Source organism: Saccostrea echinata, unplaced genomic scaffold, assembly GCF_033153115.1.
Source record: "Saccostrea echinata isolate AGI-Se365-2 ecotype Australia unplaced genomic scaffold, CSIRO_AGI_Sech_v1 ptg000054l, whole genome shotgun sequence".
Taxonomy (NCBI): domain Eukaryota; kingdom Metazoa; phylum Mollusca; class Bivalvia; order Ostreida; family Ostreidae; genus Saccostrea; species Saccostrea echinata.
The window spans coordinates 26,525,678-26,597,766 of record NW_026889803.1 but is presented as its reverse complement, the minus strand read 5'-3'; the positions used below and the strand labels follow the sequence as shown (position 1 = coordinate 26,597,766).

Here is a 72,089-nt window from a genome sequence, read left to right as displayed (position 1 = left end):
ATTCTTTTTTTATGAATGATAATAGCTGCCAGACGCCTGGCAGATTAATTGTGCAAAGTCAAATCTGAACTTTATTGTGTATGGAAAACTATTACTTGCTTTACATTCATCTGTAAAAGATAGAGTTTTCTTTCTCGAGCAGTCTCCAAAAGAATAACTAAATAAGAATTCTCAAAATATATAACGTAGCCATGACAGTTTGGCTATTCTCTGTAATGTATAAGCCGAGAATCTGGGCAGAAGATTAAAATAATAATAAGATAAAATCTGTGATTTTATACAGCACGTTATGAAAGAAAGTTTCTTCACCATGTTCACCATATATAATTTAGCATTAAAAGATTTTTCTGTAATTAGTTTTTTTTTTTACCTTAACAAATTAATCAAAATATTCTCGAATGGACTCACACTATTAATCAAAATCCTAAGATACAGCAGCTGTGTTACTTATGAATTTAGTATGATCTTCGTGTTTTTAAGTTTTAAAACTAAATAAGGCTAGGTTTCAACAGTTTTTGTGTTCTACTCGTGCATGTGTCCCTTTCATCTGAGGTGGATCCAGATCGGTGAAATAAGACCTGTGATTATACATATGTTGCTGGCAGGATAACATATTGTGGAGAGAATAATGAGCATATGATGAAATCATTACACAACCAGAGATATTTATCGTCTTAAAAAATTGCCTCGATGAATCTTCTTCCCCAACAAGTTTCTCGGGAAAATAAGCGCGTTCCTCGGCGGAATAGAGCGATGCTGTGAGCTAGCGACTTGGGGATCAGTGAATATCGTTAACGAATTCAAGAGAGGAAGGCCCTTTGTGTTCCGGTCACCGTGGAATGCTTTCATTGAGAAGTGGATGCCCAGTGTAAATACAAGCGATAAACACAAGATATCGACCCATTGAATAGTATTGACCAGTATAAACATTGCGGCTGATGTCTTTATCATAGAAGTTTTTAAATTTTTCCAATTAATAGTTCAACGGATTGCTTCTTAATTCACAATAATGACCTAATCATCAAAGACCATTCTGTGCGATACATCTTGTATTGACCAAGTGTAATGTGATATGGAGTCCATTAAATAAAGCTATGAAGATCTATGTGACGTTGAGAAATGGAGGGGACACGCATTTATAAGAACTTTCATCAGTGGTTGCTGCCCCCTCGGGCTGTAGTGGGGATACTAGGGCTCGCCTCCGTCTTCGTGTTTGTGGGTATTGTGCTGCTGGCTATTGGAAGGTAATGAAATGGACAATCTCATCTTTTTTTTTTGGTGAAATCCATAAGCTGATTAATATGCATGTTATCTCAATAACTTGTACATTTTCTGTAAGGGTTTAAGATGTATATTGATTCTATTTGTCTTCGATCGCTACAGCGCCATCATTGGAATTCGCATCGTCTTTTATTACCTTAGAAAACGTTATAAACCTTATCGTCATCCAAAATACACGTACTTATGTTTTATTTCTACGACTCTACTCCAATTGCAAAAGAAATTTCATATACAGTAACGCAGTAGAGAAAAAGGACGAAGAACATGCGTGTTTATATTTGTACGTCCGCTCAGATGTACAAAATTAGTCGGTAATTACTTTAATTACTAGTGTAAACCACATTCGATGCACAAATCTGGGCGGAACGGTGAAACCAAATTATAAATATGTCAATTATTCGTGGTCAATCTATCTGCACATCTGCCAAGTCTTTAATGGGGATCAGAGGTCAAAACTCTGGCACCTTGAATAAAAGGAAATCAAGAAATTTTTATGTGCGTATTTGCGAAATTTATGTCTCAACTGATACTCTCTCTCTCTCTCTCTCTTACACACACACACATAAGAAACATAAGATCGAATTTGATGTTTTCCAGATACGACTTTACGAGAAGTCCCTCACACAAAAGTTCAGTAATTAGGAATTTGTCTTCTACCTTATCAAAACAACGCGCAAAATTTATTTCCGCAATAAACTGGCCATTCTTTGCATTCTGTGATGTTTTGCCAGTACATCCTTTAAAACGAATACCAATCTATTACACCAGCAGGTAGTTTAGTTTATTTTTTTTACGTGATAGAATATTTTTATAACTATGATTTCCACATTAGAGGATAATCCATACGTCTTGTACGAGAATCTGCGGACATTCAATGCGATAATACTTCATATTAATTTTATCGTTTAACGTTCTCTTTTCCATTAACAGCTATCGTCGGATAACATTCGATGAGCACTGCATGCCAATTTACTTGATCTATTTCCAGATGTTATATATCACTAGCAATTCGTGTAAGCTTTCTGTGGGGTTAGAAGTTTTTCTTAGGATAACTAATTGCGTTTTGTAATTTTCTCGCTTGTTGTGTATAATAAGTTTTAAGTAAAATAATTGTTCCATTGACTTTCTTTGCTCTACAGGGCAAACGCTATTCTAAAAGTAAGAAACAAGATGACTCCTTTCGATCGTTATGCTATGCGGGATATTGCGTTGTGTTAATCTTTGCTTAGGAATCCAATTTTGTTGATTTAAGTAAGCGCTATTGAAAAGAAAATCACATTTGGATATGCGCGGACGTATTAGAAGACAACGTTACGAAAATAGCGGACGCAGTAGAAGTCGTCCTTCGCCGAAGAAGCTGATTGCACGTCGTCATTCTCACTGCAGTTTGTCTCGCCACAAAAATATTTGTTATCATGCCAGTTAACATGTGTTGTTTGTTACCAAGTCACTAGCGATCCCGTCGTACATTTCTCCACAAATAAATATAGTGGTGCAGCGTAAAGATGTTGTAATGCATTATTATTTGTCGTGTCATTACAGAATAGGAAAGCAAACATGCCCGGATTATACCGAATTTGTGCAACCGTCAGTACCAAATTTTGTAGCTGCCTCGGGCTGATCGAAGATGTTTTGTTGAAGATGAAACGAGTTACCGTGATTTACTTGAAGTTTCTAATCTATAGATGATTTTTTTTAAACATAAAATGATCCTTATTAATCTTATATATCTCGCACCTGTTAATGCTGAATTTTTTTACCATACATTCCTTAAAATCTTTATCAGTGAATAAAATATAATTTCGATATAAGATATACTACTAGGTCTAGACTTCTATTTAGCTCAAAGGCTACTAATCTTAAATCATATATCAATTCCTTTCTAAAACTGTTGATACCATTGAAATGAAGAGGATGAGGAACTATAAGAATATATATATATATATATATATATATATATATATATATATATATATATATATACATATATATATATATATACATATATATATATATATATATATATATATATATATATATATATATATATATATATATATATATATATATATATATATATATATATATATATATATATATATACATATATATATATATATACATATATATATATATACATATATATATATATATATATATATATATATATATATATATATATATATATATATATATATATATATATATATATATATATATATATATATATATATATATATATATATATATGTATGTATGTATATATATATATATATATATATATATATATATATATATATATATATATATATATATATATATATATATATATATATATATATATATATATGTATGTATGTATATATATATATATATATATATATATATATATATATATATATATATATATATATATATATATATATATATATATATATATATATATATATATATATATATATATATATATCCAATTTCAGCTTCATTCTCAGATTCAAGTGCCTTAGTTTTGCGCACTCGTTTGTTGCGTTATGAGACATTATCATGAAAGGCGACATAAAATCTCTAATATCAGAAAAAAGAATGTTTGCTGAACTAAGCACTGATTACTCAAAGAGTAAAACACACGTGTGAGCAATTTATGCATGGAGTTCCTGAAGGAATCATTTGAGTTTTTGTTCTATTCTTCATTCCATGGAGAATTTGGCATCTGCTGGAAAATTGTTTATCGTATCATATACAGGATGTTGACTTCAAAATAAGCTAAATGCTGCTTGAAGTTTCATCTGTTATATTCGTCGAATCATTTGGCCAAATGATACACATATAAATCTTATTTTAAAATCCTTTCTCGAGAAATCTCAGTTTTTATTGAATTTCTCACGGCAGTGTGGTTTGTTTTTTGTGTGTGTACACATATTGATCTAACCAGGAACGAAAGCACTTGAATTTTAATTAAATATATACGCCCACTGAATTTGATGAGATGATTATACTTTCAAAAAAAAAGTTTTCATCAAACGAGATATTTGTCCGATTCGCGAATAAATTGCTTGATTCTATAGACAAGACTATTAGAAAAATCAAATTAAATCACAGGCAATTAATGTAATTTCCGTTCCCTACGAAGAAAACTATAATTATTGATCATGTTAAGATATGATATATTATGGTTGCCCATTTATTTTATTAGAGATTATGAAATAGCGCATATTTTTTATTTATCGATAATTCGAAGATTAGATTTGGAATGGGGATCTCTTCAAAAATGTTTCGCACTGACTAGGAAAACGGAAAATCGATTAGTTTTAGAGATTTTTTTCGTTGAAATTCCATAGATTTCAGAATATTTAGGACCATCCAATCAGAATAAAATTCCCGATCCGAAATCAGACATAGCTGAAAGAGGCGCGGATGGACGATCTAACTTCAGCTAGATTATTGTCCTTTCTGTCATATTTTATTTCTTAAATAAAATCTGAAACATGACACAAAGTCATCATGTTGCAGATTTTATTTAAGAAATAAAAAAATTCTCTAATAAATCCCGACCTTTAAACTCGATAAAGTAGTTCAACAACCAATATTTCTTTAGTGTAATATTAAAAATATGAAGTGAAATACAAAGGGAAGTTTCGGTACATTGTATGATAAGTCAATGACCATCTCACATGTAATATCTGTTTAAGGTGGCTCTGTCTTTTTCAGCCCCGGATTAACGGTTGGAGGAGCGATATTTTTCGGTATTGGCCTGATCCTGGTTTTGATCTGTCTGCTGTTGTGCCTGCACGCCTGTTTTGTGCTGTACGTTAAAGACGAAGGCACGCAAACCCAAGCTGTAAGTTTTGTAAGTCTCTTCAAAGCAAACCAAATTGCTTTTTAAGCATGCTTAGGAAAGTTTAAAAGGTAACGGCAACTGCTGTGCTGTGTTAGTTTGTAGATAACCCATTCATGTAAAAAACACAAATACTTGCCTTTATCATGCTATTTTTATCTAGACTTTTTAATTAAGTATTAGCTTTAAGGACACATGCTATAAACAAAAAATTGGATGCATGGATTGGTATATGTTGTTGGATTATTTTGGTTGTAATTGATACACATATCAGATCTTTAATATTTTGACTTTCGATGATGTTCAAATTTATTCCTCTTTGCCACCGCCCTGATAAATCTGTACAATTTTCTATAACTTTATGGGGCATTTTTGAGAAACTGAATGAAAAATGAAAACTTTATGCGACAAAACTTATTCATTTTACACTCTTTATATAGACTTAGCTGTTATTTTCATGATGTTTGGGAAAAAAAGTTTCTTTGTAGCATCTGTTCTTAGACCCTTGAATTTTGGTTAATTTGTATCAAAATGCGATTATCGTGAAACATCTTAATTTTGAGTTAAGAAATGATGCAAACAATTTAAATGTTTTAATTCTTGGGTGCATCACTGCTTCCTCCGTCTATAAATAAATCGCAATCATATCATGAAATGTTCTCTTCTCTACTGTTAATAAATGTTCAACTCGCGGATAAGATTTATCAAAATAATTTTCTTTAACACACACACTGGCATGTATATTCAATAGATTTTTTTTGGTTACATGGTAGTCCAAATTTGGATTGGATATTGAAATAAAAATTGTAACAGCTTTAAATGTTATATTTCACAAAGTAAATGTAAATATATATATATATATATATATATATATATATATATATATATATATATATATATATATATATATATATATATATATATATATATATATATATATAGAAATAACAAAACAAACAAACAAACGCATCTAACCAAAACAAACAAACACATACACACACACACCAAAAACAAAAAACAAAAAAAAAACCCCGAATGCAATTATTTTGACTAGAATAACCATGTCCTGCCCGGATATCCCTGGATGTTGTAAATTTCGCTCTTACCTTGATCTACTGAATTCAAAGTTTACAATATGATGTCATGAACATCAAAGTTTAAATTCATTCCTTTTCAAGGTCAACTGCATGGTCACGCGATTTCAATATACATGTATATCTTATTGCACAGTGTCCTTGACCTTTTATATACACTGTAGGACATTATTTCAATATCATAATTAACCTGTAGTTCATAAGTAATAGCATGAAATAGATTTAGTTTCAGTCAATAGATACTTTAAAGACCAGACTGTGTTTTTCAGTGACCTTGATCTTTGAGATATTACCTTTATTTAAATTCTAAAAAAGTGTTTAAGTATACTAAAGAAGTGAAGGACTCGAAATTAATATAAAGCACAGACACAATTTTGAGACAGACAGCTATACATGCACGGACAGACAGACAGGCAGACAAGTGTCTCCAAGCCGTAAAGAGAATCAGAAAGTGAACCTTTCCTCTATAGGAATCAAAACTTGAACTTTTTTCTCTCAATTTTCTTTCCCTTTTTATTTTTGACATACATAAAAATTGGTAAAATTTTAATTTTTACCTATTTTTTACATACATTTTTGAAATGAAAAACATTGAGTAAGGCCTTCAAAAACAACAATACAAGTTCTCCTCAACTTAATTAGGTCATTCTTTGTACCCAACGAGTAAGAAGTTTGCGTTGATTATATACTGAACTTTATGCATCTCAAAATTTTAACTTTTCAGAATGACACCACATCCTCAGACAACAAAAGAGCTTCAGACTTTATACCAACATATGCCGTCATTGACAAAAAGCCGCCACCTTCCCCATCCAGTGTCCGTAATGGTCGAATCGGAGGGGGAGCGGGAACATCGAAAAAGTTTGTGACTCTCGGTGGTAATCCCCCACATAGTGCGACAGTGACCTATCAAGACAGGGGAAACTCGGTGCCATATCAAACTTCGCTGACATATCCTCCAGCAATTGAAGGAGGTAATCTTAAATACTCAACATACAATGCGGGGCAACCCTCGTATGAGTATCAGCAACAACCGCAGCAACAATACTATCAGCAACAACAACGAATCGCACGACAGCTATTTCCGGTCAATTCCTCGCAGCCGACTCCATATAGTACCTTAAGTTCAAGACAACAACAAAGTTCTAATTACGCTGTACAGGTCTATCCCGGATTTAGCTCGCGTTATGATGAGGATTACGATAATCCCGGAGATTCCACGCCAATGTTAAATCAGCAACAGTCTCCTCGGTGGGCAACTAACTCTTCTTTAGCAGACGACATCCCAGAACCTACTCCTTTGGTGCATCCGTCTGCTAAACGACCTATGACGTTTGATCAGGTTTCATCTTCAAAGATGAGCATTTATGACAATGTACAATTCGGTTTAAATAAGCTTGATGAGGAAGAATGATTGATTTTGTACATGATGTACCCAAGAACTGTTGTTATATTCGTTGTGTGTACCGTAGCATTGTGTTTTGCATTATATTTTTATTATGTTGTGTTATAATATTACATGTGTATGATAAGAAAATGAATCCAAATATATATATACATAAAAATTTGAGCATGAAACGTCTAGCTTGAGACTGAAATTAAACGTTCTGAGTGCAAAGAATTAGTTTTATAATGTATTATATTTATACACAGATCTGAATACGTTTGTTTTGGCTCGGACTAGAATGATGCTGTCATTGGATAAAGGAAGTCACATGCTTACCATCAACATTTCTTTGGACGGGGAGTAGCAAAATTTGGACGGCAACATAGCGGATAAAACGTCGTTATCATGTCATCCAAATCTACAAAAAAGTATTCCTTTTAAAAGAAATGATCGGCAAGTGTTTACCTCTCACCTCTTTCTAGCAATTTCAGTTGGGGGTGGGGGGACTACCAAAATTTTTTCAGTTTGGGGAGGGGAGGGGCACTACCAAGCAAAAAATCATGACCGAATTAATATTTTCCGTGACCAGGGACATAAATAACATTGTTATTAATGTCTTTGTTGTAACATTTGTATGGTTTTTAGCTCACCTCGACGAAGTCGAGATGAGCTTATGCTATACCCCCGGCGTCGGCGTCCCGGTTAAAGTTTTAGGAGCAAGTCCCATTCCCAAGTAACTATAAGCCCTACCTGGACCAAACTTGCACGGATGATGCATCTAGGAATGGACACTATCATACTTGCTTCGGATGCTGGATCTGACCTACATTTTCCGGATGAGTGACCAGGTTAAAGTTTTTGGAGCAGGTCCATTCCCCAAGTAACTATTGGTCCTACCTTGACCAAACTTGCATGTATGATGCATCTAGGGATGGAAACTACCATACTTGCTTCGGATGCTGGATTTGATCTAGATTTTCCAGTTGAGTAACCAGGTTAAAGTTTTGTGGAGCAGGTTCATTCCCAAGTAACTATAAGCCCTACCTGGACCAAACTTGTATGATGCATCTAGGGATGGACACTACCACACTTGCTTCGGATGCTGGATCTGACCTAGATTTTCCGGATGAATGACCAGGTTAAAGTTTTTGGAGCAGGTCCATTCCCAAGTAACTATTAGCCCTACCTGGACCAAACTTGCATGGATGATGCATCTAGGGATGGACATTACCATGCTTGCTTCGGATGCTGGATCTGAATTAGATTTTTCAGATGAGTGACTAGGTTAAAGTTTTGTGGAGCAGGTCCATTCCCAGGTAACTATAAGCCCTACTTGGACCAAACTTGCATGGATGATGCATCCAGGGATGGACATTACCACACTTGCTTCGGATGTTGGATCTGTCCTACATTTTCCGGATGAGTGACCAGGTTAAAGTTTTTGGAGCAGTTCCATTCCCAAGTAACTATAAGCCCTACCTGGACCAAACTTACATGTATGATGCTTCTAGGGATGGACACTACCACACTTGCTTCGGATGCTGGATCTGACCTAGATTTTCCACATGAGTGAATTTTTGCTATATTTTAACCAAATTAGCATGGATGATGTATCTAGGGATGGACACTTCCAGACTTGCTTTTGATTCTGAATCTGACCTACATTTTCCAGATGAGTGACCAGGGTAATTTTTTGGAGAAGGTTTATAATATTATGGCCTGTTATGATTAAACTTGCATAGATGGTGCATCTAAGGATGAAAACTTCCAGACTTGCTTTGGATGTTGGAACTCAGCACAATTTTCTTGATTACTAAATAACTTAAAAGTTTTTGGAGCAGGTCTATTTTCAAGTAACTATAAGTCCTACTTAAACCAAACTTGCATGGATATTGATCTTGGGATGTATCCTAACTAGAAAAAAAAATATGTGAAATTTGCCTTAATTATAGATAACATTCGTCGAGGTGAGCTTCGTAATCTTTGATTACCTTTGTTTATTCCTCTCGAAACAATTGTTATCAAGTTAATTTTGTACAAATCGCTAGAACTGGTCCTATGGTCTTGATCCCTGAGACACTGTCGTTGGTTTTTCCCTTGTCAACCAATGTCAGGGAACCAATCGACAAAAAAAAAATCAAATTCTTGTCCACATTTTGTTTCGTTCAGCTTGAAATATAAATTGCAAAGAAAATGTTCGAAAAAATCTCTCTAGTGATTTTAAGCATTTTCGATGGTATGAAAGAATTTATTTACAGAAACTACTGTTGTCTTTCGCGTTATGTGTACGCAAACATTGCCATATGCTTCATATGGAATCAATTGTGATCGGCCTCGGCCGATCACAAAAATTATGGCAGCCGGCAGCGTTATTTTCGCTTTTTAAAGATTTTGATATGCTTTGATTAAATTTAGAGTAGCACTCCTTTTCACTGACGTAATCAGAAAACAAGATGACGAAACAAGGAGATACGCACACACGAGAAACCCTTTAATTATAATTGATATCCTGTAGGCACTGGTACTTGACGTATTAAATATCTCTCTTTATTGATAAGGAAATTTTTTATCAATAAAGAGAAATACTAAAACAACCGAAAATCAAAACACTTTTGGATTTGTTTCTGTCAACAAAAATTTTGGGTTGTTCAAGTCCGTAAAAGACTCGGCTTCGCCTCGTATTCTGTGGATTTGACAACCCAACATATTTCTGTGACAGTCAGCAACAAACCTAATTCTGTAAACGTACTCAGACTTAAAACGTACTTATTTTAGTGTTAATCACATTTCAGTTCCTTTTGCACTGTTTCCTATCCGCTATTTTAAGTACATGTACACGCTTATAAGTACATGTAGTTGTAATTAAGAGCGATTAACTATTCAACACTGGTATTAAAAACATCAGTCCGTTACTAATGAACTCTACTATGCATTCAAACAAGTTTTCATAGCCTAACTGCCATTAATATTGAAATAAATATATGTACAATGTAGGCGTGCGTAGTTCTTTATGATAATGCTAATCAGCTGATGGGGATAATTCCACTAAAATTTGAGTGTGTTGATTAACTATATGTAGTTTAATAACAGTAATAATGTAAACGAAACCAAGAAATGAGAATTCATAGTCTTTATTAAAAGGCTATGAATGAATAAAAATAAGTTCAAGAAATTCCCTTGATACCTCTTGAGCAGACATTTCATCACGTTGTCACAAGGACAATAATGTAGACAAATTATCAAAGAATAACTTGATATAAGCATCCAATTCTACAACAGGGAGTAAAACACGATTGCTCTGACAACAGGAAGATGACAGAAATCTAGCAAATTTAGTGTTACATAAACCAAGGCCATAATACAGGTAGGTTTGAATTAAGCCGCGTGTGTATCACAGTTATCCAGTGGGCAATACTGCTATTTGCTTCTTTTTTTTTTAATTAAAACAAGATGTGTTTGAAACACTGATGCCCCCGTATGGCAGCTTATGGCGAAGGTTAAAGTTTCTCAAATGCAATTCAATTCCAAGGTCAAGCTCAAGAGATAAAAAAAAAATGTCACCCAAAGAAGGACCTGTGTCAAGGGATATACCTGGTAAATATGAAAGCCCAAGCACCAACCATTTAAAAGTTATGGTCAAGGTTAATATTTTCTAAAAGTGGGTCAAACTCCAAGGTCAAGAGGTCAAAATTAATGGTATGCAGGTGAAGACCTTGTCATAAGAAATACACATTCAATATATAAATACCCAGCACCAACTGTTCAAAAGTTATGGCGAAAGTTAGCGTTTTTTAAGAGTGGGTCAATATCCAAGGTCAATGTCAAAAGGTAAATATTATTGGTATCCCAAGGAAGGTCTTGTCACAAGGAAAACACCTGTGAAATTTGAAAGTCCTAGTTCTAACTGTTCAAAAGTTATGGCCAAAGTTATAGTTTTTTTTAAAAGTGGGTCAAACTCTAAGGTCAAGGTCAAAAATATTTACACCCATGGAAAGGTCTTGTCACAATGAATACATATGTGAAATATGAGAGCCCTAGCACCAACTGTTCAAAAGTTATGGCCAAGGTTAAAGTTAGGTAATTTTTTGCAAAAGTGGGTCGAACTCCAAGGTCAAGGTCAAGAGATCAAATATGTTGGTACCCAAAGGAAGGTCTAGTCACAAGAAATACACTTGTGAAATATGAAAGCCATAGCTCCAATCAATCAAACGTTATGGGCAAAATCAAATTTTTGCGGACAGACAAAAAGACAGACGGACATGGCAAAAACTATATACCCCCGAATCTTCGATTACGGGGGCATAAAAAGATATGAATTCATTTTTTATTTTAGTTTTGAAAGTTCATAAGAATAAGACACTTCTCAAACAGGCTTGTTTGTATTTCATGAACCACATAACACGACTGAGTTGCATGTACATTCTCACAGATTTCATTCAAATGTCAAGGATTCTTTCCTCATAAATATTTGTATTGTTTGACTAAAATTGCTCCTCAACAATGGAAGTTAATGCGGAAATGACCTTATGTACTGAAAGACATCTTACAATGTTTTTCCTCGAAAAGACGATGAAAATGACCATGCCTCTCCGCCAATTATCAAAATCAGTCAATATAAATGAAAGCCACAAAAAACAAACAAACAAACAAAAAAAAACAAAAACAATATTGTAGAATTTTTTTAAGGAGTAAAACATATGTAAAACAAACTTTCTTGCAAATAATCTCTGGTTAAAAGATTTGGTTGGGACAAAATGTTGAAATTTATAGTCTCTTATAAGTACCGGTAGTCCCTAGGATATTTTCAATATTCAGAAATCGGCATCTCTTCTGCTGCTTCTAATTCACACAGGAAGTTATAGATAATGGGTTCTTTCTTGAACTTTGGGTCATTACACGTTGCTATGCAAAATTTCTTAACAGAATTCGAATCCATGGACAGATTGAGCGTGATTATTAAAGGACATATACGCATGTTTTATTGAGTCCTGATAAATCACGCCTAAGCTGAGAAAAATAATAGATACATATAATTCCTCGAAATGGAAGCTCTATAGAATTAATTTGATGGATATAGTTCCGACATTTTCTTGTCCTCCACGAGAAAAAAAATGAATCCAACAAAAATATTGTCGTATACGTTATAAGAGGAGAATTATTCTTATTTCAATGATAAAATAAACATGTAATATACTGAAATTGCTTACAAAGACTGATGTCAAGAGAAAATTCTGCGCTAGGCATTCACAAGAAACACATATATTTAATACTATCATTTCGTGATGCACAAAAAGCGATGACTTGGTATGAAAATTTTGACAGCATTTCGTCAAAGGACTATTTCTCAGTTGAGAATCAAGGATTGGAGATTTCTAAGGGAGATAATTTAGGGTTTATCATTCCTCTGATAAGAGAAATAACTCTCACTGTGATTGATGACTATTATTCGGGATTTATTCCTTTATAAAATTGTCAAGTTAAAAGGCCATTTCTGTTAAAATTTGCCTCGCAATGTATACTATAATTATGTGTATTTTAATATTTGTAAAAATCATAAGCATTAAAGTAAAAGTTATCAAAAATTTTACAAAAAGTGAACAGAGGGGTGTTGAACCTTAGGCAGAAATTCTTTGGTTTTAATGTTGTCCGCCTCTTTCACGATTAATTCACATTTTGAAGGTGAAAATAATGCTGCCTCTGTGAATTAATTTTTGAACAGTTGTTGACATTAAGATTTTGTGGAGGTTTCTATAAGCTCCCCCTTTTTTCAATCATTACAGACTTCATCCGGCTATAGGGCTATAGGTTGTGACCCCTGCCACAGGACCGACACTTCATTTAAATGGCTATGAACTTAAAAACATTAATAAAATAGATGGTCCTCCCTTTTGTCAGAATGGGCTCTCACGGCGTTTATTAATTAAAATAAATCATTCAACTCCTTTACCTGTACGAAGCACTGAAGAATTACGCACACCCTCCACCTTTAAGGGGGGGGGGGGCTTTATAAAATAATTGCCTTCGTGGTTAATATGTATCATAGTAACATGAGAATGGGGGAAAATGTGTGAAAAACATGAAAGACTGTGCACATGCATTGCTAATTAATATTTTTTTTTAAAAAAGCTACAAGTTAAAAGGTGCTCAATCATTTCCTGTTACCACGGTAATGAACTCTAGAAATCCGTATAAATGCATGTACATGTACATGTAAATTCGTTGCTATAACAATATTTGAACAATTGTTTAAATTGACAGGATACTTGCGTCTACGAGGTAGAAAAGAGAGAGAACAGTAGTAGTATTGAAAAATGAACTTACAAGAAGACAAAGCTAAGGGCAAGGAGAAATCGTATATGCATAATATATATATTATTGTTATTTTGTATATAGACATAATAATCTTTATGCTGACATACTTTTCTCTCTTTAAATTTCTTTTATCTTGCATGTAAGGGGCAGAAAAATGCCAACTTAATATTTCCCCTTTATGGTGGCATATTCCCCTCCATGTATATGCAAGTTATTTTTCTGTAGATTATGTCAAAAGCTACATAGTTATGTCGAAATACAACAAAACACATGTCAACATGCAATATAAATAATAACTATGTTGATATGCGAGAAAAACGTGAACGGATAAGAATTAGGAAAATTTTCATTAAATATCAAATACCTCCCCCCCCCCCCCCCCAATGTATGACATTTCACATGCGAGATGCATGCAGCTTATTAAATAATGTCGATCCATAATCTTTGTTGAAAGTTATTTATGTTGACATGCTGTTGACCTAAAAATTACCACACTGACTTAAAACATACGCATTTTCCTTCAATATGAATTGTTACAAATAAAGACTAGGTATGGTGGTATATCTTTTTCCCATATTCGAATTATTATTTCAAAGATAAAATATTATATTATATTATATAGTATTTTATCTTCTTTTTTTATATATTAATTCATATTGTGTATTGTGTCTTGGTGTTTCCACGTAATATTTAAAGCACCTCCTTTTACATGATAGATTCTATTGCTGTAAGTTATATCAACCTAGCTAAATATTGGTTTAAAAATATTGATCTAAGTTTACAATTTAGTAAATTTGACGTGCAACAATAATATATGTATACGTATATTAGTTACGTCGCTACTTAACATATGTGACTTCCAGCATGGGAGATGAAAGTATATCGATTTACAAGTTATTTATGCACGTCAACATAAATAATAACTTTTGGGTAAATTTTACGAAGCGCCAAATTAACATAGAAGAAGACAGGCCCGTAGGAAGCAATTTCACTTTGAGGGGGCACAACCATACATTTTCAGTTGGGGGGCACTATCAACTACCAAAATTCCTTGACAAGCAAGAAAAAAGAGGTCGCCAGACGTTATTATTGAGGGGGCACAAACATATAGTAGGTGTTTTCTACAGTATTCTATATATGCCCCCCCCCCCGTGCCCCCGGTTCCTACGGCCATGCAAGAACATTTGATAGGAGTATCAATTCAATTGAATAATTTCGCGATGTATTTGAACTTTTGCTCTCTTCAGTTTGATATCTGATATTAATTCAATCAATGCGCACGTCAATTCTATGAGGAGAGCATTATTAATTTAATAGTCTCTACTATTCAACATTTCCAAAATGTTCGCACTGATTGCATTTATGCGCACATAAAATCAATTACCGTCCTCCTGAACTCAACGGATGCATGCATCAGTTCAATTGACATGATAGCAATATTAATAATTGAAATAATATCTTTAAATAATTAATGACACCTTCATTTCTTTCTTTCTTTTTTTTTTTTTTTTTTTTGGTTGATTTAACGATAATATGGCGTTCCATAAAAAATTTAATAGATCAAAAAAAAAAAAAAAACAAAACAAAACAAAAAAAAAACAAAAAAAAAAAACAAAAAAAAAAATGTGAAGATAACGAACAGTGATAACTCTCAAAAGTCCATTTAAACAATACAAATTATGAGCAGAGCCAACACGTCGAAAAATAGAAGTTGGGTCAGGTGCCATGGAGGAGTAAGCATCCCCTGCCTGCCGGTCATACATGTACCTGTATGCTCGTTTGTTAAAAATCCGTAGACAACAAATAATTTTTATCGCGCTCTGCATGAATTAATTTTTGCGAGCAATAATTTCATAACATCGTTGACCTCAACAGTCTTTCGTTGCCTCGCATGAAATGAATTGATTCATTGATTTGATGCGAATTGATAATATTTGATGCACATCTACTGAATTTAATGATATCTACAAATATATGTAGTTAAAGATTTCTCGAAATGTTTATATTTAACATGTATGAAAATTTTCTTAATTCTTTTCCGAAATCATTTTTTGCGCATCAACATCATTATATTGCATGTTAATAAATATAATTATTTAGGTTGCATTAGTATCACCATAGAAATTTGTATCAAAAACAGTAATATTTTAAAGTCGTTGATCTAAATGTAGAATTATAGTAAAACCTTGTTCCAAAGGTAACCTATACTCCCTCTCTCTCTCTCTCTCTCTCTCTCTCTCTCTCTCTCTCTCTCTCTCTGTGGTGGAAGTGGGAAAACGGGGTGGGGTGGGGATGGGGGATTTCAAAACTTTTTTCATGGAAGTTTTCAAGTTTCAAGTTTTTATTAAAGACAAAGACCCCAACTGGGGTATATGAATACAAATGATACAACAAAATAACATACAAGCATGAAATGAGTGGCACTAATGTTAATTACTATATACATGTATAGTTCAAAACATCAAAGTATAGAAGGACTCTCTGCTAGTATTAAATAAATCTATATGTATTACAACATATGTTAAACAGTTGTTTTGTTATTATTAATTTATTACTGACAATAAAATTTTGCAAAATTTGGCAAGTCCAAAAATGACTTTAGCATCCTTACAATTTAACAGGTCATAAAATTTAATAACATTAGGGTTAGCATAAAAAATATTTGGAACAAGTTTTTTTCGTTCTCTTTTGAAAAAAGCACATTCTAAAAGATAGTGGAATTCATCTCCTAAATTATTATAGAGGAACAAAGATCACAAATCTCTGTCAACACCCCAAAAGCGACCTTTCTCTATTGGAAATCTGTGATTCATACATCTAAACATAAAGCTTTTCTCAAATCTTTTGGAAGATAAATCAAATATTTTTCAAAACTATGTTCTAATTTAAATAACCTATAATTAAGGGTTTTTGGCATATCAAAAATACTGGCATACCAATTCTGCTTAAATTGATCAATTAATCTAGTTTTTACCAATTTTGACACCAACATTTTCTTTGGAGAATACTGTTTTAACCATAACTCAGACATTCCACAGTCATTTAGTGTTTTTTCAACATAATTAATCCACTTAGACTGCATTAAGTCATGTTCTCTAAGTTTTAATAACAATTTATATAAGAGAAAAGATATTTTGTCTTGTTTACCACAAATAAGTCTATGCCAAAACCCAATAACTCTGGACTTAATAAATATTTCTACTGGATATCTACCCAGTTCGCCATATAAAACATGATTAGGGAATGAGGAAGTGGAGATTGTGAGACATAGAGTTATCTCTCTTTGATAACAAACACCCGGAAGTTGAACTGTTTGTAAATATGGCGTCTGCAAGTTTACCTGCTCGAAGTAATAGGGATGATTCCATTAAAAGAACAAAGCGACAGACTGCCCTGGACACCCTAGTGTCAATGGGGTTTCCCAGGAATAGAGCGTAAGTACTAAATATGAGAGATATGTGTGTCGGTCGCTATCAAACACGACCAACAGGTGCGCTTATCGCCTGATCGCGGTCCAGCACTATCACTTATTATTTAGCTATTAGACTTAAATTACATCTAGCTATATAGCTTTCACCTGTTCACTGGCTATTCAAAAGAGCTTCTATTTATTTATTTTTAGCATCAACTTTTCTTAAATATGCAATTTTTTTAACGCACATAAAGACTAAGATATGAGATTGTTGACAATATTATTTCTCTCTGTCTATGTAGTGTACAGTAAATGAGTTGTCTCCTTCAGCTGTTCAGAACACATATCTGGATATAAAAGTCATAATTTTGAAAAAAAAAAAAAAAAACCCTGCAGTTATATTGCTAAATCAACCCATTTTGAAAAGCTTAAAGTTATTAAATTTATCTAGCTTTATTTAAGATATTTCTTTTATAATATAGTATATATAAAATTAATTGTATATATATATATATATATATATATATATATATATATATATATATATATATATATATATATATATATGCTGTAACTGGAGATTCAAAATGAGTAAAACTCCAGGGAAGATGAATCCTTCTTTCATAGTATACGTATTTACATGTACTTTGATACTGATTAATAAAGCACTATGGGAGGTGAGGAAAGTGTGTCTTAGCTGCAGAACTGTAGCGTTATGGTTTTATATTTTAGTCTTTGACCATATAAATGCTACAGATTCTGCAATACAAATATTGCGAATTTACGTCACAAGATTTTCTGCTCACTTTGTGGATGTATTTCGCCACTTTTTAGCATTGGTCAATCAACTACATTGTACCTTTAATTCCCTAATTCTAGACATATTCTTTAACCAACCTGTATTTTTTATCCACCTCCTAAACATTTATATTCATCTCTACAGACTGATAAAGTCGCTTGTCATGAATGTGTTGTTGGATGGCATAAAATTCACAACAAGTGAGTTTATTGGTCTGTAGAGACAAATATAAATGGTTAGGAGGTGGATAAAATATACAGAGAGCCCCGTAGCCCCTGCAGGAAAAGGAAATCCTCTCCTGCACCCATGCAACGATCGATCCCTCTGATCGCTTTGTGACTCAGCCAGCAACCAAAGGCTGCTGGACAACAGCGCAAGTAGGAATTCAAAGTCACTAGCCCTGTGGGTTGTCATGCTTTAAAGGTTAGTGTCTACCCCTGCATTAGATGCAGCTGAGTGTAAATTTCATTTTTGTCATGAAATTTCTTCGATAAGATGTTCTATTGTTGAAATGATTTTGACTCATGTACCCACTATGAGGGCCTGACCCCAGACTCTTATTATTCTATCTATATATTTCTGTGAACAAATTATTTTTGCTAAATGTAGAAAATTGCACTGGAGTGCTTTTTTAAGTGAACATTAACAAGAACTTGCACTTACTGTAGTGTTCAAACAAGCAAAACTTTTAAAATTATCTTCTAAATATTAAGGAAATAGTTATATTCCATGCATGAATTTGATTTTCCATTGATGGAAAGAAAGAAAAGTGTTTATGATAGCTCACTTATTCTTTTTCTTATATATTACATTGGTTTGACCATTATCAATTATTATGTTCAAAATATTTTAAGAAAAACTCTGTTGTAGAGAAAAAGCAATTGCCGCAACAGGAGATCGCGGAATTCAGCTGGCCTCTGACTGGTGAGTTATGTAATATACACTGCTTAATGAGTTTAAAACTGTTGATATAGATCTATAAATTAAAAGTCTGTTAAATCTGATTTAAGGACATTGGCAAGTCAAGGTTTTCCGGAGAAAAAAGGTTTAATACATGGGTTTTTTCACTTATGAAATAGTGATTGAGAGTGATCTCCCGTGTAGAATTCTCTAAGCGGTGAAAACAAATAAAGCGTATGTTTACAGAGGTAAATAAAAGCACGTGTACTTCCTTCAATGGGTAGAATCATCTATACAGCACGAAAGAAAAGTAATAATGGCTTTGTAGTAAATTGTATTCAGGGGACAAAGGAAGCCAACAGGTCGTCATTTACCCTAGTTATGCTCAGTATGCTGGGAAGGGCAAAGATGTGACATATGCTGAAAGGTAGACCGACTGAGATCAGTTCTCAGGTTGTAGGAAGGAAGCAGCATTTAGTAACTACGAATAAAATTTGAAATAAATCCATGCCAATATTTTTATGACAGTGTGTTTCAATCAATTCAGTCAATTACATGATAGAATCACTCAACCAGTCTGACTCTCTTGACCATTATGAATAATTACGTAAATATAGCTGTGAAGGGAAGTAACTCAAAAATAAAGATTGTGCTGGTATGTCCTTGTCTTGTTTCTATATATACATTTTCAGCCAAAACATCTAGAAGCCATAGGAAATGAAGATACAATAATGTATATAATACAAAAACTATATAAAATAAGTGGGTTTTGGAGAAATATTATGGTGAAAAATTATGTAGGTCCCTTTTATCAACATTTTACATAGGAAATGCATTGAGAATTGCAAAAACACTGATTTGACAGAATCTAAAAAAGAAGTCTGGCTTGGTAGGTCAAACATTCCAGAATATAGCCTGTTTAGTACATTTAAACCTACTCAAGAGTTCTTGAAAAATTCTATACTATAACCAGGAACCTTGCCAATGTCCTTAACTGTTTAAATCTTTTTCCTAAAAAGAATGATTTAATTTAAAATACTCTAATGCACTGGCAAATATGTATTAAATATTATACCGGTATTTAGAAAAAACATATATATATATATATATATATATATATATATATATATATATATATATATATATATATATATATATATATATATATATATATATAGACATCAATATTAATTCATTACAGCTACAACACTGAGTGGAACACTTCCATAGAAGTGACATTATCCCCAAAGAAGCTGTTTAAGAACACAATATGTCTCAAAAATGTTTTACAGAAAGTGTTTTCACACTAGTCCATTCCATTTCCTTCTGTCCTGTGTATAGACAACTATTTAGTAGTCTTTTTTAGGTGCCTTTTGACTCTCCTCTCTACATTTGCTGTGATGGTGGTCCACCTCACTGCTACTCTTGAGATGGAATCTGAGTTTATCTGGTCCAGTTTTCAACTCCAATGTCTTTGCTTTGTTTTTTTTATGTGGTAGAGGGATATGATGCTTTGTCCTATATTGTTCTATTTCTCATTTAATATGGTCCATAGATACATTTTGTACACTCTTTTAAGATTCTGCACCACATAGGATGTAAATATGGTGCTCTCTTGCCTTTCGAAATTTTGACCCCAGCTCAAATTTAAAAGGGTTCCCTTGTTCATTCTACATATCTAGAAATTAAAAGACTTCCAAAACTATAGTGCACAGGACCAATATTTTAAGTAAAAAATTATGGTAGATCACCACAAACAAATACAGAATGTCCCCATATTCAACATATCATGAAACAGTCACATACAAATGATACAATTTAAAATTATTGGAGACACCTGTTAAACTTTATCATTACATGAGTGTTTAGCAACCAAAGTTGACTGTCATAAAATATTATGATCTGTCAGATATACAGTACAACAAATGTTATAATATTATTGTTACAAAACAGTGGAATGAACATTATTGTACATATAGAAATACACTGTACATGCATGTGTTCAGAGACTCTGACCTGATCCTTGATGGTGTACTACATACTGGTACATGTACATATAAATAGCAAAAGAGTGTGTCCAGGAAAGAGGTGACTGGTACTTCTTGATTAGTAATCTTATGTAGAAATTATAAATATAATCTATTGCTGTGTTTAATCTGCAATTCTTCCTGAAAATAAGGAATTGATGGATGTGAAAAGTGAACTGAATTTCAGTATCATTCAGATTGGGTTCAGAATTTAGACCTTTATGTCCATACAAAGATTGCTGCATATATCAAAGTGTGTGCATTGAAATTCATTGTCATGTTTTTCTCATACTTAGCTTTAGCTTAATTTCAGTAGGGATAATGCATTGTCATTAATAAACGGAGATCTTGGTGTACTTTTGACACTGATTCAGCAATGCAAAGACATTCAAACTAGACCATGAGTAATATAACAGGAAGAATGCTCTTAAGCTACTGCTCAACACAGATTTCAATGGCTCTTCTTATAAAACCATAGAGATTTTGTAAGAGAATGTTATTTCAAATCAAAGTAGCCATATATGTTCTTTACTTATGTGCTCTCAAATAAATCATTATAAAGTGTTGTTGAGAGATACCGATTTATAATTTTCTTTATATGTTTACATGTTTAACGTATATTTCTGTTTGTCTCTGTCTGAAGCTGTCCTGATATCTACGTGACACATCAGACTGACACACTTCAGTTTCAAGATCACATCTCCTCTTAAACACTAGTAATAAGACGACATACACAATCAAGTTGTCTTTAATAGCAGTGAACTGGACTTCTCTCTTATATGTGACCTAAAAAAAAGTGCACCCATAATCTTCTTAACCTGCATTTATTAACTTTAATTTATGCAATTTCAGGTAATGGTTGTAGTGTTCCTTAGTATGTCATAAAACCTGTTACAGTCTACTTACATGTATGTTATTATAGATGCATGTATATGGTAATTCATGGAATAAGTATATTATTTTAAGGACAAAGTTACTATAGCAATCAAAGCAATTTCCAGGTGATATCTTTATGAATTGGAGTCTTAATAATTAGAATCTATGATTTGGGGGATTAGAGGAAAATTGGTACATGTATTGATGATCAAGGTCATTTTTTTAGCATCATCTATAATGTTGCAAACTTTTTTTCATTTTTCATTGATTTATTTGGGTACCTTGTCATTACTGTTAGAAGAAGTTTGAAGTGAAGGGATTTATATATAAATGCAAAATAACTTAGCATCAAAAATTGCATTTCTTAAGAATTCTTCAGCTGCATCCATATGTAGCCATTTGGCCTTGAACAGGTACATGTAATTAAACAAATCAATTGATTTTAAGAAATCTGAAGTGTCTTGAAGTTTAAAAATCAGAGAATATTAAACTTTATGGTAACAAAGATTTTAAACCTGTCTGCTTTCTCTCAACAGCTGCATGATGCATACAATGTGTAGAGTAAAATATGCTTAATAGCAAACACATTTATATAATGAATTCACACTTACAGCCAATTGATTTTAATTTCCCATGGTTTTAAAACATATTGTGAACTTCAAGGTTATAACAAATTATGTTTATAACAAGCAAAATTTTCCATCCCTGGCACTTTGTTATAAGTGTGTTTTACTGTATTATATAAATAAAATCTTTTCAGATTTTTTAGATTATCATAGAAACAAATTATGATTACTCTCTTTTTGTCCATCCAGTTTACATTTGGATATTTTTAGCTTCTTCTTAGGAACCGCTAAACCAATGACATGTACAACCAAATTTTGTATAATATATTAAATATAGGCAAAGGAAGACAAAAATTGTAAACTTCATGTTCCTTCCCCCCCCCCCCCCCCAGGCCTGAGGGGAGGGCTAAAACCATCAAAATTAATGTAATCTTAAAAAATCATCCTCTTTACTCCTGGACATCAAGCAGTCAAGCTGTTAGCATGATTATAATGAGCACAAACTATCTACCAAAATTATGGGGTCAGGGGTTCTGGTGCTAGGGTGGGAGTCTATTGATCATATACCGGTAATGAAAATGCATTAATTCTTTGAAAATGTTCTTTACTGCTCCTGACAAACTAAATACATGGTTATAATGATCAAGAGTGCCTCTACTTAAATTATGAAATTCATGGCCCCAGGATCACAGTTCTGGTGTTAGGGTTGAAATGCATTAATTCTTTTAAAAAATCTTCTCTGCTCCTGAGTATTTAGTTAACAAACTACTAGCAAGTATGTGGGTGATTATGATGAGCAAGAATGCCTCTACCTTAATTGTGAAATTCTTGGCCCCCGTGAACAGAGGTTCTCCTGTTATTACAGGGCGCTATTGATCACATAGTGAAAATGCATTGTTTTTTTTTGCAAATCTCCTTCTCTGCTCTTGGGCATCTATAGCAGAAAATCAAGTACATAGTTGTAATACGTTCTATTTCCAATATTGAAGAGTTATACTTTTTAGTGCGCTCTTTTGTGAAAAAGTCGGAGAATGAACAAATCTCTCGGGATTTCTGGGACAAACGTAACATAAACATGTAAACAATATGTTGAATGTCGATGAACAAATCCTGACAAAATGCAGATGAAATATTTTATTGTTGTGGACTTTATATACATTAAGAGTAGAAATGACAACGATATCAATTTATATCTATTGTTGATCGTATGTATCTATTTGTCGTATGGTACATTTAAAAATACAATACATATGCCTCGGAAATGTCGTACCTATATTTTTTTATTAATGGATGATAAATTTAGGGTTCTCGCTCTCTTACATATGTCTTTTAGTTCGTCTATTCTTTAATTGGAATGACAAATACATTTAACATTTAAAAGTGGATTGAGGTTGGCATGTTTTGTATTATCCACAACGCCATGCTGCATGCTGTCCCAGCCAGACGACCAAATGCACCTTTAACTTTGAAGAGTTCACTAATGGAAATCAAATGTATTAGCAAAGGTGTTTTTACCAGATTTGTGAAATGCATACCCACTGGATTAGTGGTTCTCTGGTTATAGTGTTAGGGCAAGGCTCTTTTGAACACCCAAGGAAAGATTTACTCTCCTTTAGAGAAGTTACTTCCCTTGGCTATTCACCTATGATAATTAAGAGGATTGTATTATTCTCTGGTGACCATTAAGACCCTTGGGCCTCTTGTTTCAAGAGAAAAAAAACTAATTATAAAACATACAAGTATCTTCTTGTGGTGGAATAATTTCAAGAATTTCTTATTCATTAGGCCTTGAGAGGACTGCGCTGTTCCCTGGTGTAGGAGTAAGACAACTTGGCTAGCATTGGTCCCTTGAATAAATGTATACTAATTGTCTATATATTTGACCAATGGAAATAATAATTATATCATAACAAGTTTAACAGCTCTCAAAAACATATATATATCTTACAATGTTGGTTTAATACTTCCTTGTTCTGTGTCTAGTATTCTAATAGAGATATAATACCCCTATAAAGATGTCACCTGTGTAAATTATAAGATTTATATACATATTACATAATTCAATGTAGATTTAATATAGTGTACAGAGATAGCTAGATGGTGATATCTATCTTGTATGGAGGAAACACTAGAGATTTAAGAATCATTCATATTTCAATGGTACGGCATTACTTGGCAATTTGAAATTAACTGTATTATGTAGTCCATATTATTTTCCTGCCAGCCAAGAGAAAAGGTGGGAGCATATAGCTTTTTCCCTTTGCTTGTCCATTTATCAGTCACACATTTACATTGTAGGTATTTTTAGTGCCCTACTAGACTGATGAGATTTCAGTTAAAAAAAACTATGAAGAAAGGGAGGTCATCATGTAAAGACATGCATCAAAGAGATTGTCTGATGTTTTTATTAAAAGAGCTTATGATTTTTAGAATTCTTATAAAGACAAAGTTCATTATAATACACCCCTTTCTATGGTTGATGGAATTTCACTTAAACTTTACCTAAAGTATAATCTTTGTGCATAAATTAGTGTGACCCAGGAAGGAGGTACTCCTTTGGACAATCTGTCTGTCTGTCTGTTCATAATTAGCCTTAGCCATAACATTTGACCAAAAGTCACATGTCGAGCTATCTCCCCATTTAAAATGCTATTTGAAAGATATTTTTGAATTGAGAGAATGCAGGTATTGCAATGCACTCAAAGATTATAATTAATATAAAGAGTTTCAATTATGCAGGATACATGTAATTGCTGAATGAATGAATACATTAAATTACTTTAAATATTCTCCAGGAAGTAAAATTCTTTTTATTATATGTTTATTTTTTTTTGATTTTGTCATCTCGTGGCCCTATTCAAAAGAATTATATGTTTAATGAAAGTGATTCCAAACTTAATTTTTCCCATTTTACACATGAATCAATCATCAGAATATATATGGAGAAAAGGAAGTGCTTTTTACAAAGTGTTTTAAGTTTTCAATGATGATGAATAAACGAGGGTGCATTTGATTGGCATTCAGCAGGAATCTTGGCACACTTGAAAAGTGAAAATTTTATTGACCTGTCACATGATATTTTAGCATTCTCAAATTAGGGCTGTGTTTTGAGCAAAAAATTTTGATACGATTTGATATTCTATAAAGCAATTTGTGATATATTGGATTCTTTAACAATTCTATCTAATGCATAAATTTTACAAGAACTGAGTGTTTTATAACCCATTTTGTAGTTCTTGTCTCACTTTCATTACAATGTACACTTCAAATTCATACTTGTAACATCTGTAAATCAAACGTGATAAAGTACAGTTGTCTATAAGTTATGCATAATTATTAGGGATATGTGCTATCTCCTTCATGTTTATTTTATTATTGATCAGTTTTAATTCAAAACAGTTAAATATCATCTTTGGTGATTGAATTCTCAACTTTTTCACAGAGTTACAAGAAAAATTACCTAAACAATATGTATTGGAAGATAATTTTTTGATACAATACATTTTTAAATAAAGATACGTATCAATATATTGATATATTGATCTTAGCTGTCCTTCTTTTGATGTAGCGGGTTCCTGTGAAATAGGAAAGGGAACTTTTTTCCCAATATTCTCTTTTGATTTGGTAAAAAATAAAACATTAAATATGTATAGGTGTGTCATTTGGTACAAAATGTTACATTTTTAGCTCTCCTGAGCCGAAGGTTCAAGTGAGCTTTTCTGATCACATTTTTTCCAGTGTAGGTTCATCTATAGCTGTCTGTTCGTCTGTAATCTTTTCATATTTTCAACCTCTTCTCAAGAACTACTGAGCCGATTTCAACCAAACTTGCCACAAAGTATCCTTTGGTAAAGGGGATTCAAATTGTTTCAAATGAAGGGCCAAGCCTTTATCTAAGGGGAGGTAATAACAAATTAGTGAAAAATTTAGGGCATCTTTTAAAAAACCTTGTTCTAAAAAACACTGTGCCAAAAAATATGAAACTTATGTGGAAGTATCTTCGGGTAGTGTAAATAACATATCCATCTTCTTTGCTTTTTAAAGGTCAAATTAATTAGCTGTAAGAATCATTATGCAGCTTACTAATTACAAAAGATTATGACATCACATTGTAAAACCTGAAAATAAATATATTTATTATCTGGGTATACAAGGAAGATCCTGATTTTTTTTTTAAATGAGGAATAATATAACATGGTATGAAATTACCAGTGATTTCCAGTGGCACAGTAGAAGATTGACTAATTATGCAGAGGACATTGTTAAAGACAATTATTGTTAAAAGAAAAAAATATTTTTTCCCCACATCAAATTTCATTGTACAAACCTTACATTTATTATTGAGATTAGTATGAAATGTGATTTTATTGAACAAATCAATTTACCATATTTGCATTATTTAAACATTGACCTTATATTTGCTTATATTGTTGATAAACATGATAATGCAACATAATTATATTATCTATAGTGAACATACAGTAAAAGTGAACACACAATTATAAGTACTTTCAAGTTTTGTCTTGAACATAAGATACTTCCTTATAGATACAACATGTATAACATGTATGTAGAAGTTCTTGAATGGATTTAATGAGTCTTGATTATAAGAATGTTAGGAAAAGTATCAGAAGAAATTCTCTGTAAGCTTTTTACTTATATTTACAATACCTGAATTGAACTTTTGAAAATTGGTAAAATTGATATTGTTTTTTTTTTCTTCTGAATATCAGATTACTTGCGTATTGTGACATGTTAGTAAATCAAATTGTAGCAAAATGCTTTGAAATTTTATTAAATTATTAAAAAGATGTTATTAAAAATTATTAAAAATTGGACAAAAAAGATTTTATTCAACACCTCTGTGGTAAGTTTGAGAAATAGACCAGTATAATTTGCAACTGAATTAAGTAACATACAGACCAATAGAAACTGTTGGCCATTACAGACAGTGTCATTTTCATACATTTCTTAACTACGTCATGTACATTATAATTGTGCCTCTCTTATTTTCTCACTTCTATCATTATACAGATGTATATGTCTGTGCTCTCACTCCAGGCAAGTATTCTGATATTCGTGTTCTACTTAATTATGAGGGAACACTTTCTTTGCTGAAAAATCCTAAATGCATTTGGTCTACATTATTCTTGTGCTGTGATGTTTTTGCATCAGGAAGATGCTAAATTTTGATGATGTTTACACTTGTATAATATTATGATGTGATTAAGACTGTTCCAGGAGGTTCTTTAGTTATATTTGGTTTGCATTGGTAAGCCATGAAGAAATGATAAGTGCTGTAAATATGCAACATTTTTAATTCACAAATTACAATGGAAAACCGGTATGTGATATATTATGATAGCTAGTATTCATGGCCAAGCTTACATGAGTTAAAAACTGTTTGCAATGATAAATATATAGAAGTTTGAGTTGCTTGTGAATCTAGCAGGCATATAGATGTTGGTTTACCACACATTGGTCACTTAATTGGCACGTAAGTGCTAAACAGCATTATATAAAAGTAGATTTTTTTTACAGGCTTCTGTCACATGTAGATGATCCTACCCTAGATGATGGCACGTCCAGGGAATATGTCCTATATCTGTGTCCTAATGGTAAAATGCAGGATGAACTCAACAAATTTTGGGAGAAGAGCCTTACCCAGTGTGGATGGAATGGGGCTCACTCCTACTTCCCCCACATCACCATGTGTCCATTCTTCACAGTGAGCTCAGTCTATTACACTTTTAAGGCTAATGATTTAAAGAATGACAGAAAAACATTTACAAAACAGACAGAATGCTTTGGAGGCAAATTTGGCTTTTAGGGGTCAAATATTGTCAGTGGTCTTGAAAAAGATACATTTGCTGTGTTTGAGTCATAGTACAGAGAATTTCTGTATATAAGATGTCTTTAAAATGATTCAATGAAATCATCCCTATGTTCACACAATCAATTTATATTTTGATATGTGTGTGAACCAATATTGAAGTATTTATTTTATAGGCTGATGACAAAGATGTTGGTTTTTTGAGCGAGAGCTTTCTAAAGCTAGAAAACAAACTCAGGCGGGCCCCTGACACTTTGAAGTTGGATTTCTTTAGCCAGATGAATTTCATTGGATTATTTGTGAAGGATACCATGTATGAATTCCTGCAAGAATGTGTCTCAATGTTCAGCAAAGAATTAGCCAAAGGAGGTAATATAGTGTATTAAACATGGCTAATCATAAATACAGTCAAACCTGTCATAGCCACCACCTATATTAAGCAACTTCCTGTCATATGCAACTGTTAAATTCCCTTCCAAGATTTTTTCATTATAAGTGACTCCCTGCCTTACACGATATGCGACCATAATTTTCTGTCATCAGGCAGATCAAAAACCTGATTTTAATGACTTACTGCCCTGCTTTTGACAACAAAAGTAAAATGCTCAGTGTTTACCCATGTAATATGATTCCCTGTTTTAAAACACTATCTGTCATATATGACCATTTTAGAACCTCCATTGACAGATTGCTTAAAACAGGTTTGACTGTGTATGTCTGCTTAAGAGTCCAGTTTGTAATTAATGATCCACTTAAAGTATTTCTGTTTATAACTGAAATATAGCTTAAATATTGGCACAAACAAGCAGGAACACCACATTATATGCATTAAATGCATTTAAGATGATTTAAGTGGATATAATAGTTACTGTAATATTTGTGTAAAGGTTCATGTATATAGACCCTGGTACCAGAATCACATTGGAAAAACTTATGATTAAAAAAATAAAACATTCGAATTAGGACTTAGTTTTCCTAAGTCCTAATTTGAATGTTTTATTTTTTTAAGAAAATGACATGTTGAACTTTGATAATTTTTATGTTCATATTAATATGTGAAAAGTTGGTAGAAATTGCTTTGACAAGAAGAGATTTATCTGTTTCAAATAACTGAAGATTAAAACAAGGACACCACAAGGCAGAGCTTCCCTCACAAAGAACACAAATTATTGCTGTGTTGTGTAACTTCTATTATGCATGCACTTACCCACCCACCCACAAGCATGTTACTATACCCCCTCCAACTTCGTCGAGAGAGGATAAAAAGCTGCTTCCATGAATAATTACAATTAAAAGTGGTGCAGCAGAAATTTGATAAAAATTATTTAGAGCTGGTAAAGACAGATGTTTTCCTTGTTGATAATCATAACTTGGTTGAGGAGAGTAATTATAATTTAAGGAATCTTTGATGTACTAAAATTAGGCACAGTAAATGCTGTAAGACTCTTAGATATTGACTGATGAAAAAAAAATGTATGAAAATTGGTTAAACAAACAAAGAAAGTGAGCTCAGTTGGAAAGATACACATTCTGAAGGATGACTATCTTTTAAATGAAATAATACAGAGATAACCAATGCTTAGTAATGTCAATAGGAAGCATGTTTTTTAAAGAGACATTGTATAGCAGCATGTTTATACTGAATTACAAATGTGTACTGTTATAAATCAAGCTCAGCATTTTACCAGACTTACATTATAATTATATCATTCAGAGTTTTGATTATTTCATCATACTTTTTGCCTTAAGAAGCTGTTGAAAGTGTCTCAATAATTTTCAAACATATTTGTTATTGGGAACAAAATTGAAAACATAACTTGGAACGGAAGATTTAAAAAAAAAAACTTTTTTAAAGTCATTGAAATAAATAAATTCATTTAAGAAATAACTGTCTAATTTTTTGGTTTCACGATGTGATCAAGCTGTTGGCTTGTGTGATAATTTGCATAAAAACCAAAGGCTTTTATGCATAAAATTATCGTGCAAGCCAATGGCTTGATCATTGTCAGGAAACCAAAAAATCTGACATTTATTCCTTATATTTTTATGCTCTTGATTCTATAATTCATGTGCTACATGCCCCACCTATTTCTGTCTCTATAATCCCGCCCCACACATGATTATTTTTAACCACCCCTATAGATGAACCAGTAGCTTTATGCAGAAATCAAGGATTTTTACTGTTTGTAGTTTTATCTTGAACAAAGAAATTTAAAAATGTTAATATTTCCTAACAAGGAGTTAAAGTTGAGCCACACAAGAAACAGCTCCACCTGACTCTGGCCTACCAGTACCCATCAGAACAACACGATAAGCTCCTGAAATACGCCAAAGAAATAGATCTCGGTGTTGATGTAAGATGGGACCTCCGTTTGTATTCTAGAGATCCAAGGGCTGGCAGAAGTGAGGTATATATATTCTGCATGATGCGGTTTTGAACTCCTTTGGATGTCAGTATGCATGGGTAGAATAGACCCTTTAGTTATGCCTTGTGTTTAAAGTAACCTTACCAAGAATGAAGTCTTAGGCCATGTTTGGGTCATAATACAGAGGGCACCAGGTCATTGATGCATTATAAACATAATTTCTTATATAAAAAAAAGTTTGTTGTCTTTTTAAAACTATAGAAAATATATATATAAAATATAGGGAATAAAAAACAACCTCACTCTAAGCATAAATTAATTGTAAGCATGTTCACTGTAATCATGTTTCATTGTAGTTTAGTATATTTGTATATTTCTGCATGTTCCCTTACAAGCAGGGGTTTTGTATACTTTTGTCTCTGCTTTATTGATTGTTCTATTACAAAAATTCATTGAAGTGATGTTTACAGATCCGTCGAGTGGTGAAGGCCTACACACCGCAAGTTGGGGATGAGTTGGAACTTATTGATGGAGATTTCATTTTCTTGGATCCAAAAGAACTTACTAAAACCAAAGATGGCTGGTATCCCGGGATCTCATGGCTGACTGGGATTCTGGGAATGTTCCCGGGAGTCTACACACAGAAAACAGCCGAAACATGGACCTGGATGCTTCACAGGTCAGCACTGGGAACATTGGGGGGGGGGGGGTAAAAATGTGCAGTGCTCAGAAACTATTATGTACCAAGGGCTATTTTCTGTCAATTGAAGAAAAAGGGGAAAAAAAATTCAAACTCAAAAGGATGAAGACATTTATAGCATGTATTGATATTGTTAAATAATTTTCAGGGATGTGTAGCATGTTTTCAATTTTATAACAAAGTATTTTTGGTTATTTTCTATAGATCTCTACCACTGCAAGTAAGACCCAAGTCTGTAGCTGTGACCAATGGAATCATTGTAGAGGAAGATTATGATGCAATCTGGCATGATGACAAGGATTATGCCAAGGTAAAATACAGTCAGTTTCATGTCTCTCTTTTTTTTAAATTTAAAAGAAAAACCAAAAACAAGTCATAATTATACAACAATATGTATATTGTATTTATGAATTTAGGTCAACAAAAACTTCATTAAAGAAAAAAAGCAACGAATGCCTTCTGTGGAAAAGCGAGAACAGAGGAGATTGATTGTATGTCGCCATGGCGAGAGGACAGACTTTGCCATGGGTAAAGGGTGGTACGATATGTGCTTTGATGATGATGGTAAGACATCCTTGATGATTTTCTTCTCTTGATACTTTCCCTTTCTTCATTATGTAAAGTTTATAATAATTGGATTTTTTTTTAATACCACCTGCTTTTTTTTTTTGATAAGTTCAAGATTACTGGAATCAAAAGTGCCAAAGTTTTGGTTTGGGTCATTAATTATGTGTAGACTGTAGAAGCTGATACTCAATACAAAGTCAGTAGAAATAATGTTCATAATTGCTCTCTAGGAATTGCGTTGTCCTTCCGTCTATCTGTCAACCCTTTTATTGTGACTCAATAACTCAAACAGTTTTTAACAAAATGTTTTCAAATTTTGTACACAAGTACTTCACTATAGGAGCAAGAAAGACACCTGTAGATTTTATACCATATCAGATTTCAGTCATAATATTTGTCTGTCTGTAATTATGCCTTTGTTGTATGCAAAGACTCAAACAGTTTTCGACATAACATTTTGAATTTTTATACAGACATACTTTGAAATACTATGGAATCACTTATTTTCATCGGGGTTTAATTTTGGTTGCTTTTGTGGTATGAAGAGACCACAAATTCAAATCCCCCACGAAATGTTGAAATTTCATACTTAGTCTACTCCTTTAACTACGAATTCAAATCTCCTCAAACCAGTATTTTTTTTCCTTAAACCATGAAAATTTGACCCTCGAAAATAAGTGATTTTACAGGAAGAAGAAAACTCCAATAAAACAGATTATGATATTCCGAGATCATTGATAGATACTAGATAAGAATTTACCCTTTTGTTCCGTTTTGCTGATCTTATAATATTCAAATCTCATTCAGTATACGTGTACTCATGATATTCTGAGTTAGTTATTTGTAGATTGGAAAATAAACATAGTGGTTTTAATTTCACCATGTTCACAATATATCATTTTTCCACAAAAATTAAAATCCATAATGAATAAGTTTATCTTAATTACCACGCAATAAATTACATGTATAGATCAGAGGGCACATGCTCAAAGCTTGAAATTAAAACCATTGCAGTAGGTACCCTTATAACAAATTGTGAAAGTTTAGCACCATGGAATTAAAATGACAGTAGATGTGGGTACAAGAATCTCTGAGGATTTCAGACATTAATAAAATTCTTCTAATTTTGTAGGTAGATATTCCAGGATTAACTTGAATTTGCCAAAGAAGATGTTGACAAGGTCGAATAACCTTGAGTACATAAATGACCCACCTCTGACAGAAGTAGGAAAGTTACAAGCACAGCTAACAGGTAAATTTAAAAACAGCTAAAAAGCTGGACAAATCCAGCTTCTCCCATTACCCCTATGTTTCATCTCTTCCAAAGAGTGATTCATTTTTAGGTTCTCAAACATGTTGGAGAACCCCTAGCAAGCATTTGATTGGTTACGATGATCAGTGAAGCATTTGATTGTTTTCTGTAATCCGCAAAGTAATAATGTACACAAACTTAGTAGAAATTCAGTTTTTGCAGTGGGAGAAAAAGGGTTCATAATACATGCTTTTTAGTTACAGATTTTCTCCTACTCTTGATCTTATTTTTTTTTTTATTGTCAAAAGACACTCAGCAAGCCTCGGGCCTTTTTAAACATTGAATTCATATTTTTGGATGTCGTCGGTTGGATAGCAGCACCTGGTCATGCCGTCAAATTGAAAACCTTGTGTTAGCGCAGTATGATAAATTGTTGGCATGGACAATAGAAATTTAATAATTCTGCCTTTTTAACCAGATTTGTGAAATTTTGGACCACTGGGTCAAGTGTTCTGGTGCTGGGCAGGGCTCTATTGATATTGTAGAGAAAGTACTCTACTGAGAGAAGTTATTACCCTTTGCATTCATCTATGATATTGATATAACTGTAAATACATGTAATGTAATTGATAGTTCAAATTGAATAAAAGACTTTAACAAGAACTTTTTAAAGGTATAATACAAAAAGTACTGACATGAATATGGCCAGGGCATATAGTGTTTGTCATGTCTGTCTTTCATCCTTCTGTCCTTCCTTCCTTCCTACACTTTGCATTTAGCTCAGTTTCAAAGAAACTATTCAAGATATTTTTATCAAACTTCATATGCTGATACATATTGATGAGAGCTTGTCAACTGCATCAACATTTTTTGACATTGATGTTTCGCTTGATCTTGACCTCATTTTTCTTAAAATAGTACTAAGCTCAGTTTCAAAGAAACTATTTAAGATATTTTTATCAAAACTAATGTGTTAATACATATTGGTGAGAGCTATTCAAATCCATCAACATTTTGACCTTGACCTTTCCTTTGACTTCAAATTTTTGTAGAGATAAATTTTAAAGACACTATTCAAGATATTTTTTTTTATCAAACTTTATATATTTATACGTATTGATGAGAGCTATACACTGGCATCAACTTTTTGACCTTGACATTAATTCAAAATTGTGTTTAGCTAAATTTCAAAGAAACTATTCAAAATATATTTTTACAAACATCATATGATTATACTTTATATTCATGAGAACTATTCAAGTGCATCAACATTTTTTACCTTAACCTTCCTTTTACCCCATCGTCACAAACCATGGCTAAAATGTATGATCCTCTCCCATTCTGGCCGTGGTTAAATGAGAAGAAAATATTTCGTAGCTCATTAAAATATTGACCAATGCGAGTAAAGCATAGTCGGATAATGTACTTTGATGCGACCTTTCAATACCCAATCGCAGAATACAAAATATTTCTTGTATACTGTTGATGTCAATTGTTGATTTCAATTGTGATGGAAAGAAATATTCTCTTGGATGAACATGATGTTACAATATAGAGGCATAAATATTCAAGATTACGACACTTTTTATGGGTAGGAGAGAGCTATATGCAGACTCCGACCGTGGCTTGAGACGATGCTTTTACCCTGACTTTTCTTTAATATGTGTTTAGCAAAGTTTCAAAGAAACAAATCAAGATATTTTATCAAATTTGAAGAGAGCTATTCAACTTCATCATAATTTTTTGACTTTGACCTCTCCTTTGTCCTTGACTTCCATTTCTCAAATTTGTGTATAGCTCAGTTTCAAAAAAACTATTCATGATAATTTTTTGCCCCACCATGAATATGGCCAGGGCATATAGTGTTTTTCATGTCCCTCTTCCATCCTTCCCTCCTTTTGTCCTTCTGTCCATCCCTCTGTTATTCCATCACACTTTACGTTTAGCTCAGTTTTAAAGAAACTAGTCAAGATATTTTTATCAAACTTCATATGCTGATACATATTGATGAAAGCTATTCAACATTTTTTGACCTTGACCTTCCCTTTGACCTTAACTTTACTTTTACTAAAAATGGTTTATGGTAGTTCAGTTTCAAAGAAACTATTAAAGATATTTTTATCAAACCATACTGATGTGAACTATTCAATTTCATCAACATTTTGTACCTTTCCTTTGACCTTGACTTCACTTTTCTCAAATTTGTGTATTGCTAAGTTTAAAAGATATTATTCAAGATATTTTAATCAAACTTTATATGCTAATACATATTGATGAGAACTATTCAACTGCATCAACATTTTTGATCTTTCCTTTGACCTTACTTTCTTAAATTAGTGATAATCTCAATTTCAAAGAAACTTAAGACTATATATGCTTATACATATTGATAAGAGCTGTTCAACTGCATCAACATTTTTTGAACTCGACCTTTATTGTGACCTTGACCTCATTTTTCTTTAAATAGTGTTAACTTCTTGATTGCATCAACATTTTTTGACCTTGAGCTTTCCCTTGATCTCACTTTTCTCAAATTTATGTTTAGCTTAGTTCCAAAGAGACAAATCAAGATATTTTTTTTCAAACTTTTTATGCTGATACATAATGAGGTGAGCTTTTCAACTTTATCACATTTATTGACCTTGACCTTTCCTTTGACCTTGACCTCATTTTCCAAATGGCTAATCAGAATAGCAAATACAGTCAAACCTCTTTGTCTTGAACTCAATGGGACTGAGAAAAAAACTTCGAGATATCTGAGGATTCTAGATATCAAGGTTAGAATACTTAAAGAATATGTGGATGGGACTTTCAAATCACTTCAACATGTCGATGGTATTTGAGATATCGGTATTCGAGACTCGGAAGTTCAACTGTATGTGTAATTAAGAAAAAAATTACATAGGGAAAGTGAATATAAAAATACATAAATGGAAATAGAGTTATACATCAATATTATTTTTTCTAAACAATGTGGCAGCATTCAAAAAAATTGTCCAAATTTAAAAGATCTTTAACATTATTGGTACTAGCAATTTGATTAATTTAAAAACACTAAATATTCTTTCGTAGGCATTATACAAAGGACATTTTAACATGAATTGAAATCCCCTTTATCATGAAGGTTACACCTATTCAACATACACTTTAGATTACCTAAATTTTGTTAGAATATAATCATTTTTATTTTTAGGTCAATAGGTTTTGTTAAATATAATTGTAAGCAGAATTTGTCAATTAAATGTCATTATAAATAACCCTTTGAAGAGAGTTTGATATACTCTCTATATTTATTATATTTTGCTTTGAAACATATCTAAAAGTTGTTTTGAAGTGCTACATGTATGAGGGTTGTCCCAGAAAAACACGAATTTTTTAAATGTTTCATAAACTACCTGACCAAAATTATTCATTTTTGGCACCATGTTGGGAAATGATATTTTCGTCATTTTGGCTAAATAATATATTAGGTTGTAATGTTATATGCATTAAGAAACAAAATTTAAAGGGTGTTATAAAAAAAATATTGATGGTCGGCAGACTGCATTTTCTTGACTTTCAAAAATTGCATTGACAGCTATGTTTTCTTTATTATCAGGCTATATGGAAATATAATGCAAAATTACAACAATAGAAACTGTATGATCTAGAGTACTCGTGTGTAAAATATAAATACTCTGACTTTATGAATAATAAAAATATGTTATATGCACAAACACTATTATTTAGATAATGTCAAAAACAGCAACGTTGGGCAATAATGCGGCACACCAAATTATCACTCAGTTCTGTATGGAGTGGGGTATGACCCCTGTTCATATGGGAAAAGAGCTGGGGATGAGGGAATGACACAAATACATGTATCAAACACTGGTTTATACATCAGTAGAAGAGGTTCATAGATGGATGGATTAGTTATCCCATGGAAGAATCGTTTAGAAGACATAGAAAAATAATAACTAAAAAGTCTAGAGCTGGATGTCGTACATGGAGATCGACAGTCGTTAACTATTCGAGCAGTTAGATTTATGATTGGGAAATTGTCTATTAAAAGAATTAATTTCTTGATTTATTTTTAACTGTAGCATGTGTAAAATGGATGCAAAACCTGAACTTTGCATCAGTCAGTATATCAGAGAAATGTATCCCTTCTAATATCCTATTATTAAGAACACTTGTAAATAATTTACCCAAACAACTTACAATAGATATACCAAGATAGTTATTTTTGTCCCCCAATTTAAACATGATAGCCAATTTCACGTCCAGGAACATTTTCATACAATGTTATATTTCATTACAGTCCTGTGTTCAATTTCCCTGGAAATAATTGATTTTCTTTATGTCTTTATTTCTCCATTGGGCAACAAACAAATTGTCATTTGTATCTATACACAATCCCCAGGGATTGCTCAGTCCACAGTCTATGTAATGGAGGAGCTGCCCATCCTTATCTAGAATGTGGACACAATGACTGTGCATATCAGCTACAAGGATGTGACTCTGACTGTCTGTTGTGATTCCTCTAGGATCAAATTTGTTCCTTGGGGTAGGAGTATGTCCAGTGTACCTGAACCTCAGTCTCCCAGCGTGATTGACCACCACTACTGCTTTAGCTCCTTCATCAGCCACACAGATATCCTGATTCTTGTTCTCAATGATACATTTAGTAGTGGTAACATGTGAATAGAGAGGATGACCCTTATCATCAGACTGAATGATTTGTTTCTTTGTGGAGCCAGAGTAACGGACAACCCTTGACTGCTTGTCAACCTTTGAATGTTTGTTATCATCACTGTTCATGACAACCAGGAGGTCACCTGTAGAGGTACTGCAGATATTGCAGGGTCTCCATTTCTTTAATGTGATCAAAATCTTAATCCCTTCATTCTTCATAATGTTCACAGTTTTGTCACTAGGATCAGTATAAACAAGATGGCCATCTTTTGTTACTGCTATGTCAGTGGAGATGCTCCCTGATTTTGTTGTAATTGACTTCAGTTGTGATCCCCGACTGATACTGTGGAGGGTCATGGTGCTTTCATATCCGCATGTCCAGATTTCATCATCACTCAGACAAGTCACATTATATAGGCATATTCTATGCTCAGTGTTTATAGTATTGGTGATATTTGCAAGCAGCTGCCTGTCTTGAGGAAAGGATCTAGCTTCTGATTGGTTACCGCATATTTCACAATGTTCTCTTTCATGAAAGGTACATCGATGGTAAAGTAGAATTGATTTTCGAAATATATATCGCACAATTTCATGTATTTTCTTGGATTCATCAGATGCTATGTGTTCACCAATACAGGCATTGCACAGTTTGATATGACATGTATCACAGTAAACCTGTACCATTTTAGCCTTACACAGGTCACATAGTATCAACTCCTGGGCCCGAATATGGGGGTCCTTGTGGCCACAATTATGTCTGTCCATGATGGGAATTTGGGGCTCTGAAATAAAGAGAAAATTAGAATTTTGCTTATTAATAAACAGAAATGAAGAAATACATTTTAGAATACGAATCCATTAAAATAACAGAGAGATTATTTACTGTACAAAGCAAGACTTTGAAGTGGGAAATGCCTAGAAAATGTTAATTACCAATATCAGTAGATTTGCTTGTGGATAATTTGGATAAAAGCTACATTTTGCAACAGAAATTTTCTTTTTTACCTATTGGTAGTCTTTGAATTTTGTCTCTAGATATACAAAAAAAATATTGCAGGGCCTAGTATATAAACAAAGATTTTACAATAATATAATCTTTTCGCAATCTTTCATGAAACAAATACATGTAGATTAAAACATAAATCTAAAAATATCAAATTTTCAAAGGTTTTTGAACGATATACTAATTGATATTTACCTGACTCTAGCTAGACTGCTATGGTGACTGTTTTACCAACCAGAATTGAAGTGTTATTTGTGTGCTCTGGTCATGAACGTGACAACATACCTGTATTAGCATTTGTCAGGTTTTTTCTTTTTACTGGTCTAGAAGGGTATTTAAGTAGAACATGTGTCTTCAGTTGGTGACTGTTGGTGCATAACAAAGATATATGAATTTAAAAACTCCTGCAATAGAATACAAAGTAATCTTGAAAAGGCTTGTGCTAAATAAAAAAAAAATCATAAATAATTTGCATTTGTAATGGTATGGAATTTGTGTCTCTTGTAGATAAATAAATGTCATTGAAATGTAGTGCATTTTTATATACTTTGTCATCTTTATGTAGATTATTTCCAGTCTTAAAAGTCTTAAGGGTGGGGTTAGTAATAAATAAAATATCGGTAATTATGACATTTTTCTTCCAATTTTTAGCTAACCTGTGCTTAATGCTCACTTCATTTTTTTGAAGTTTGTTAACTTTTTGTTGTTCTGATTATTATATCAAATAATAGTAATTTTTAGGGATAATCTAATTTTGGCATTTCATTTACAAATATTAATGTCATAGAAAAATACTAATTTTGGCATTTCATTTACAAATATTGTCATAGAAAATACTACACAATTAGGGTTTCTTTTGATAGAGAATATTTGATATTCACCAGAAAAATGTCAATATTGATATTTTTCAGGTGAATTTCAATTACCATATTCACCACGAAAAGAGTTCATAATTGTTTTATGAAATAGCGTAAATGCATATTTTAAGGAATAACTGTTTAGTTTTCAGGGGTTTCAATTTCCCCTTAACATTCACTGGTCCAAGGACTACTAAGCTTATGAAATTCACTAGTCTAGTGCATAACATTAATTCACTAGTCCATTGGCTAATTAAAAAATAAAATGAAACTGAAATAAAATTTTTGCAGACTCATAACATCTCACATATGTATCAACCTTATGCTATCAAACTGAAGTTTTAAACTTTTTTCATATTTTATTAACACTCAAACGTTATGGTCATGTGACATGTACTCTATAGTAAACTGGTGCTCAAAGTGCACTTTTTGAACCAGATTTTAAGAAGAAATGAAAGTACATGCTTTTGATTTTCTTTTAAATTTTTATACTTTTCAAACATTTTTTTTTTCTACTTGATACTACTGATGCGACAGACTGTTAGAGGCTAGTCCGCCCCATAAACTTTAGGTCCCAGACTTCGGACCACTGTATTAATAAACCCCAGAGTTTTTTTTTTGGGGGGGGGGGGTTATGATGTGATCAATAAGTTAGGTCGCATGATATTTTGCATAAATGCCATAGGCGTTTATATATACATAAAATTATCACATGAGCAAACTGTTTGATCATCATCTCAAAACCAAAAAACACAGGGTTTTAAAAATATTCCTATTTTTACATTTTTATCTGATCCTTTATTCAATTTTGAAAAGAGAGATATATTTTTTGTATTTTTATTTAAATAATTAGAAATCTAGGTCTGCAAGTCCTGCCTAGTGTATTATAATTAGCCACACACAGCAAACAGGCAGTTCTGTCAAGTAATGAGCAAATGACTTTATGAAGATATAAAGCTACATGTTTTTCTTTATTTGTATTTTTATCTCAGACAAAGACATTGGAAAATGTAAAAACCTTGAAGGAGTTTGTAGATATTATCCTGGCTGATTTACTTTGCGTACTGATTTACTTTACATAATAGTTATACATGTGTATTTATAAGTTTGTTTCTAACCAATGTTTTGATTATTTTACAGCCGACACGCTGACAGAAAATAGAATAACAATATCAGCAGTGTATTCATCTCCTTCTTTACGATGTGTTCAAACAGCAACTGAAATTTATCAAGGTTGGTAATGATATTGTTTTGATAGTCACAATTTTCCCAATACTATCCAACATAAGATATTTAAAGGCAGCTAGTGTTAATTATACCCTCAATTGAAAAGGGGGGGTTGGGGGTTGGTATATAGTGATGGGGTGACTGTCTGTCTGCCCATTACAATGAATTAATAATAAATTTAAAACTTTAATGAAACTTTCACAGAAACTTAATTACATACATGTACCAGTAGTGCCATTGTGCAACTTCTGTTTTACATTTCAATTGAAATGTATTTCAAGGTATTTGGTGTTTCCTATAGCAAAACATGGGCACTGCCATTCTTTCTATGATACTGGGGGTACCCATCTCTTATCCGCATCTCCTTTTACATCACTGAATGCAATTGAATGAAACTTTCACAGAATCTTTTTTACACAGTGTCATTGTGCACCTACTATTTTGCATTTCAATCAGAAAGATATTTGGGCTTTCCCATAGAAAAACATGGCTTTGCCATAATACTCATTTAGCAACAGGGGTATCATTTTGTGAGTTCAGTTCTCACAGTACCTCTAGTTTTTATTTACATTTACTTAGGAACACATTTATATGCACAATATATATTGTCAGTGTGCTGTGCATTTTAACAATGTTTTTTAAAATTCTGGCACTTACATTTTACAGTACTAAAACTCCAAAACAAAATAAAGATAGAACCAGGTTTGTTTGAGTGGACAGGTCACACAAATGTTGTACCCAGGTGGATTTCTCCTGAGGATTTGGCCAAGCAGGGTTACCCTATTGAAACCTCGTACCTCCCCCAGGTACCCAGGGACAAGCTGGAAGATGGGGAATCGATCAGTAATCTGTATGCTCGATCCACAGAAACCTCCAGGCAAATACTTAAACTGTATGAAAGCAAAGGTAAAGAAACCTTGTACTCAAACTGAAAGATTAAATACAGGACATCTTTGCTTCTGCTACATGTACACCCCTCACAAACTATTTGTGAGGAGAGTAGTGGATCAGAAACTCTTGGCTAGCAAAGACAAATACAGGTAGACACTGATATGTAATGATTTGTAGTTCTTTTTTCTTTGGCTGGCAAATTTTTTTTTTAAATTAAAAATGTTAGAGTTTCAAAACAGTGAAAATAGAATCTTCTTCAGATGTGATAGATAAAATGTGTGCTGAAACCAATCATATTTTGAAAGAAAGAATGTAATCATTTTAAAGAACAAAAGAAGATTGCATTTGAATTATAAAACATTTCTTTTCTATGCAAATTTAGGAGGCAATATTTTGTTCATCGGTCATTCTGGTACTTTGGATTTATGCACACGAGTCATCACTGGGCAGACTCCACGGACCACCATGTCATACAGAGAGTTCCTCCCGAAGGTGCCGTATGTGGCCATGTGTGCAATCGAGGAGGATGTGATCACAAGGAAGTGGAAATTTATTGATCCACCCACCTTACCCCTATCTCACGGACGCAATATTGTACAGAATGTTAGAGATATTCTGAATGGATGACATTCATTTCAGAATTCAAAGGAATTGTTTGTGCCAATAGCTAACATTTAGCTACATAATGCAAAGGAAGCCATTATTTTATACCTGTGAATAGTATAACAAAACTCTATTATATGTAATTTTACCTACACTAACAAATTTTTAAAAAATCTCTTCAGCAGGTTTGAAGAAACAAAAATGTTTTTATGATTAATGAATTTTACAGAATGTTACAAAATGAGGCCCTTGAGCCACAGTGCTTACCTGAATTGCATTTCACTTCAAATGGAAATGAATATGTAAAAGAATAAAATAATAATAAGATAAAAGAAAGAAAGACAAAAAAAATCCAGTTATGTGTTCCTTTCCTTTAAAACTAGTGATTTCAGCAGTTTTCAGTCAGTTAATATAAATTTACTACTCATTGTCTTGTTGTATGTAAGGTAGCTCTAAGTTTTAATTGCTGTTGAATCATTTGAAAAAAAAACACTGATTGTTGTTGAAAAGGTTTTAAAATGACACTGTGTCATTTATATCCCCTTCAAAGTGGAGAATGGCAGCTCAATTGAACAAACTTAAGTCTTCTTGAACAAAGAATGATTTTGGTTGAAATTAGCTTATTTGTTCTGGAGATGTAGAAAATGGGAAAAGTTAACAAACAGACAACAGACAGACAGCTACTCAGATAATTAACAAGGATTGATCAGAGAAGCTCCCTTGATCTTAGGCTCAGATGATCTTAAAAGTTAGGTTACTCCAGTGTGGCCGTATTCTTTTTAATGCATCACACAACATTCAATTTTAGAAATTGTGTCTTTCATACATTATTGTATTTGATTTCTTTATGCAGTGCTTTTTTTTAAAAACAAAAACTTTTATTTTGCTGATGTAAAGTTATCTCTCTTAGAAGAGGAATGATCCACCTTAAAGAGTGATGTTCTGCTGATTTTTTTCAGCAATGACCAATTTTCAAAAGTATTTATGAAGTAAATGTACCAATACTATATTTTTATTTTTGTCAAAAAGATATTTTTTTTTTAATATTCCAGAAATATGAGATTTATTTATATAAGTAGTACTTAAGATGAATTCAAAGGTGTTCTTGAAAATGAGCTACTGTTTAGCATTTTCATAGATTTATATATGTCATCTTTTCTCAGATGGCTGTTGCATGTTTAAAATTTTCTTCATTGCTGATAAGTGACATCGATCCGTATTTGTTGTCCTTTGATGTGATGATTTTTATTTTTTGCTGTGTTTTTCCTTGTTGGTGTCATTTAGATCTTTGTTAAGTTGATAATTGTTGTTGATGTATATAGACAAATTTTATTTCTTTTTATACTGTATCATTGATAGTTGGGTAACCCCACCGCTCATCAAAAAAGCCAAAACAACTCACCCTCTCATCGCAGAATACTCTCAACCATTTCCGATATTCACCCTTCACAAATATTGAATTTTTAATTCATTTTGCTTTGTTTTAATGGGACATATAATTTTGTATTTTAAGCAATTTTTTTATTTTACATTGCATATTTTTTTTAAAAATACTTTTCAATTTTAATTAATATAACACTTTGCTATGCTTTTATAAGAACTTTTGATCACTATTTTGTCTCTACATCAGCCAGACTTTCGTGCCATGATGAAAACATGCTCAGTTGATATCCTTGTATATACAAATGAAAAATCATTAAAATTTAAGGGTCACCCAATTTCTTAAGGTGACATTAATGAGTGTCCCTCCTCTGTGCCCTTATTATAAAGTGTTCAAAATAGTAGGCTTTATTCCAGAAACTTTTGAAACTATTTTAAGCAGTTTTTATAAAGGTAATATCCCTTAGGAAGAATATGAAATATTCAAAACTTCACAATCCTGAACCTCCTAGGGTAAAGTAAAGCCATGACATGATTTTTTCCCCCCATTTTTGCAGTTATTGGTACATGTAATTTTATTTAGCATACAAAAAACTGTTTTCATGATTTTCATGATGGACAGTAACCCCTCTAACAGAACTGATGAATTATATTCCTTTGGTATTGAGGGTATTGGTTTCATGCTTTGGATTGGAAGTGTAAGAACCTATGGGGTTATTAAGCTCTATAACAGGGGCTACATTGATCTTATACTGGCCTATGGCCTTTCATTTGCTCTAGGAAGATATTTTATTTTTGGTACTGTTGTGATTTTTTTCTTTATTTTTTTCTCTCAAAATTTTGTAGAGAAGTTTGCTTTTACATTTGGCCTAGCATAATTTTTACCAAGGTATCTGATTTGAATTGTCATAATTTTCAGCATAGGAACTTTTTAGCTCTGAATATGTCTGTTTTTATTTACAAGTTTTAAATTATTTGACATGCTTTCAAAAATTTAGCATAAACTTTGGAGCAAACATGAATTAATGTTGATATGATTCTTTAAACAATTCAATTCAATTCAATTTTTTCAATTCAATTGTTTATTTACCAATTAAGGGCCCTCATGGGGCAAAAAGAAGGTACATTTTAAACACCTGTATATTTCATATAAATTAGTGCTGATTAATTACCAAGTGGCGATTAAGAATTTATGTGCTAAGGAAAGCACCAAGTGCACAAAACTAGGAATAATGCTAAATGTAAGTTAAGAACTGGTATTTTTTCAGCATTTGAGAATTAATTGTTCTTAACCAATTGATTTAAACTCTTGTATTCATGAGATGGGTTTTTTTTTTAGTTTTCTAAGTTCAATTTCTATATCTCAGTCACTGAAGATGAAGTACATGATTTCATGTCATTCTTTTTTTAGCTCTTCTGAGCCAAAGGCTCAAAGAGCTAATGCTATGGCCATTTGTGCGGTGTGCGGTGCGCGTAAACTTTTTAGAATATGGGCCATAACTCAAGAACCCCTTGGCCAATTATTGTCAAATTTGTCACAAGGTATCCTTGGCCCAAGGGCTCCCTTTTGTACTAAAACTGGGGTTGTGACCCTTTAACAAGGGGAGATAATTAGGAAAATAGAAACAAAAGTACTGGTTGCTAAAAAATCTTCTTCTCAAGAACCACTGGGCAGATTATCACCAAACTTACACAAAAGGATGAGGATATGCTGTAGATTAAAATTTGCACGGGGATTTACCCTGGGGCAAAGGGCATGGTCTCAAGGTCACTTCAAAGTTGACCAAAAATTACATTTTATTAAAATGTTGATATTTTGCTTACTATAAGGACTAGGATCATCAAATCTTGTCAGTTGATGCATCTAAGGACCTCATATCATGTTGACTCAAAAGTAGGTCATGGTGACCTACTTTTTAAATTTTGCGGCTATTCTTTTTCAAAATGATTTAGAGGCATATTTTGAACAATTTAAGGCCTATGATCATCAAACTTTGTCAGTTTATGTATCTTAGGTCCTCGAAGTATGTCAACTAAAAAGTAGGTCACCTTGACCTATTTTTTGAATTTTATGGCTTATCTTTCTCAAAACAATTAAGGTCAATAATTCGAATACCGAGAGGTTTAGAATTATTAAATCTTGTAAGATGATGCATCTTGGGGCCATAAAAGATATTTATTAAAAAGTAGGTCACAGTGACCTACTTTTTGAACTTTTGCAGGCATTTGATTTCAAAGCGTTTTAGAAGCATAATTTGGACATTTTTTTCAATTTATATGACTATAATTAAATATTTCAGGTACTAATTGGCTTAGAATCATCAAACTTTGTCAGTTGATGCATCTTGGGTCTTCGGAGTAGGTCGACTAAAAAGTAGGTCACAGTGACCTACTTTTGAAATTTATGGCTTTAATTAAATATATGGGGTACTAATTGGCTTTGAATCATCAAACTTTGTCAGTTGATGACTTTTGGGTCTTCGGAGTAGGTCGACTAAAAAGTAGGTCACCATGACCTACTTGCAAAAATTTATGGCTTTAATTAAATATTTTGGGTACTAATTGGCTTAGAATCATAAAACTTTGTCAGTTCATGTGTCTTGGGTCCTCGGAGTGCAACAACTGAAAAGTAGGTCATGGTGACCTACTTTTGAAAATTTATGGCTTTAATTAAATATTTTGGGTATTAATTGGCTTAGAATCATTAAACTTTGTCAGTTGATGCGTCTTGGGTCCTCGGAGTACAACAACTGAAAAGTAAGTCACGGTGACCTACTTTTAAAAATTTATGGCTTTAATTAAATATTTTGGGTACTTTTTGGCTTAGAATCATCAAACTTTGTCAGTTGATGCATCTTGGGTCCTTGGAGAACGACAACTGAAAAGTAGGTCATGGTGACCTACTTTTGAAATTTTATGGCTGTATTTAATATTTTCAGGAATTATTTGGCTTAGAATTGTCAAAATTTGTCAGTTGATGCATCTTTGGTCCTCGGAGTAGATTGACTGAAAAGTAGGTCACTGTGACCTACTTTTGAAAATTTATGGCTTCAATTAAATATTTTCGGTACTTATTGGCTTAGAATCATCAAACTTTGTCAGTCGATGTATCTTTGGTCCTCGGAGTACAGCAACTGAAAAGTAGGTCACCGTGACCTACTTTTGAAAATTTATGGCTTTAATTAAATATTTCAGGTACTAATTGGCTTAAAATCAAACTTTGTCAATTGATGCATCTTGGGTCCTTGGAGTACAACAATTGAAAAGTAGGTCACTTTGACCTACTTATAAAATTTTATGATTATAATTTTAGAAAATATTTTAGGTATTAATTGGCTTAGAATCATCAAACTTAGTTGATGGGTCCTCAGACAATGACAAGTGATAAGTGGGTCACCATGACCAACTCTCAGGTACTAATTGGCTTAGAATCATCTTGGGTTCTCAGAGTGTGAATTGGAATTTCAAGGGTTTATCTAAATATACAGGATACTTCGAGGGTTCAAATAGAAGTGATAGGTTGCACAGTTTATCAGAAGAGGGATTCAAGGCCCATGGGCCTCTTGTTTTTTTTTAACATTTAACTCAAGCAATCAAAAGCTTTGATTTTGTGTGATTTGATAACTCAAGCCAACAGTATTGACTTTGTATGTTATAGATTGGCATGTTTATCCAAGTAAGTTCTTTGGGACCTTGGAAATACAAAATCATAGGGTGCTTATTAAATATGCACTTTAGTAGCTGCAATATATTTTAAGGGTTGGCTTTACATTAAAACATAGGTAAGCCACAATGAAATGTACTCACATATAGAGTATTTTCTGCTTCTGTAACTTTAATTTAAGCTGTTTAAAAGAATTATTTCAAGTGATATTTAGTGATTTTTTTTAAGATGTAGGAGGTGAAAAAGGGGGGGGGGTCTCAGATTAAATTGTCAGGAATTAGAATTTTATGAGAAAAAGTTTCAAATGGGGACTGTTTTTGTGTTTCAGTCTCAATGGGTCAAAATCTGTCAACATTCACACTTTTAATCCTAGATTGATATATATGATTGATATATATGATATAGCTATAGAGAATAATGCTCAAACTGCAGAACCCTGAATTGTTCTACATATAGAACTCCCAACTTCTTAGTGTAATTAATTTAGTGATACTATTTTCTAGTCATGAACAAAATGAAGTGCAAGGCACTCTATGTTATTGTAAAGTTTAAAATCTCAGCATTTTAAGAATTGACATTGTATTTGATATGGACAAGTCCATGTTGAAGACTCTTTTTTGTGTTGGTGACAAGTCCATGTTGAAGACTATGTTTTGCGTTTTTGACAAATCAGAGACATAGAAATAATATGGAATAATTATGTTATTTTCCCCTGTTTGCATATTTTTTTTTCCACTTGATGTTCAATGATTAATTTTACTTTTACTTTATCATATACATGTAGATAATTTCCCCTGAATAATCAAGCTGTCTTCCCTTTACAGGTAACATGTCAGTACATGTGAATGTACATGTACATGTGCAATAACTAATGTTGTAACATTGTACTATATAGTAACAGATCATTGAAGCTGGTCTCACATAATGTAATTTGACAATAAAACGTTGTATAGTTTACTGGAAATGTTGAATCAATTTTTTGAGAAAGTCATCTTGATTTGAGCTTATGAAGCAATTTGGAACCCCCCCCCCCCCCCCTCAAACAAATTATTAGCTCATGAAAAAGCATTCGGTTCATTGAAATAAAACTATTACAGTAAGTAATTTATGTATCTAAACTAAAAATATGTCCATAGGACGTGAATGTCCCATCCAGGGTTTATTAGTAATGCAACATGAAAATCTGCATTAGTGTATGCAGTTTGATGAAAATATTTTGAACAGTTTCTTTAAAAGTGAGTTTTATACAAAATGAATAGTAAAGTCAAAGGTCATGGGGGAGGTCAAGGTAAAAAGAAATGGACATGGTTGATAAATTTTCACCAAATTCTGTATCAGTCCATAAGCTTACATAAAAAATATCTCAGATAGTTTCTTTAAATTGAGCTAAAGGCAAAATTAAGAAAATTAAAGGTCATACATATTGGACACAGTTGAATAATTCTCACCAATATCTATCAGTATATACATGTATGTCAAGACAAAAAGTCCATAGCAATCACTAAAATGTATCAGCATATGAAGATTGAGAAAAAATATCTTGATTAATTTTGTTGAAACTTATGTTAAGACAAGAAGTTCAATAGTAATCACTAAAATGTATGACTGATAAAAATTTCTTGATTAATTTCTTAGCTAAACACAAATTTAAGAAAAGTAAGGTCAAAGGAAAGGTCAAGGTAAAAAAAAAATGTTGATGCAGTTGAATAGCTCTCATCGATATGACAGCATATGAAGGTTGATAAAAATATCTTGAATAGTTTCTTTTTGTTTAAAATTGAGCTAAAGAAAACTTTAAGAAAAGTGAGGTCAAGGTCAAAGGAATGGTCTAGGTCAAAAAATGTTGATGCAGTTAAATAGCTCTCATCAGTATGTATCAGCGTATAAAGCTTGATAGAAATATCTCGAATAATTTCTTTGAAACTGACCTAAAGGCAAACGGTGTGACGGACGGAAAGACGGACATGACAAACACTACATGTCCTGGTGTAACATTGATTATTGACTCGGGTTTAAAATTGACCCTAGATTTAATTTTCAACGCTGAATTTTGAACCGGGATAGTTTTTCTCCGTTGAAAATTGAGACAAAAAGTTCATATTCATGGCCAATTTCGATTATACACAGAATAATATTAATTTATACACAGAGTAATATAAATTATTAACAGTATTATCACTGCATGTCTATAAACACTGTTGGTATCCCACGATTGCCTAAAAATTCCAGCACCCCAGACTTGTTTGTTTTTTTGTTCGATCACTAATTAATTTTTTCCGTTTATAAATTCTTCATTCATTCATGAAATCAGAGTGATACTGGAAAAGATATGCTACAAGAAGTTTTTTTCTGTCTGAAATTAATTTTAGCCTTTTTCAATTCATTAGCAAATTGGCCATTCATGAGAAAAGTCAATCATATTAGGAAAAAGACGGCGGATTATTAACTTGAAATGTGTGAAATGTAGAGGAATCGTATTTGCTGTAGGCCGAATGTCCAAAAAACTCTCTTGAAATCTTGATTGCGCACCAATTCGTTTCCCAGTGGAGAACAGAACACTTGTTTAATCAAATGCACTTATTTGGTGTTTCATCCAGAGCTAATAAGAACGGAAATATCGTTTATAAGAGATTGTGAAAGTGTTAGGACTTTATTTTAATTTTGGACTGGACAGAATGACGTTTTTGACGATTTTTGTGTTTGCTGTAATGTCTGGCAGTATCGCGTCTGGTCATCCAGTTAGTGGATCTCAAGTAGAAAAGCACCAAGGCTTACAGAAGGTAAGATTTACTCATATTGTTTTATTATATATAAAAAATGTTTATGCTAAAAAATTTAAGGTTATACCAAGTTGTTTTGGGAAAAAATGTGTTACAAATTTTAGGTCATACTAAGTTGTTCTGGAGAGGAAAAAAGAACCAAAAAAATGACATTGAAGATGTACGAGCGATTCAATAAATTTTGTGTAGCTACTCGTACGAGTACACTGTATATGTGTCAACTTTTTTCCATACACAAGACTAACTTTTTTCAAAAATGTATTCCTCATTTATTAGAATACATGTATTTTGGATTCAAGCACGTGAGTACTCTCATAATAAAGACTGGGAAATACATGCAATATTTATTTTTCTTTCAGTATAACTGTATACAGTGAAGTTTTTGCCCCCCCCCCCTTTAGCTCTACTAGTCGGAGACCGGAAGAGCTTATGCGATAGTAAGGTGTCCATCCGTCCGTCCAGCTGTCTGTCTGTAAATTGTCCAGCTGTCTGTCTGTAAACTCCTCCAACAGTTTTGGTCTGATTTCAGTATAACTTGGCACACAAGTAGACTACGCTAAGATACATAATTCTCTTTATTGGTTTTTGATTTCGATAAACGGTACGTATTGCCCTGGTAACTAAAAATAGAAATTTCTGTGAAATTCTTTCAAAACGTTACTCCTCCGACAGTTTTGGTTTGATTTCAGTATGACTTGGCACAGAAATAGATTGCACTAAGCTATATAATTCTTTTTATCAGTTTTTGTTTTCAATGTATGGTGTTGCCATGGTTACTAAAATAAAAATTTCTGAAAATTATTTCAGAAGGCTTCTCCAACAGTTTTAGTTTGATTGCAGTTAATCTTGCCACAAAAAGAGACTTATCCAAGGATCATTATTCTATTTATTTCTGTTAAAAAGTTTCGAGTCCAAGTGCTACTTTTCTCTTTATTATCAGTACAAACCAGTAGAGCTACAGTCTCATCAGAGATTTTTTTTTTTTTTTTTTTTTTTTTTTTGCTTTCGTGGACAAACGAGATAGAGTTGTCTCTCTTCTAACAAAAGTGTGGGCGATGACAATATTTTCCAAAATATATAACTGTGGTCAGATATCTTGTAGACATGTCTTTTTACCTCAGCTTAATCCTCGTTATGAGTAGTTATTATAAATATGCAAATACTGTAAATATTACTGTTACGGGTACATGTATTTTATTTTATTAACCACAGCGTATTTCCTTTTATGCGAAGTCACTGTTCCTTAATTTTAAACGTATACCGTAGGACATTTTGAAGATTATATTCTCAAAAGGCATATACATGTATTACATTTCTGTGGCACTATATGCATGCACGTACAACTGTGTTTTATTAGAACTATGAGTAAAATATAATAGATGATTTCGAAAGGATATTAAAAATTGACATGACAGCTCTCAATATTGACAGTACGAAGGTTCCTTAAATTAGCAAGTTATAATCATTTTCCACCTCGACTAGAGAAAAGGGGTGGAATGAGGGATTACAGCATTCTTTGTAAATCGAGAATTCATTTAAAATTTTGTAACCTTCTTCCAGGAAAGTAATTATTACTGTAAAATCTATAATGTTCCTTATTTTCATTAAAGATAGATTCTAATGATCTGAAACAATGAACATATTGAAACAGATATGAACCGTGCGCACATAAATTCTGCACAGTCAATATTTTTCGGAACATCATCTGCTGTCTAGCAATGTTGACTGTTGCTACGTTCTATCACGCTGGAAGTCGTGGTTTCATCATTCAGAGGGTTCAGTTCAGTGTTCTTCGACGAATCAGATTCAACTAATCCGCATGAAAGTATAATCAGATTCAACTAATCCGCATGAAAGTATAATCAGATTCAACTAATCCAAATGAAAGTATAATCAGATTCAACTAATCCACATGAAAGTATATTGAAAGTATACATGTACGTACTACAATTAAAATCTTCAGGCCCTGATAACGAAGATTTAACCTTCTTTACAAATCGACAAAATTCTTATTGCAGATATATCTTTTTGGAAGTCCATCTTCGAATTTGGTTTTATTTACACGATAAATACTGTTTTTTGGAAGAAAAAAAATTCACACTAGTAATCTATTTTAAGTTACAGTACCATGATCATTTATATTTCTTGTAGAGGTCCAGACACGTTAGTTCCCAGTGGCAGGAGATAGCCAACAATATGTTGTCGAGGTTGATGGTCGTTGTAGAGGAGACGTTACAAGAACTGGGAGCGAGCGAAGCAGAACTGAGAGAAGTCCAGAAAAAAAGATCTCACATCACTGCATGCTACTTCCAAGCAGTCACGTGTTATTAGAGATTTCTGTGCTGTCTTAAAAATTCAAATCTACCGGGATTGACTATTTGTATTGGATTTGATTGCGAATGTACATGCATGATAGACTTGTAATTAAATGATTTTGCCGAAATATCTTTTTACTTTTATCCAAAACTAAGCACAGCGCAGCATGTCTTAAAAAAAAACTTATAATATTAATTTGTTCAAACGTATGGACTTGCCCTTTCCCAAGGAACAATAAAAAATGGTCAAAAGGATACAGTCGTCAAACAATATGTTCAATAACCCTGGTGAAAGTCGTGGACCTCAGAATCAAATTATAAGACTATTATAAAAGTTAATGTTTGTAAAGATATGAATGTACTTAAAATTCCTATAAAAATTATTTTTGAAACAAGAAATGGGCTGTAATTTTGCAAATCTATTTGCAAGAAATCAGACTCTCATTTATACTATATCTGTGCTCCTGAAGTCAGGATAAGACGAAGATTCAGATTCCATGTATAGAAAAATCTGATTAAAATCGGATCTGTGAGCGGATCAAAGGATCTGATTTTAATTCGATTGTCATACTATAATATATATAATTTATATAAACAAGGCTATCTAACTTGGCATTAAATACCAATAATATACTGTACAGTTGAAGAAACATAATGGAAAACCTGGATGGAGTTGCAGATCATAGTAAGGGATATTATTCCCACATTCATTTTTTCAGATGACTTCAGCTTTCCTTATTTATGTAGTAATATTCCGTTATCACCTGCAATGGTGTTCACGTCTCCTAACTTATTCAATACTCAAGAACATTCTCTGAGTATGATCAATTTTAAAACCGAGGCAGACTACTGACAGATAATTGATATTACAGGTACCGGTATTTCAAAACCTCTTATAAAGCCAGCATTTCGTAAATTCTATGGTCTTTATAATGACCTTAATTGTTAGCAACTATAACCTATCACTGGGTCGTATGTTGGCCGACTTTTTATTTATACCTATTGTCAGGCCTTTGTTTTTATACTTAATTTGACTACGGAATGTTCCGTCTATCTGATCAATACAAATGGCTCAGAGCGGGTGTGACTGGTCGACAGGGGATGCTTACTCCTCCTAGGCACCTGATCCCACCTCTGGAATTTCCCGGGGTCCGTGTTTTATGCCCTGTTCACAGATGTGTATTGTTTGTAGATTTTTTTTAAGATCGATCACTGTTTGTAGTCTTCATCTTTTCAGTCCTGAAGAGAAAGAGGATTCATGAATGCACCAGCCTGTTGGCCTCTTGTTTTGAGTTATGAATACGGATGTATAAAGTTTATCAGGCAAATCAACTGTGCACCTCCAACCCACTCCCCACATACTAATAACCTCCATTTGAGAAACTTTTACCGTTTTTTAACATCTTCATAGTTTATTTGAAATCGTCAGATCATCTTGTACGAAAATGAAATTGTCCTGCATGGAACCTTATCAGACACAATACTTTTCCCCCAAGAACGATAAACGAGTGTTAGGTGAATTAGGCACAGCAATTAAAAAATACTCTTTTTTCCTTTTGTAGGCATGATTTAGTAATTCTAACGAGTTATAAACTTCTTTAAAGAAGTGGGGTATTAGTAGGGTATAAATTTTAATCATCTAAAACACGTAGTATTTTACGTTCGGCCCTAATTATATGCCCCGTCCCCCTTTAAGATTCATTCCCACTTATGAATTAACCTTGATGGTAATTTTCTTATATCTACCGACACTAGCAACGAGGAATATAAGCCCTATTTTGCCTTTTTTTCTACAGATCTACATGGTCAACTCAGTACTCAGTCGCTTCAGGACTGTATGGTCACCGAAAACTCCCGAGAATTCATTTCCAAAAATGACGTCATAGTTTATGACGTAGGGGAAAAGTAATGTTTACGATGTGAGATATGAGGCGTGCATATTTGTTCATCTTGTCCATTTTCCTTTGTGTTTGCTTGATTTTGGCAGATAATAACGATTAGTAAGTATAAACATTTTAGTATAATTGTTTTTAGCTCTACTGGTCAAACACCCGTCATGATACATTTATAGTAGTCCTAAAGGCTAAGTCCAAATCTGAAACGGAAGTTAGATGGTAAGGTGACCGTCGTTCATAGTTCAAGTACACAGTCCTCGCTAGTAAATGTCCTTATTGGATTTTTGCGAATATCCACGTTGAAGTTGAAGTTCGTCTCTGTCAGAATCAATGTTTCAAAACACTACTTCTCACTACAGTTTTGGCACGAGTTCAATAAGACTTGGTAGAATATTATGCACAAGTAGACTTGTTAGGGCATGATTTGGTGATATTTTGGCAGTGTCTAGGTTACTTAAAACAGAATTTTCTTTATATGATAATCTCATTGAAGTCCAATTTCGGTCATACGCACTACACGAACAGTGTTGCCATAGTTGCAAAAATAGAAATTTCTTTGAAAGTCTTTTGAAATATTTCTCTACAGTTTTTGTTTGATTCCAATTTGTCTGGGTTTTTTTTTTTTGTTGTTGTTGTTTAACGTCCCTCTCGAGGATTATTCACTCATATGGAGACGCAACCACTTGATCCTTACGTCGCGGGTTCGAATCCACTGCGGGACATGTAGACCGGTCCTTTGGGTGAAACCGTATAAACCGAGGTCCCGTGTCGCAGTAGGTGTTGGTCCGAAAAAGATCCCTCACTGCTCAATGACCCTGAGTACCGAGTATATGTATAAATTTGTAGCCCTCCGTCGGTAAATGGTGGCATCTCCATATGAGTGAAAAATTCTCTAGAGGAACGTTAAACAACAAACAAACATAACAAACAAAATGCAACCCTATCCGACCATTAAAAATTATGAAAGTACTTATTGTATTATAAATTATCAAAATTCTTGTACAATTCTCTCATTCAATTGAGTTTTCAGTTACATTATCTACAGTGATTAATTATCACAGGTGAATAGCAAAGGGGAATAACTTCTCTCAGTAGACTAAAAATGAAATTCATAATTTTGGAAGATGCATCCTTGCTCATCATAACTATGCAACTAATTTGTCTGCTAAATTCCCAGGGGCAGAGAAGATATTTAGATAATTTAAGCATTTTCAATATCTGATCTATAGAGCCCTGTCCTACCACCGGAATCCCTGACCGAGGAGCCATGAAATTCACAATTTTGGAAGAGGCAACCTTGCTCATAATAACCATGCACATAGTTTATTTACTAAATACCCAGGAGTAGAGAAGAAGATTTTAAAAGAATTAATGCATTTCACTATATTGATAGCGTCCTGCCCTAAAACCAGAACCCCTGACCCAGGGGTCACGAAATTCATAATTTTGGAAAAGGCACTGTAACTCATCATAATTATGTACAGTGTGCTTACTCTGTTTGCTTAATACCCAGGAGCAGCGAAGAAGATTTTCAAAGAAAACCCTAATGCACTTTCACTATATAATCAATAGACCACCCCAACATCAGAACCCCTGACCCTGGGGCCACGTACGAATTTTACAATTGTGGAAGAAATACCCTTGCTAGCAACAACTATGCATTTAGTTTATTTGCTTAACACAAGGAGCAGAAGAGAAAAAGGTTATCAAAGAATAAATGCATTTTCACTATATAATCAATATATAAAAATAGAAAAATAGAGCCCACCCTAACACCAAAACACCTGACCAAGGGGCCCTGAAATTCACGATTTTGGAAGATGAACCCTTGCTCATCATAACTATATATTTACATGTAGTTTGTTTGCTTAATACCCAGGATCAGAAAAGAAGATTTTCAAAGAATAAATGCATTTTCACTACATAATCAACAGAGCCCCACCCCACCCCTCTTGACCCGGGGGTCACTTTTGAAAGAGGCGTCCTTACTCATCATAACCATGCAGACTTTATTTAGTTTATCTGCTAAATATGCAGGGGGAGAGAAGAAGATTTTTAAAGAATTTGTGCATTTTCACTGTATAATTATTTGAGCCCCACCCCAATTCCAGACACCCTGACCCTGGGGCCATGAATTTTACAATTTCATAAAGGGCTCAATGCTTATTACAATCATGCCAACAGTTGGACTGATTGATTGATTGTATGTTGTTTTACGTCCCGTTCGAAATTTTTCACTCATATAGAGACGTCAACTTTTTAAAAGATAGCAGTAATTTTGATGGTTTTTAGTCCCACCCCTTAGGCCCAAGGGGAGCAGGGACCATGAAAGTTATCATTCTAGTACCCCTTTGCCTATTTATGCTATATGCCAAAATTGGTCGAAATTAGTTCACTATATAACTCGAAACTGAGTGACTCAGGTGACTAAAAAAGAAGCACATTACATCAGTTTATCTCGCAAAAGAACATGAACACGAATTTCCTTAAACTATACAAAAAGAAACAATTTTCTTAGACTATAAAAAGATGCATTCCGGGCGTCAACTTATTAAAAAAGAGATTTTAAAAATAAAAAAATTATGGTTTTAAAATTTTTGTTTCCGAAATATTCTTACCTTTATACGAAATCTTAATGAAAATTTTAATTTAGCAAACAACCATTTCTAGTTTCCTCCAATTTTTAACATTCCTCGTTTCATTTTCTCACTTACTTTGTTGCAGCAATGACTACGACGCCGGTCTCTTAGATGAAATAAGATCTGAGGAGAAGAGAAACTTCAAAGAACAAAAAGATGGTGGGTTTGAAAAAAAAGTTCTGTTTTACCTATATAATTTTAGCATGAAACGATTTCTGTTACAAACATGTTCTAATCTGTGCATTTTTATCACTAACAGAAGACGTGGAGGAGCCCTTCAAAAATTTGTTGTCCGAGCTCGAGGACGACATTGGAGAGTTGTCCGATTTAAACAAAAGAAACAATGGCGGTTCTTCCGGTAAACCACCACCTCAGCAGAAACCAATCACCTCTCCAAATACAACTCAGACCAATATCACGGCCACTGTAAAACCCACAACACAGAGCATTGTAACGACAAATACTAGTGTTCGTACAAGTAAAGCACCGGAAAAGGGAAAACCCAAAGCCACGGAAAAGAAACAACATAATGATAGACGTAAAAGCAACCCAAAAATAAAGAAACCCCAAAAAGGCGGCGCCGTTCATAACAACCCGAAGAAATTACATCCGCAAGGAGGCTCAAAAAAGAAGGATAGTAAACAAAAGGGTCAGAAGACTTATAATAAGAAAAATATACGTGGGAGAAAGAAAATGAAGAATCGGTATAGAACAGATAAAAATAAAATGCTCGCCCGGGCGACATGTGGCAAGACCAAAAGGTACCCTACGTGCATGCAAATATATCGTAAATGTATGTATGAAAAAAAGAAACTGAAAATTCGTTGTAAGCAGAAAAATGAGAAAAACAATCGAGCTGGCTTAGAGAAGAATTCGAAAAAAAAGAGTAATATAAAGGGGAAAACCCCGCTCCCTACTGAAAATGGTCTAAAAACGATTCATGGTCACGTGGAGCCGCACTCAAGCAAAAGCAACAACAAAAAAGACAAGAAACACTGGAAGAATAAAGAAGTTAATAACATCCTCCAGAATTCTCAAAGGAAACAGAAAGGACCCGGGAACGGAAAAGAAAACTATCAGGGTCATAAGAATCAGAATGGAAAAGGTAAGCCATCTGGGGATACAGCAAAACCGTTAACAAAAGACCGGAGAGGAAAAATAAAGGAAGACAACGATGGCAGGAAAATATTAAAGGAAAGAAAAGCAGTGGAGGATCAAAAGAAGCTAGTTACTGGAGAGGTTAGAGGACTGCTGAAGTATCTCAGAAGGGTCAAAGGTCATTTGTACGATATCGACAAACATGGCGACAAACAAAGAGGCAGAGAGGCAAACGGAAAGTCAAATTCAAACTGAAAGTCTTAGTCTTTTTTGTGTAATGTGGTATTAACAATTGATTTAGAGCAGTAAATATGTCTATAGAATTGCTTAAATTGTATTTGTCTTTGCTATTTTTTGATGTAGAAAAGGAATGTAGCATCCCATTGAAATATTTCTCATCGCTTTTCCTGACATTTTTTCATTTGACTTAAAAATGAGAGAGTTTCAGCGAAGATAAATATATGATAATGCTTAGATATTGTATACAGTAAATATGACCACTTCCCATGTAATGTTCACATTGACTTCTGTGTTTTGCTCTGTCTGTCTGTGTTTAAATGTCTATCTTTCTGTGTTTCGCTCTGTCTCACAGTCTGTGTTTCGCTCTATCTGTGTTTCGCTGTCTATCTGTGTTTTGCTCTGTCTCACAGTCTGTGTTTCGCTCTATCTGTGTTTCGCTCCGTGTTTCGCTCTGTCTCACAGTCTGTGTTTCGCTCTATCTGTGTTTCGCTCTGTCTGTGTTTCGCTGTCTGTCTGTGTTTCGCTCTGTCTCACAGTCTGTGTTTCGCTCTATTTGTGTTTCGCTCTGTCTGTGTTTCGCTCTGTCTCACAGTCTGTGTTTCGCTCTATCTGTGTTTCACCCTGTCTGTGTTTCGCTGTCTGTCTGTGTTTCGCTCTGTCTAACAGTCTGTGTTTCGCTCTGTCTGTGTTTTGCTGTCTTTGTTTTGCTCTGTCTTTTTGTGATTCACTGTCTGTCTATGTTTTGCTCCGTCTATGTTTCGCTCTGTCTGTCTGTCTAGCTGTCTGTTTGTGTTTCACTCTGTGTTTTTCCGCAAGATACGTTTTAAAAGACGTTGTGAATAGGTTTCAATGAAATACAAGGAAAAGAAGGATTGTTGGATGAAGCACTATCAATATCTCAGAATTCTGATGAGAGTTTTCTGGAAATGTGTGCAAAAAATAAATATCCAGACAAAATTGCGGAAACATCCAAAAATTAACTTTGCCTTGTAATGAAGCAATGTTATTATCATAACGTTTGCTCCTCCGTAAATTAAAGGAGTTATGTTTCCCCTTGTAGCTGTTAATCGTTCTGCTCTAATATGTCTTCGATCATCTAAAAACTTCAATGAAAACTTTCGAGAATCTCCAGTATGTTATCTCTATCCCTCCCTTACTATTTCGCCAGCGTCTTCCTGTCTTAATATATATATATATATATATATATATATATATATATATATATATATATATATATATATATATATATATATATATATATAGGTGAGATATGGGGTGGTCCTTATAGTGCATGTAATATTTATGTATTTATTTAGAGCCTGAATCCCTTAATGAATGTTGATTTTGAAAGGGAAAAGCTTCCTCTGGTTGGTATATATACTACCAAATGAAATGTGACCATTGGTTTCTAAAGTCAGTCTGATTACTAGTGTGTCGTGATATATGTTCACGCACATAGCAATGGGGGGGGGGGGGCTCTAAAAAAAACTCACAAGTAAAAGAAATGGAAATAAAAACCTAAACTGTCCAAACTCGAAAATCCTATTTCGTGTGTGTGTGTGTGGTGGGGGGGGCTTCCTCCAACTTTTTGGTAAATTTTATATAAATTGCTGGAATTTGCAGGTGTGTGACACTACGACAACATAAATGGGGGGGGGGGACCAGCATCTTAATGAAAATTTACATATTAAGGATATCCGATCCTCAATCAGGAAGGATAACTCTTAAATTTATTATTTTATTTAAAAAGTCTCAAAGTGAAGCTTAAAATTGAGATCTTTTCGTGCAACAATTTTAATTTTATACATCTCAATATGATTCAAGGTTCTCTGAAGTCTTAGAAACGGTCTTTTAAAAAGTTGACATTTGTACCCCATAAAAGAAAAAATAAATTAATTTGTAGAGAAATCGAATTTCTTTTAATCTAGCATTAGATACTAATGCTTATTAACATGATATGAAATTAGACGTGATCCGTGATGTCTAGCAATGATAACACAAGCATTTTACACTATGTATTATATAACAACTGAAGTAAACAGAAGAACTGAAATACTGTATAAGCATAAAAAAGATGCAATTTTCTCCAAATGCCTGGATACCTATATTTTTTAATCCTAAAATATATTTGTTTCAATTAGAAAATGCATAGCTGGTGTTTTTATTCGCATTTCCTGAAAATATATTTGAGATTCGATAATTTTCCCCATATAATATGATTAACTTTAATGATGAACTTTGAAGGAATACCATGGGTAAATTCACGTTACTCTGTGAAATCAGGGACATTTTTGTAAGCATTTTCAATTACTTAAAAGCTGATTTTCAGAACCTGAGGATCGAACTACCTTAAACCTACACCAATAGACTATACTCAAAAAAGGGGCGGGCCACGTTATACGGGCCTGCTGTTGCTCCTCGATAGGATATGGTGAAACTTCACAACTTTACGTGGATTCCTGCATATTGGATTACCCAAAACCTTATAAAGCCCACAGAGAAAAACTTCCTTTTCTTTCGTACACATTATGAATAGCTTTTAAAGTCAATCAGTGGAGAAAAGAAATTTTCCTAAATTACGCTGTAGTGCTGATTTCATTTGGTATATATAGAAGTTTTATAAAAACTTCTGGTGGAGGTTTCTTAATCAAAAATGGGAGAGAAAGTGCAATCGTAATGAGATGTCAATCTGATGTGATTTATCACAGAAATGTTGTATAAACAGAATGAAATTAATATGTATTTTTGATATTCCCAAAAATTATGAACGCGCGTATATATAAATTATTGATTAAAGACCCCCCCTCCCCCCCCCCCCCCCCCAAGCGAGCAAAAATAATAATTAAAAAAAAAAGATTGTGCGTGATGTTAAAACCAACAAATACTTAATGGTGCAATTGTTCAAAGTAAAACTCTGTCTCTTTGTCTATTTTTTTTTCCAAAAAATATCCTTCTCTTACAATTGTGATTAAAGTTCAATAAAATATGATACACAGATAGACGTAGTCACTACAATAAGATACATGATATTATTCTAATTATCGAATTTTGATTTTAAATCACGTGTTTCTTTTATGATGTTTGTATCATACATCAAAAGAATTTAAAAATACACATGTATATGAGTATATCGAAGTTTTGACAAACTCAACTGCACTGTAAAACAAGCAAAGAGTTCAAAATAAAAGCAGAGGTTGTATATAATGCATTAGTATTATATCGTCCATGTCAAGGTCACGTTGATTTTATCGAATTGAAGCATGCAAAGGCAAGGAATATATTTTCGGAAGTTATATCAAAATCTTCGCAATCGAAACTTCTCGGGCCTTTCCGACAAGCGGAAAAACAACCTCGAATGTGCTACATAGGCGTCCATGACAACCTCCCTTTTCATAAATTTGAAATAAATGTAGGGAGACCTCTTATCTGTAGAGTTTGGAGCTCAACTTTATTGAATGTGAAGATACGTATTACCTAAAATATACTACAGGAGTGACTTATAACTCTGTCTTTCCAATACTTTAATAGATAGGAGGCGACTCCATCTTGTATAAATTTATAACACGTTAATTTGTTTTTCCGACCTATGACGGAAAGATCCGAGATGATGCGATTGAAATCTTCGGTCTACCGACATTCCACTTCTTTGGATTTGAGACTATGGTAACTTGTTCAATTTTTCTTCGTACAATAAAGTAAGAGAAGCAATATTTTCATCTTGGGCCAGATCAAAAAAAAAAAAAACTATATGAAAGTAGTTTTTTTAGGTTCTGTACTTGTACTTTTATGAAACCTGAAGAATTTTTCGAAGAATTGAACAAAATTTCATGGACCATGCAAAAATTGTTGTTGTTTGTTTCCTTTTTTTTTCTTTTTTGTTGTTGTAAATTTTCACTTTTTTGCGTCATCGTATATCTCTTTATATCTTTTTTTAGTTCATATTAAAATTTCGATGAACATGTTGCAGTGATTAATAAAAATAGAATTTTTGTGAAATTCTTCCAAATCACTATGTACAAGTACCTCCTACAGTTCTGGTCTGATTACAATATGAAACTTTGTACACACGAATACTAAAATAAGAGTATGTATTCAAAAAGAAACTTCTAAAATGCTATTCATACAGTTTTTATTTGATTGCAACAAAACTTGGAAGTTAAGAAATCATATCAGGATACATAATTTTGTAATTTAGTGCATAATTTTGTAATTAAGTGCAAAACAAAAAAAAAACAAACAAACAAACAAACAAACCAAAAAAACAAAACAAAACAAAACAAAACAACAACAACAACAAAAACAGTGCTTCAATTCTAGGTGCTACTAAGTACTAACCAGTAGAGCTATAGTCTCCTCAGAGACTTTTGGTTATTTTTTAAAAGCTTATAAATTAATTTGCCAAAGTACTACACTGCACCGAATTTTCTTCTTAAGCAGATTATTAAGATTATAGCATTTTTTCTGTTTCAATCATATTAATTTTTAATCAGCACCAGGGTGAGCTAATTGCTTGAACACGATTTTCTCAGACGAAACCACATAAAACAAGTTCTAAAAATTGTGGTTGACCACATTACTAAATTTCCCAAAAATCAATTTTTTTTCCTAAAGTGTGCAGACTACTATCAAGATCGTGAACTAATTAGTATTACCACATTTTACATAATCAATAAGGCATCTTCCTTCTCTGATGAGAGAGAGAGAGAGAGAGATCTTATTATTAAGCTCTACATGATCAATTTACGAGGACTAGTATATTCCTATGTATCTGTCATCTTATTGTTCGAACCAACACAAAGTTTAAGAATACCCACATGTTCAGTAATTGTTTCCTGAATATAAAATTATAGATGATCAGTAATAATTTGATTTATCACTGATTCATACTTGACAATATAAGTTTGTGCAAACGAACTCGAACTAAATATCCAGCTTCTTTTAAAAGATAATGGAATACACGTTTGCACTCATAATTTGGTGACAATAGCCCTCCCCCTCCTCCTGCCCCCCTCCAATTGACAGTGAAAGAGGATAGAGAAATGAGAGCATAACATAATTCGCATAGCTGAATATATAGGCTCTATTTTTAGGTCAATTGTAGCAAATATCAGAGAAAAAAATTCCCAGTGTGCTGCAAAATATGGGGCATATACATACACCTAAACTTGTTCTGTATTCTCAACAGATGTTTGTGAAACTGATCATCTATTGACCAAATGGCTGGTTTGCTTCAACATCTCTGTTTAACAATATTTGTCCAAAAATCTGCTTTATTTACAAATTCTAACGAATTCCAGAATTTGATGCATTATTGTTAGACATATACACGCGCGTCGGAGGCGATAGATTATCTTCTGGGTTCAGCGGCAGCATAGTTACGTGATTCACCCATCGTCTGCTACCGTCCAAAAATTTCGAAGAGTGAAACAACAAAGAATTTCATCTTTGACTCAATCTTCCTGGAAACAATGGAGACTGATCGTAAGTTGTAGATAAAACCCTGATCGTATGTTTCTATTTATATACTATATGTAATTAAAAACTCGTGTTTTACGGCATTTTGTTTTCTAGAAAGTAGCTCGCTAGGGACAATTACAAACATATGGCTTAAACGTTTGCAATCTTATGTTTTAACTCAGACTCACTGAGTTCCGATATATTTCATATAATTATCAGAGATTTCTCAATGTGTGGGTCTACAAGACCGTCGGAACGGGGGGGGGGGGGGGGACGTTGGGTTCGATCGCACCCCCGCCCCTTTGTCTGACAAATACTCTAAAATATCATTTTTGAAACAAAGTGATTCATTTTTCATCTGTTTAAAGAAATGCTGCAAAATTTTGTTTGTTAAAAAATGACTTCAAGAATACATCAGAACCACCCAAAAAATGGTTTACGAAAGCGTATTAGTTCCACGTAATATTTTTTTAAGTTGGTAATTCCAACTTTAATTTAAAGTTGGTATTTCCATTAAATTAAGTTGCATTGACTTTTACAAAAGCCAACTTGAAAGTAGGAAATACCAACTTTAAAGTTAATTCCAACTTTAATCTTGGCTTTTCCAACTTTAATTTGAGCTTTTCTAGCCCTTTTCCTAAGTTTTTTTTTCTCCTTTTTTTCAAATTTTTATTAACTATATTAATACAGAATTAATACACTGAAATAGATTGTTGAGCCTTGACCTCCCCTATGACTTTACATATAACTTCCAACTTTAAAATCTCTTTTATTTCTTTTGATCCATCTTATATATTTATATAGAGAATAATTTCATACAACTCCGTACATGACAGGATTTCAACCAAACCTATTTAAGAGATCAGCCACATATTTTGTTTTGCAAGAGAGAGGAAGCTTAAACAAATGAGACCATAATTAGGTGTTTTATATGTAGGATGAATCAACACTAATATATATTACATTATACAAGTACATGTACAACTGAACTAAATGTATCAATTCTGTATAAGAAAACACAATGAAATAATTCCTTCTTTCATCATAAGTTGGAAAAGCCAATATTTAAGTTGGAAAAGGCAAGATTAAAATTGAAATTACCAACTCTAAAGTTGTAAGAGCCAAGTTTAAAGTTGGAAGAGCCAACTTTAAAGTTGGAAAAGCCAATTTTAAAGTTGGAATTACCAACTTAAAAAAAACATTACGTGGTACTAACACGCTTCCGTAAATGGTACATATATAATTTAAATTTCCTAATTCAGAGGAGGGGTATTTGTAAGACCCTCCCCCACAACTCCTTTCCAGAAATCTGGCGACGGCTTTGGACTCTATATATGATTACCCTCTTTAGAAACTAATTCATGTTCTAGAGAGAACATTTCATTACGTTTAGCATGTAAAGTTTGCTTTTATCATGTAAATTTGTAACGTTCGGGAGGGAATTACATGTATAAAATTAAAATTTTTAAAATAATACTATATAACCAATAAATAATTTACTAGCAAGCCATATATCAAACTAACCAAAGGATCCAATCAAATCAATAAAGGGAGTGTAAGAAGTCCCTAATAGTAGGGCTTTTCTCTAACAAAGGCTCATTAGTGTGAATGCAGACAGGAATACTGTATACTTCCAAAGAACTATTTGCCATTACACTAAATAGCTAGCTTTATTATTTTGCATATACATTGTATGTTTTATTCAACCTTGCAATGAAATATTGTTCTGATTACATTAATGAAGATAGATTACCTCCCGTTGATTACTCTTTCCTGGAGCGTTGCAGTTGGTATTGTTACCTACACTTCACCCCCGTCCCAACAAAGGAATCTGTTTTAGCTCACCTGAGCTGAAAGCTCAAGTGAGCTTTTCTGATCACATTTTGTCTGGCGTCCGTCTGTCTGTCTGTCTCTCTGTCCGTCTGTAAACCTTTCACATTTTCGACTTCTTCTCAAGAACCAATGGGCCAATTTGACCAAACTTGCCACAAAGCATCCTTGGATGAAGAGGATTCAAGTTTGTTCAAATAAAGGGCCATGCCCCATTTCAAGGGGAGATAATTAAGAATTAGTGAAAATTTGGTGTCATCTTTCAAAAATCTTCTTCTCAAGAACCATTAAGCCAGAAAAAATGAAACTTATGTGAAACCTTCATGACATAGAGTGGAGTCATTTTGTTCAAATCATAACCCCCGGGGTTAGAGTGATCAAAATTTTACATAGGAATACATAGGAAAAATATTTAAAAATCTTCTCCTCAAGAACAACAAAGCTGTGATCAGTCATATTGATATGGAAGCATTATCAGGTAGTGTAGATTGAAAAAAAAAAACAAAACAAATTGTGACCCCTGGGGGTAGGGTGGGGCCACAATGGGGGATCAAATTGTTTTACATCGAAATATATAGGAAAACGTTAAAAATCTTCTTCTCAAGAACAGCAAAGCCATGATTAGTCATTTTGACAGGGAAGTATTCTCAGGGTGTAGATTCAAATTTGTTCAAATCATGACCCCTGGGAGTAGGGTGGGGCCATAATGGGGGATGTAAATTTTACATAGGAATATATAGGGAAAAAACTTTAAAAATCTTCTTCTCAAGAACAGCAAAGCCATGATTAGTCATTTTGACAGGGAAGTATTCTCAGTAGTGTAGATTCAATCATGACCCTTGGGGGTAGGGTGGGATCATAATGGGGGATGTAAGTTTTACATAGAAATATATAGGAAAAAACTTTAAAAATCTTCTTCTCAAGACCAGCAAAGGCATTATAAGTCATTTTGATATGGAAGCATACTTAGGTAGTGTAGATTCAAAATTGCTCAAATTGTAACCCCTGTGGGTAGGGTGCGGCCACAATGGGGGATCAAAGTTTTACTTAGGAATATATAGGTACAAACTTTAAAAATCTTCTTCTCAAGAACAGCAAAGCCATGATTAGTCATTTTGACAGGGAAGTATTCTCAGTAGTGTAGATTCAAATCATGACCCTTGGGGGAAGGGTGGGATCATAATGGGGGATGTAAGTTTTACATAGAAATATATAGGAAAAAACTTTAAAAATCTTCTTCTCAAGACCAGCAAAGCCATTATAAGTCATTTTGAGAAGGAAGCATACTTAGGTAGTGTAGGTTCAAGTTTGTTCAAATCATGACCCCCGGGGGTAGGATGGGGCCATAATCGGGGATCAAAGTTATACATAGGAATATATAGGAAAAAACTTTAAAAATCTTCTTCTCAAGAACAGCAAAGCCATGTCTAGTCATACTGATATAGGAGCATACTCAGGTAGTGTAGGTTCAAGTTTGTTCAAATCATGACCCCCAGGGGTAGGATAAGGCCAAAATGTGGGATCAAAGTTTTACATAGGGATATACCGCAAAAATCTTCTTCTCGGGAACAGAAAAGCCATGTTTAGTCTTATTGATATGGAAGCATCCTCAGGTAGTGTAGATTCAAGTTTGTTCAAATGATGACCCCTGGGGGTAGGATGGGGCCACAATGGGGGATCAAAGTTTTACATAGGAATATTTAGGAAAATATCTTCTTCTCAAGGACTGAAAAGCCATGTTTAGTCTGGTTGATATGGAAGTATTCTCAGGTAGTGTAGATTCAAGTTTGTTCAAATGATGACCCTTGAGGATAGGGAGGGGCCACAATGGGGGATCAAATTTTTGCAAAGGAATACACAGGAAAAAATCTTCTGCACAAGAATAGCAAAGCCCTTTGTTATACTGATATGGAAGCATCCTCGGGTAGTTTAAAACTCAAGTCTCTCCCCCAGTGTAAACTGTTTAAGGACCCTCTATACACTAGAGGAAAATATTTTTTGGACATTGAGAAAATTATAGTGTTTAAAGGTGTAAGTATTGAGCTTATCTATGACATTTTCAACATAGGGTACCTTGCATTTACCCCCAGGAAAAATGTTTTTTTTTTTTTTTTTTTTTTTTTTTTTTAAATTCTGACTTTAATGAAAAATTACTCTCATGAACTAGAGGGTACTCTTTAATACAAATATGTATTTACTATAAAATAATACGACTAAAACAATCCTTCACTTCTAACAGAGACATATAATATTTTATATGTCTCTGCTTCTAATTAGGCATCAAGTAGCATCCCTATTGCGCTTATTTTTTTTTTTTTTTTTTTTCTTTTATTAAAAATATATGCAACATACAACATATTGGGCAAAGATTATATTATACATTACAATTAGTATTTTTATGACATATCAGAATTATAATACATGTACTTCTGCAGAGAGAGAGAAAAAAAAAATATGCATCATACCTGTCTAATAAGCATTCTACTACTTTTACAGCATTTTCTTTAATCAAAACAGTGTGGGTTTTTTTCAGCAAACTTTTTTTTTTAAAACACGTATAAATTGATTTAAAGGATATACAATGTATATATATATAGGAAAAAAAAGTATTGAATCCGGGTAGCTAAAGGGGTCTTATTCAACACCAGCACTGTCCATAATGAGGACCCCTAGCTACCACACATGAGGACTGTTTTCCTCATGTGTTGGATATACAAATGTCTACTCCATAATTAGCGTAACATAAGATTTTTTTTTCTACAAACAATTTGCTACATCACTATATAAGTTATTTCCTATTTTGCCACATTTTCTCACAATAGAATTTTGTAAAATGAGACAGTTTTTAACATAAGATTTCAATTTATCTTCTGACATTCTTTCATTATTGAATCGACTCTTCATTTTATACTTATATATAGTAAAACAAAGAAATGAAATTAGATTATTCAAAATACATGTTTTTTCTGATAATTCACCGTAAAATCCCAACAAAATACGTTTCCATGAAACATTAAATTTTAAAAATATACTAGTTTTTCGCCATAAAAAATTGGTAATTGCACAGGAAAATAGAAGGTGTTCACTATCTTCTAATACATTGCATAGCTCACACATTGGCGATACATCTTTATTCCATTTACTTACACTTGCATTAGTATTTAACAGACAATTAAGCAGCTTGTAGTTGAATTCTGCAATCTTTTTGTCATACATATTGAGAATTTTTGAAATGTATATATTCTTCCATAATGTTTTATCATCTATGTTAAAATATTTATTCCACTTATTCTCATAAATTGAATTATGAAATTTTGACTGAACTAAGACCGAGTAGTAAAAATCACTTTTTAAAGTTTTGGTCGACTTAAAACAGTTGTTTCTAAACAAAAACGAGTCATTATTATGGATGTTAATATATTTTTCATAGGAACAATCAAGTTTTGATTTGAAAGGTCTTAGCGTCTTTTTGAGCATGATATATTCACAGTAAATATTGTTTTTACTTCTTAATTTATCCCAAAAGTAATCTAGTGCATGTATTTCACCATTTTCATCAAAAAGATCTTTCACATACAATATACCACTCTTGATCCATTGTTCAAAACATAAAGTTTTGGAATCATATCGGAACAAATTATTGTGCCAGATAAATTGGGATAAAAATTCTTCCTTCAAAATACTGTTGCTTTGCTTGAATTTTTTTACACTTATTAAGCATTGAAAAAACTTCCACATAAAATTGCGGGAAATTAGTCAGTTCCCAAAATTTTTTATCATCCAAGTTATAACTCGTTGTTTTAATAATATCATGTATTGATAAATTACTATTTTCTAATAGACTGTTTAAAGTAAAGTGCGTGATTGTATTTTTATCTAAAATTCTTCTTACCCAAGAAGCTTTTGCAGCAGAAAATTTACTTTCAACATCAATTATCCCTATTCCTCCTTGTTCAATTTTACCAATCAAAGTATTTCGTTTAATTCTCTCTCTTTTGTTCCATAGAAAGTTGAAAATGATTTTTGATACCCTTTTAAAGAAGTCTTTGTCAGGATTAGGTAAAATAAATGCATTATACACAAGCTTTGATATTGCTAAAGTATTGATTATTGTACATTTTCCAAATATTGTTAATTTGCGTTTTCGCCAAACACTTAAGATTTTTTCAAGTTTTTCAAGTTTGCTTAGCCAGTTTTTTTCATAACACACGTCTTTATTATGACCTAAGTATATTCCAAGAGATTTAACACTTTCAGTTGCGATTTTTACACCAAATAAGTCATCATTGTTGCAGTACTTATCAATTAAGGAACCAGTTAAAATGCATTCAGTTTTAGATAAGTTTAGTTTCGGACCAGCAACTTTACTAAATTGGTGAATAATATCTAAAGTAGTTGCCAATGAGTTGGTATCTTTTAATGCATTTGTACAGTCATCAGCATGTTGAACTATCTTGATGTTTTTTGAAGCATTTTCATTAAATGATAGACCATGTATATTTTTGTTATTTCTAATTTGGATAGCAAGTGTTTCTAATACGAAAATGAAGAGAAGTGCAGACACCGGACATCCTTGACGTATTCCCCTTTCCATAGAGCAAGATTTTGAAATCCATCCGTTATTTTTAATTTTGAAAGTAGGATTATTATACAGAGTTTTGATCATGTCAATAAAGTGTTCTCCAAAGTTAAATTTGCTTAATGTTTTGAACATGAAGTTATACTCAACAGAGTCAAATGCTTTTTCGAAATCTAAAAATAACAATATGCCATCAAGATCATGATTCATACAGTGCTCATATATGTCAAGTATCAGTCTCGCATTTTCTCCGATGTATCTTCCTTTGATATATGCACTTTGTTCTTTTCCTATAATATTTTTAGCAACTAGCTGTAATCGTAAGGCTAAAATTTGTGCAAAAATTTTATAATCCACATTTGTAAGACTTATCGGTCTATAGTTTTTTAATTTATCTTTTTCACCTTTTTTGTAAATTAGGGAGATTATTGCGTCTCGTTGTGAAAATGGTAGAATTCCAGTTTCAATACTTTTAATTAAGCATGAGAAGTATATATCTTTAATATCATTCCAGAACATTTTATAAAATTCTGCTGGAAGTCCATCTGATCCAGGAGATTTGTTATTTTTCATATGACTAATAGCTTCCTTACACTCAAACATTGTCGGTAACTTATCGCAATTATTTTTCTCATTTTCGCTAATTTTCGGACATTCAATATTTTCAAGGTATTTTTCGATATCGTGATCACAAATTCTTTTACTCTTATATAATGTATTATAGAAATCGACTAAAGCTTTCATAATATCATCATTTTCTTGATAGACAATATCATCGTCATTAGTAACTTTATTAATTGTATTGTCGCCCTGTTGCTTTTTTTCTAGATTTAAAAAATATGCAGTACTTTTTTCGCCCTTTTCCATCCAAATGGCCCTCGATCTTATGTAAGCCCCTTTACATTTTTGTGCATAGAATTCATCAATTTCATTTTCAAGTTGTCGTTTATATCTCATATTTATGTGAGAATAGGGTTTATTTTCCAATATTTTAATTTGATTCTCAATAAAATTAATTCGCTTTTTTTTGGAAATTGCATTTTCTTTAGAATAGGCTATTGTAAAATTTTTAATTGATATTTTCAGGCATTCCCATTTAGCGATGGGGTCATGATCATGTAATCTAGATATTTCTTTTTTAATGAAGTTTCTTATTTCATTGCAAAATTTTTCTTTGTTTAAAAGTGACGTATTCATTTTCCAATAACCACTCCCTCTAATATTTTCTGTTGTACAGAAATCAAAGTATAAACCTAAGTGGTCACTAAATCTTGTCCCGTCATAATTAGGAGCTTTTCTTAATAAAATTTGATTAAATCTAAAGCAGAAACTTTCTGCCATAAATACATAATCAATTCTAGATTTGGGATTATTGTCCGCATCACACCATGTGTATCCCTGTTCGTTATTTTTATCACTGAAGGACCAACAGTCGATCAAATTAAATGATTTCATAAAGTTTCCCCCAGGAAAAATGTTCAAAGACGAAGAAGTACTGATGAACATAAATCACTGTTGTTCACTTAAATGGGCAAAATACCTGTAAATGATGTGTTCTATCTACATGTATTCATCTTGGCCTATTAGTGTTTTGAATGCTTGATTTGATCACAAATTAAGTAATAAACTGTATATTTCAATTTATTTTATTCTTGATCAAAGAGCAGATCATTCTATCTGTATTATACAACAAAATCAGAACTCTCTAGTGTGCAATGCATAGAGGGTTCTTAATACTGAACTGATT

At 32.9% G+C, this 72,089-nt stretch overlaps 4 protein-coding genes across 5 annotated transcripts in view; all 4 read left to right on the top strand.

Moving 5' to 3' along the window:
- The first annotated feature begins 602 nt into the window (after positions 1-602).
- On the top strand, positions 603-7,831 carry LOC133172505 (uncharacterized). Of its 2 annotated transcripts, none has more exons than XM_061307397.1 (3): positions 603-1,244; positions 4,990-5,128; positions 6,935-7,831. In XM_061307397.1, exons 1-3 carry the CDS (start codon positions 1,120-1,122, stop codon positions 7,622-7,624), a joined length of 954 nt encoding a protein of 317 aa, XP_061163381.1. In that variant the 5' UTR covers positions 603-1,119; the 3' UTR covers positions 7,625-7,831. The 2 variants fall into 2 exon arrangements, with proteins under 2 accessions (XP_061163381.1, XP_061163382.1); XM_061307398.1 differs by having other exon boundaries at positions 604-1,244; positions 4,990-5,119.
- Positions 7,832-17,219: 9,388 nt separating this feature from the next.
- LOC133172352 (ecdysteroid-phosphate phosphatase-like) lies at positions 17,220-48,466 on the top strand. The gene is made up of 12 exons (XM_061307220.1): positions 17,220-17,343; positions 18,991-19,044; positions 28,031-28,217; positions 28,499-28,691; positions 30,561-30,730; positions 31,159-31,367; positions 31,593-31,698; positions 31,805-31,952; positions 33,088-33,207; positions 40,885-40,977; positions 41,638-41,877; positions 42,245-48,466. Exons 1-12 carry the CDS (start codon positions 17,231-17,233, stop codon positions 42,487-42,489), a joined length of 1,878 nt encoding a protein of 625 aa, XP_061163204.1. The 5' UTR covers positions 17,220-17,230; the 3' UTR covers positions 42,490-48,466.
- A 6,042-nt stretch (positions 48,467-54,508) lies between these two features.
- LOC133206190 (uncharacterized) lies at positions 54,509-58,629 on the top strand. Its single transcript, XM_061342125.1, has 3 exons — positions 54,509-54,604; positions 57,224-57,297; positions 57,398-58,629. The coding sequence occupies exons 1-3, from the start codon at positions 54,531-54,533 to the stop codon at positions 58,489-58,491; spliced, it is 1,242 nt and encodes a 413-aa protein (XP_061198109.1). The 5' UTR covers positions 54,509-54,530; the 3' UTR covers positions 58,492-58,629.
- Positions 58,630-63,656: 5,027 nt separating this feature from the next.
- LOC133206098 (placenta-specific gene 8 protein-like) overlaps positions 63,657-72,089 on the top strand; it is a 10,609-nt gene continuing 2,176 nt past the window's right edge. Inside the window, exon 1 of the mRNA XM_061342027.1 lies at positions 63,657-63,957. Within this exon, the coding sequence (XP_061198011.1) occupies positions 63,945-63,957 (13 nt within the window). The 5' untranslated portion in view covers positions 63,657-63,944. The remainder of the gene's footprint in view (positions 63,958-72,089) is intronic.

Coding starts and splice junctions, on each gene's coding strand:
- LOC133172505 (XM_061307397.1), top strand. CDS start 1,120: ATGGAGGGGACACGCATTTATAAGAACTTTCATCAGTGGTTGCTGCCC. Junction 1,245..4,989: donor GTGCTGCTGGCTATTGGAAG/GTAATGAAATGG, acceptor TGTCTTTTTCAG/CCCCGGATTAACGGTTGGAG. Junction 5,129..6,934: donor AAACCCAAGCTGTAAGTTTT/GTAAGTCTCTTC, acceptor TTAACTTTTCAG/AATGACACCACATCCTCAGA.
- LOC133172352 (XM_061307220.1), top strand. CDS start 17,231: ATGGCGTCTGCAAGTTTACCTGCTCGAAGTAATAGGGATGATTCCATT. Junction 19,045..28,030: donor ATTCAGCTGGCCTCTGACTG/GTGAGTTATGTA, acceptor TTTTTTTTACAG/GCTTCTGTCACATGTAGATG. Junction 31,368..31,592: donor TGGACCTGGATGCTTCACAG/GTCAGCACTGGG, acceptor TATTTTCTATAG/ATCTCTACCACTGCAAGTAA.
- LOC133206190 (XM_061342125.1), top strand. CDS start 54,531: ATGAGGCGTGCATATTTGTTCATCTTGTCCATTTTCCTTTGTGTTTGC. Junction 54,605..57,223: donor TTGGCAGATAATAACGATTA/GTAAGTATAAAC, acceptor ACTTTGTTGCAG/CAATGACTACGACGCCGGTC. Junction 57,298..57,397: donor CTTCAAAGAACAAAAAGATG/GTGGGTTTGAAA, acceptor TATCACTAACAG/AAGACGTGGAGGAGCCCTTC.